Source organism: Octopus bimaculoides, unplaced genomic scaffold, assembly GCF_046866305.1.
Source record: "Octopus bimaculoides isolate indiv1 unplaced genomic scaffold, ASM4686630v1 contig136, whole genome shotgun sequence".
NCBI lineage: Eukaryota > Metazoa > Mollusca > Cephalopoda > Octopoda > Octopodidae > Octopus > Octopus bimaculoides.
In genome coordinates, this window is record NW_028315386.1 from 20,001 (window position 1) to 84,961 (window position 64,961).

At 41.7% G+C, this 64,961-nt stretch overlaps 2 long non-coding RNA genes across 41 annotated transcripts; one reads left to right on the forward strand and one right to left on the reverse strand.

The window, feature by feature from the left end:
• Window positions 1-15,933: 15,933 nt before the first annotated feature.
• On the forward strand, window positions 15,934-45,479 carry LOC149129142 (uncharacterized). Of its 40 annotated transcripts, none has more exons than XR_016240377.1 (6): window positions 24,568-25,103; window positions 36,130-36,300; window positions 38,641-39,817; window positions 41,413-41,458; window positions 42,134-42,189; window positions 45,142-45,479. It is a non-coding gene; the product is annotated as an uncharacterized LOC149129142 (long non-coding RNA). The 40 variants fall into 40 exon arrangements; XR_016240381.1 differs by lacking the exon at window positions 42,134-42,189 and adding an exon at window positions 43,056-43,127; XR_016240373.1 differs by lacking the exon at window positions 41,413-41,458 and adding an exon at window positions 41,502-41,582.
• On the reverse strand, window positions 24,231-27,311 carry LOC149129143 (uncharacterized). The gene is made up of 2 exons (XR_016240401.1): window positions 27,174-27,311; window positions 24,231-24,568 (listed from the first exon to the last, which is right to left on the reverse strand). It is a non-coding gene; the product is annotated as an uncharacterized LOC149129143 (long non-coding RNA).
• Window positions 45,480-64,961: the final 19,482 nt, after the last annotated feature.

Below are 64,961 nucleotides of genomic sequence, written 5' to 3' on the forward strand. Positions count from 1 at the left end.
TACATTTCACGACGAGGTTAATGTGGTCGACGTATCGAGAGTACATAGCTAAGTGGATGTTACGGGTCGCAAAGCACTCTGTAAAATTAGCTATGCACTTAGCTATGTACACTCGATACGTTAACGACAGTACCTTCCTTGTGTTTCAAACCACAAGACGGAAGTTTTGCGGAGGTTGTGACTTCGAAACTCACTCGGGGCACAATTTTTTTGTGTCTTTCTACTGTGAATCTTTAAATATATTATATATAGAGATATATTTCATGCACGTGTGTGTATATACATATACGTATACTTTCGACTAAATAGATTTGAGTGGGTACGACCTTGAAGATCAACATTGAAGTTAGACAGAGATTCTGAGGTCAAAACTCGTTAGGAGCACAAATTTTTTTTTAACGTACTTTTATCATCAAACTTTTAGATATATCATTTTGTAGAAATATGTAAATATATTTGACCATTTAAGTATCTGTATATTTAACGTGAATGTATATATAACGTTCATATATATATATATATATACAGAGAGAGAGAGAGGGGGGCACACACATATACTTTTATCGCATAATCATCTGTGTACATGCAAATTGGTGGGTTAGGGTTAGGGTTAGGGTTAGAGTTAGGGTTAATTGTTTCAGAATCGTTTGTTTATGTAGTCGGCGCTTAATGTATATCGGCTGAATGGACGTCAGTGATTGGTTGAAATTACAGAAATACGACAACTTTAACGTGGAATAATTTATGGATTTCTTTTTTTTTTAAAGAAGACTAAGAGAAAAAGATGTTTTATATGACACATTCTACCAGTGTTCCAAGTTTCAAAGTGTCTCGTTAAAGAAAAATGTGGCCCCCGTTTTAAAAAAGATCCGGGTTAGGGTTAGAGTTAGGGTTAGGGTTAGGGTTAAAGCAAATTTAAAACGAAAAAAGCAAATAAAACGAAGAATCGTTTGTTTATGTAGTCGGCGCTTAATGTATATCGGCTGAATGGACGTCAGTGATTGGTTGAAATTACAGAAATACGACAACTTTAACGTGGAATAATTTATGGATTTCTTTTTTTTTTAAAGAAGACTAAGAGAAAAAGATGTTTTATATGACACATTCTACCAGTGTTCCAAGTTTCAAAGTGTTTCCCATACAGTAAAGTACTTAGCCATACAGTAAAGTACTTTGCCATACAGCAAAGCACTTTGCCATACAGCAAAGCACTTTGCCATACAGCAAAGCACTTTGCCATACAGCAAAGCACTTTGCCGTACAGCAAAGCACTTTGCCATTTCGAGCGTGGCCGTTTTCGTGCGGGTGACACGTAAAAGCACCCACTACACTCTCTGAGGCAAAGTGCTTCACCGTATGGCAAAGTGCTTCACCGTATGGGAAAGTGCTTCACCGTATGGGAAAGTGCTTCACCGTATGGGAAAGTGCTTCACCGTATGGGAAAGTGCTTCACCGTATGGGAAAGTGCTTCACCGTATGGGAAAGTGCTTCACCGTATGGGAAAGTGCTTCACCGTATGGGAAAGTGCTTCACCGTAGGGCAAAGTGCTTCACCGTATGGGAAAGTGCTTCACCGTATGGGAAAGTGCTTCACCGTATGGGAAAGTGCTTCACCGTATGGGAAAGTGCTTCACCGTATGGGAAAGTGCTTCACCGTATGGGAAAGTGCTTCACCGTATGGGAAAGTGCTTCACCGTATGGGAAAGTGCTTCACCGTAGGGCAAAGTGCTTCACCGTATGGGAAAGTGCTTCACCGTATGGGAAAGTGCTTCACCGTATGGCAAAGTGCTTCACCGTATGGGAAAGTGCTTCACCGTATGGGAAAGTGCTTCACCGTATGGGAAAGTGCTTCACCGTATGGGAAAGTGCTTCACCGTAGGGCAAAGTGCTTCACCGTATGGGAAAGTGCTTCACCGTATGGGAAAGTGCTTCACCGTATGGCAAAGTGCTTCACCGTATGGGAAAGTGCTTCACCGTATGGGAAAGTGCTTCACCGTATGGGAAAGTGCTTCACCGTATGGGAAAGTGCTTCACCGTATGGGAAAGTGCTTCACCGTATGGGAAAGTGCTTCACCGTATGGGAAAGTGCTTCACCGTATGGGAAAGTGCTTCACCGTATGGGAAAGTGCTTCACCGTATGGGAAAGTGCTTCACCGTATGGGAAAGTGCTTCACCGTATGGGAAAGTGCTTCACCGTAGGGCAAAGTGCTTCACCGTATGGGAAAGTGCTTCACCGTATGGGAAAGTGCTTCACCGTATGGGAAAGTGCTTCACCGTATGGGAAAGTGCTTCACCGTATGGGAAAGTGCTTCACCGTATGGGAAAGTGCTTCACCGTATGGGAAAGTGCTTCACCGTAGGGCAAAGTGCTTCACCGTATGGGAAAGTGCTTCACCGTATGGGAAAGTGCTTCACCGTATGGGAAAGTGCTTCACCGTATGGGAAAGTGCTTCACCGTATGGGAAAGTGCTTCACCGTATGGGAAAGTGCTTCACCGTATGGGAAAGTGCTTCACCGTATGGGAAAGTGCTTCACCGTATGGGAAAGTGCTTCACCGTATGGGAAAGTGCTTCACCGTATGGGAAAGTGCTTCACCGTATGGGAAAGTGCTTCACCGTATGGGAAAGTGCTTCACCGTATGGGAAAGTGCTTCACCGTATGGGAAAGTGCTTCACCGTATGGGAAAGTGCTTCACCGTATGGGAAAGTGCTTCACCGTATGGCAAAGTGCTTCACCGTATGGGAAAGTGCTTCACCGTATGGGAAAGTGCTTCACCGTAGGGCAAAGTGCTTCACCGTATGGGAAAGTGCTTCACCGTATGGGAAAGTGCTTCACCGTATGGGAAAGTGCTTCACCGTATGGGAAAGTGCTTCACCGTATGGGAAAGTGCTTCACCGTATGGGAAAGTGCTGTACGGCAAAGTGCTTTGATGTATGGCAAAGTGCTTTGCTGTATGGCAAAGTGCTTTGCAGTATGGCAAAGTGCTTTGCAGTATGGCAAAGTGCTTTGCCGTACGGCAAAGCACTTTGCCGTGCGGCAAAGCACTTTGCCGTGCGGCAAAGCACTTTGCCGTGCGGCAAAGCACTTTGCCGTGCGGCAAAGCACTTTGCCGTGCGGCAAAGCACTTTGCCGTGCGAAAAAGCACTTTGCCGTGCGGCAAAGCACTTTGCCGTGCGGCAAAGCCCTTTCCCGTGCGGCAAAGCCCTTTCCCGTGCGGCAGAGCCCTTTCCCGTGCGGCAGAGCCCTTTCCCGTGCGGCAAAGCCCTTTGCCGTGCGGCAAAGCCCTTTCCCGTGCGGCAAAGCCCTTTCCCGTGCGGCAAAGCCCTTTCCCGTGCGGCAAAGCCCTTCGCCGTGCGGCAAAGCCCTTCGCCGTGCGGCAAAGCCCTTCGCCGTGCGGCAAAGCCCTTCGCCGTGCGGCAAAGCACTTCGCCGTGCGGCAAAGCACTTCGCCGTGCGGCAAAGCACTTCGCCGTGCCGCAAAGCACTTCGCCGTGCCGCAAAGCACTTCGCCGTGCCGCAAAGCACTTCGCCGTGCCGCAAAGCACTTCGCCGTGCCGCAAAGCACTTCGCCGTGCCGCAAAGCACTTCGCCGTGCCGCAAAGCACTTCGCCGTGCCGCAAAGCACTTCGCCGTGCCGCAAAGCACTTCGCCGTGCCGCAAAGCACTTCGCCGTGCCGCAAAGCACTTCGCCGTGCCGCAAAGCACTTCGCCGTGCGGCAAAGCACTTCGCCGAGCGGCAAAGCACTTCGCCGAGCGGCAAAGCACTTCGCCGTGCGGCAAAGCACTTCGCCGAGCGGCAAAGCACTTCGCCGTGCGGCAAAGCACTTCGCCGTGCGGCAAAGCACTTCGCCGTGCGGCAAAGCACTTCGCCGTGCGGCAAAGCACTTCGCCGTGCGGCAAAGCACTTCGCCGTGCGGCAAAGGACTTCGCCGTGCGGCAAAGCACTTCGCCGTGCGGCAAAGCACTTCGCCGTGCGGCAAAGCACTTCGCCGTGCGGCAAAGCACTTCGCCGTGCGGCAAAGCACTTCGCCGTGCGGCAAAGCACTTCGCCGTGCGGCAAAGCACTTCGCCGTGCGGCAAAGCACTTCGCCGTGCGGCAAAGCACTTCGCCGTGCGGTAAAGCACTTCTCCGTACAGTAAAGTGCTTTCACACACAGTAAAGTGCTTTCCCACACAGTAAAGTGCTTTCCCAATTTAAAACGAAAAAAGCAAATAAAACGAAGAATCGTTTGTTTATGTAGTCGGCACTTAATGTATATCTGCTGAATGGATGTCAGTGATTGGCTGAAATTATCGAAATAAGACAATTTTTTACATGAAATAAATTCGAATACAAAAATATTTTTCTGTTCTACAACATAAAATAGATAAGTATACGAAGTTTGAAAGTCTTTCGGTACCAAAAACACTACGTAAAACATTAATGAAAAATGTGGCCCCCGTTTTAAAAAAGATCCTATATATATATATATATATATATATATATATATATATATATATATATATATACAATGATAATAATAAAGTGACAACAAAAGAATGAAACCTCAATATTAGGTAGTTGTCATAATAGTGTTTGGAGTGTGGATATGTGTATACATATGAGTACGTACATGCACATATATGTTTGTGTGTGTATGCCCATATACATGTTTGTGTGAGTGTGTATGTATGTAGACATTATGAACACAGGAGGTGTTTCTTTCTTTTTTTTATAAATCTCCTTTTACAAAACCACTACATTATAGGGATGTCAAAAAACCGACACCGGCCCCTAAGTGATGGCCTTGAAAAATTCTGTTTTAGTCGAATGAATCGAATCCAGCACTTATTTTGGTCTGCTTTGCTGAACTGCTAGGTTATAGGAGCATAAACACCAACACCAGTTATCAAGCAGTGATGGGAGACAGACACACAGACATGAGGAGACACACACACACATATATATATTCGATGGGCTTCTTTCAGTTTCCATCCACCAAAACCACTCACAAGGCTTTGGTCGGCTTGAGACTATAGCAGAAGACACTTGCTCAAGGTGGCACGCAGTGAGACTGAACCCAGAACCATGTGGTTGGGAAGCAAGCCTCTTACTACACATAATATATGACAAAGATGGTGGGATAGGCTGGAAGTATAAGGTAAGTGATGACGTATGAACGGTCAAGGGGCCTTGCAAGTAAGACAGACATGTGAGCAGAAGGACAACTAGTGCGTATGACTTTTGCTTTCGGGCTTTCGCTTGGGACAGACATGGTGACCCCGCAAGAGTTCAGGGAAATTGGCGTTAGGTTCTGGCCAGAGGTTAGGTCGGTGTATCCTAAGTGGACAGTATAAATGTTGCGAGAGGACCCATGTGACAGATGAACCAAGCTTTTTAGCCCATTTCACACACCTGCTTATACCCACTGATCCACTGACTTGTACGAGTTAAGGCAGCTGGTGTATATATATATATATATACAAACATATATGCTGTGTGTAGCATCGTGTGAAAGAGGGAGGCTAGTATATATTATATAAAAAAAACTTTAAGGCGCTGCTCCAGCATGGCCGCAGTCTAATGAATGAAACAAGTAAAAGAAAGAAAGGAACATGAGAAAAAAAACCCATACATTTCGTACGTATACCTGCGGCTAAAGACACGCAGCTAGCTTTACTGATTGAGTGTGACAAGGGACGGATTGATGTCTAGCAAGATATATTTAAACGAAGTCTATGAAAAGCATTCGACAATCCAGAATCGACCCACCCTCTCTGATCGAAGTAACCAAGTCTCAAAGGTAAATTCTTCCATTTATTGTGAGATGATGGGGGGTGGATTGGTTCGCAAAAGTTTTGCTTCGTCTCGACGTTTCCATGGAACCTTTGATTTCTTTGTAGGATGCCAAGAAGATTCCGTCCAGATTCTCTGTTGTCGGCTGAATTCCTGATTGTTGTTTCTAAGTTATTTGGGGATGTAAGGTCGGTGGAGTTGCCTCCCCTTGTCCGTCTCTGGTTTGTGTTCGATAAGCTTGGGTTCATTTCTGTGTATGTTTTTGCTTTATTTTCCTTCAGCAAGGGCTTATCCGATGCCTATTCTACGATGAACTGTGTTTCGTAGTTAATAAACAAATTGCTTTGTCTTTGCCAGCCTTGTAGCGAGTTTGTTTCTTCAGCTTCACAAGTTGTTTGCCACAGTTTAAAGACACTTTCCAAGCGTTGACCATCTCAATGTTTCTTTAATTCGTTGTAGATTTCCTCATCTATGTTCTTCAATTTTTCTTCATTGCTCAGCGCTCTAAGCTTAAGCAGTTCTATTTCTGTCTTCATGTTTTCCAAGTGTTAGTTTCTCCCATAATTGTCTTTGTTGGTCCTATTCGTTTGGAATACGTTTAATTTGGAGTTTATGAGGCAGAATTTAACCAGTGTTCATAAATTTCTGCCTTGTGCTTGTTTTTGATGATGTTCCAGAAAGTAACCTTTCTGGCTTTAAGTTTTTCATTCTATATGTGTATAATGCGGTTTTTAATTGATAGTGGAGGAGGATGGGCTTCTATCTTGTGTATCATCTTTAGGTGGATTTTCATTTAAGCAATTATTATGTGGTAAAGAATGAAGAGTGGTGCATAATTTGGACAAATGTTGATTGAGCTGTTGCAGGGATTGTTCTTTCTCTTCTTTTCCTCTTGTGTGGAGCGAGTGAGTTCATCAGTGTTGCTAATCAAAAGTCTCAAATTCGTGTTCATCTCTCTCAGTTCCTTAAGAGTCTCTTCATTCCTTAAGAGTCTCTTCGTCTCAAGAAGATTAAGTTTGTCCAAAGACACCTGGAAAAGGTTTAGTTTTTGAAAGCATTATATTTCGGTTGCCTACTTCCATGAGAGTTACCTTGTCTGTTGGAATACATTTTTAGATTACTGGCGTGTACAATACATGCTCACACATGTATGTATGTATATATATATATATATCATCATCATCATCATCATCATCGTTTAACGTCCGCTTTCCATGCTAGCATGGGTTGGACGATTTGACTGAGGACTGGTGAAACCGGATGGCAACACCAGGCTCCAGTCTGATTTGGCAGAGTTTCTACAGCTGGATGCCCTTCCTAACGCCAACCACTCAGAGAGTGTAGTGGGTGCTTTTACGTGTCACCCGCACGAAAACGGCCACGCTCGAAATGGTGTCTTTTATGTGCCACCCGCACAAGCCAGTCCAGGGGCACTGGCAACGATCTCGCTCGAAAATCCTACAGGAGCCAGTCAGGCGGTACTGGCAACGGCCACGCTCAAAATGGTGCATCTCATGTGCCACCCGCACAAGAACCAGTCCAGGGGCACTGGCAACGATCTTACTTGGCTTGCCGGGTCTTCTCATGCACAGCCCATTTCCAAAGGTCTCGGTCCGTAGTCATCGCCTCGGTGAGGCCCAATGTACGAAGGTCTTGCCTCACCACCTCAGCCCAGGTCTTCCTGGGCCTACCTCTTCCACGGGTTCCCTCAACTGTTAGGGTGTGGCACTTTTTCACGCAGCTATCCTCCTCCATTCTCACCACATGTCCATACCAGCGCAATCGTCTCTCTTGCACGCCACAACTGATGCTTCTAATGTTCAGCTTTTCTCTCAAGATACTTACACTCTGACGGGTATTCACATTGACATTACACATCCAACGGAGCATACTGGCTTCATTCCTTGCGAGCTTACGTATGTCCTCAGCAGTTACAGCCCATGTTTCACTGCCATGTAGCATGGTTGTTCGTACGCATGCGTCATACAGTCTGCCTTTTACTCTGAGTGAGAGTCCCTTTGTCGCCAGCAGGGGTAAGAGCTCTCTAAACTTTGCCCAGGCTATTCTTATTCTAGCAGCTACACTTTCAGCGCACCCACCCCCACTACTAACTTGGTCGCCCAGATAGCGGAAGCTATCGACTACCTCTAGTTTTTCACCCTGGAATGAGATAGAAGTTGTTTCCTGTTTGTTTGCAGTCTTTATTGCACCTGAACATCTGCCACAAACAAAAACTAACTTGCTAGTTAACCTGCCTTTGATGTTGCTGCACCTCTTATGTGTCCATAGCTTGCACCGGGTACATCTTATAGAGTTACTACCTACTCCTTTTCTACATACTGAGCAGGGCCATCTACCTGAAGGGGTTTGTGTTTTATCTACCTTCCTACTTATTAGGATTTTGGTTTTAGCTAGGTTGACTCTAAGGCCCTTCAATTCTAGACCTTGCTTCCACACCTGAAACTTCTCCTCTAGTTCTGATAGTGACTCCGCAATTAGGGCAAGGTCATCAGCATAGAGGAGCTCCCAGGGGCAACCTGTCTTGAACTCCTCTGTGATTGCCTGGAGGACTATGGTAAATAATAGGGGGCTGAGGACGGAACCTTGGTGGACCCCTACCTCTACCCGGAATTCATTGCTGTACTCATTTCCAACCCTCACCTTACTGGCCGCATCTCTGTACATGGCTCGCACAGCTCTCACTAGCCATTCTTCTATCCCAAGTTTCCTCATTGACCACCAGATAAGGGATCGGGGGACCCTGTCAAAGGCTTTCTCCATGTCAACGAAAGCCAGGTACAGAGGTTTATCCTTGGCTAGGTATTTCTCTTGCAACTGTCTCACTAGAAATAAGGCATCAGTAGTGCTTTTACCTGGCACGAACCCAAACTGCATCTCATCTAAATTGATTCGCTCCCTAATTAGTTGGGCTATGACCCTCTCTGTAACTTTCATAACCTGATCTAACAGCTTGATGCCTCTGTAATTATTTGTATCTAAAGCGTCCCCTTTACCTTTGTAGCAGTTGACTATGATGCTGCTACACAGTCATAGGGTATGACTCCTTCGTGTATCACCTGGTTCGTAATACGGGTGACTAGGCTATAGCCAACACTGCCAGATATTTTGAGCATCTCTGCAGTGATTCCTGATGGGCCGGGGGCTTTCCCGGTCTTCATACTCTTAATTGCTTTATCTACCCTGGTACTATCAACTCGGATAGCTGGTCCCTCTATTGGGTCGACATAAGGCAGGCTCTCTTTCTCCCATTCATTCTCTTTATTAAGCAATCTATCGTAGTGGCATCTCCAGACCTCTTTCTTTGCATCCTCATTTAATGCAAGCGTACCATCATCCATGCGAACACATTTCTCTCCTACAACATCACTATTCTCTCTCCTACACTGTCTTGCAACCCGAAATACCTCGAGTCTTTGGTCCTCACGGCGCAGAACATTGGCAAATCTTTCCTTATCTGCTTCCCCTCTGGCTAAATAAACCTGTCGCCTAGCCTCCCTTCTGGCACATTGGTACAATTCCCTGCTACCACCGTTCTTCCAGTCCTTCCAAGCTTGTTTCTTTTGTCTAATAGCCCTGTCTACCTCCTTGTTCCACCACCACGTTACTCTGGGTTGGGAGGGGACCTTACACCACCCACAAATCTGGTCGGTGGCTTTCAACAGGTTGTCCCGCAGAAATCTCCAATTGTCTTCCACGTTGTATGATGCTATATCCCCTTCTATTTCGTTAAATGCTTCAAGTAACTTGTCTCTAAGTCTCTGTCCGTTTGCAGGGTCTTTAAGCTTCCACACCCTTCTTCTCCAAGCCTGTCTAATTCTGGGCACCCATTTTGCCTTGATCCCAAAGTCGCTAACTACTAATCTATGTTGTGGGGTACATTCTTCGCCAGGGTAGGTTTTGGCATTTATAAGCCGCCCTCTTTCCCTATTTCTGGCGAGGATGTAGTCGATTTGGCTAGAGTGTCTGCCGGAGCGGTAGGTGACTAGGTGACTGGCAGGTTTCCTGAAGTTGGTATTGCAGACCATAAGATTGGTTGCATCACAGAACTCCAGCAGTCTGGTTCCCTCCTCGTTGCGGGAACCGAAGCCATAGCCTCCATGTATGCCATGGAAGCCCCCAGCACGACGTCCGACATGACCGTTGAAGTCTCCAGCCACAAAGAGAAGGTCCCTGTCACTCGTCGACGAGGTAGTTTGCAAGAGGGTGTCATAGAATTGGTCTTTCAGACCATCTGGTAGCCCAGGTTGAGGTGCATAGGCTGAGATGACAGTAGCTAATCTATGATGAAGCACTAGTCTGATCTTAAGTACTCTGTCACTTACTCTAACGACCTCGATTACCTTATCCACCCATTTCTCCGCTAGAAGTATTCCTACGCCCCCGACCCCGTCAGTGTTCCCTGCCCAGAAAATCTTGTACCTGTGTTCTTTGCCTGTGAGGAACCTTGCAGAACCTCCTCTCCATCTTACTTCCTGGATGCAGCACATATCTACGCATCTCCGTTCAAGCATCTCAACAATTTCACCAGATCTACCTTTCAGCGTGCCGACGTTGAGAGTGCCAATCCTAACAGTATGGGTGTTGGGGGTGTGGGCCTGTAGCCTGGGAAGAGGAAAAGCAGTGTCGTGTACCTGAAAAGAAAACTTGCAATTGGAAGAATTCATAAGCAAAACATTACCTACAACCTGCAAACATTTCTCAACCTTAATGCGCTACCCAAAGGTAGGGGAGAGGATGGCCAAGGCCACTAGATGGGTTCCGGGAGACAGCCGAGGTTGACAGGATGACAAAGGGATGAACTTCCGGTGGAGGGGGCGGGATGACAGAGGAATGAACTTCCGGTGGAGGGGGTGGGATGACAGAGGAATGAACTTCCGGTGGAGGGGGTGGGCTGACAGAGGAATGAACTTCCGGTGGAGGGGGTGGGATGACAGAGGAATGAACTTCCGGTGGAGGGGTGGGATGACAGAGGAATGAACTTCCGGTGGAGGGGGTGGGATGACAGAGGAATGAACTTCCGGTGGAGGGGTGGGATGACAGAGGAATGAACTTCCGGTGGAGGGGGTGGGATGACAGAGGAATGAACTTCCGGTGGAGGGGGCGGGATGACAGAGAAATGAACTTCCGGTGGAGGGGGTGGGATGGCAGAGGAATGAACTTCCGGTGGAGGGGGTGGGATGACAGAGGAATGAACTTCCGGTGGAGGGGGTGGGATGACAGAGGAATGAAACTTCCGGTGGAGGGGGTGGGATGACAGAGGGATGACAGACGAATGAACTTCCGGTGGAGGGGGTGGGAGGGCAGAGGAATGAACTTCCGGTGGAGGGGGTGGGATGACAGAGGAATGAAACTTCCGGTGGAGGGGGTGGGATGACAGAGGGATGACAGACGAATGAACTTCCGGTGGAGGGGGTGGGAGGGCGGGTTACCGCCAGCGAGTAGAGAGGGCTCTTAATTGTAGATTTTAAATATTTGAGAGACAACAATGCATAAATCGTAATTTTTTAAAAGAGCAATGAATTCTGGGTGATTAGAATATAACGTAGCATGAATTTAGGAAGCTTAGAAAATGAATAAGCATGAATTTAAGACAACAACTGAATTCAATGAATTTCATGGAGAGAAACAAGAAAGCGCAAGGTATTGAGATGTTTGAGGCCGTAAATAAATAAAAATCTCTATCTTATCTGCATCTTGGGTATTTCGTCGTAGTACGTCAGCGAGATAATTTAGAATGGGTTTCTCATTTATATATAGCCAGAACCTGAAGACCTTAAAGGAAAAACTACGAAGGGGGAGAGAGAGGATGGAGGGGTAGACAGAGGCATGGCGGGAGAAAAGATCATCATCATCATCATCATATATATATATAAAGAGAGAGAGAGAGAGAGAGAGGGAGAGGGGGGACCAGTCAAGCAGCACATCACGCTGTAATTCTTGGGCTGAGAAATCAACACTTAAAAGCCATAATTTTAAGGAGCGATAAGAATTTTTGAATAAAGGAAAATGGGTAGTGGTGGTGGGTAGGTACCGCCAGCGAGTAGAGAGGGCTCTTAATTGTAGATTTTAAATATTTGAGAGACAACAATGCATAAATCGTAATTTTTTAAAAGAGCAATGAATTCTGGGTGATTAGAATATAACGTAGCATGAATTTAGGAAGCTTAGAAAATGAATAAGCATGAATTTAAGACAACAACTGAATTCAATGAATTTCATGGAGAGAAACAAGAAAGCGCAAGGAATTGAGATGTTTGAGGCCGTAAATAAATAAAAATCTCTATCTTATCTGCATCTTGGGTATTTCGTCGTAGTACGTCAGCGAGATAATTTAGAATGGGTTTCTCATTTATATATAGCCAGAACCTGAAGTATATATATATATATGTATATATATATATAGGTAAGTGGTAGGTTTGCCTCGATGCTTCAGGGCTAGTCTGAAGCATCCAAGCAACCAGGGGATGTTTAAATCCGGAGGCACTCCTGGGGATCACCTGTATGGGTACCGTCATGGGAAGAGGGCGTCCAGAGGCAGGTAATATGTTGCTTAAACCGTAGTTTATGCATTTACTTGGAGGACAATCAGTAAGTTGTCATAATAGTGTTTGGAGTGTGGATATGTGTATACATATGAGTACGTACATGCACATATATGTTTGTGTGTGTATGCCCATATACATGTTTGTGTGAGTGTGTATGTATGTAGACATTATGAACACAGGAGGTGTTTCTTTCTTTTTTTTATAAATCTCCTTTTACAAAACCACTACATTATAGGGATGTCAAAAAACCGACACCGGCCCCTAAGTGATGGCCTTGAAAAATTCTGTTTTAGTCGAATGAATCGAATCCAGCACTTATTTTGGTCTGCTTTGCTGAACTGCTAGGTTATAGGAGCATAAACACCAACACCAGTTATCAAGCAGTGATGGGAGACAGACACACAGACATGAGGAGACACACACACACATATATATATTCGATGGGCTTCTTTCAGTTTCCATCCACCAAAACCACTCACAAGGCTTTGGTCGGCTTGAGACTATAGCAGAAGACACTTGCTCAAGGTGGCACGCAGTGAGACTGAACCCAGAACCATGTGGTTGGGAAGCAAGCCTCTTACTACACATAATATATGACAAAGATGGTGGGATAGGCTGGAAGTATAAGGTAAGTGATGACGTATGAACGGTCAAGGGGCCTTGCAAGTAAGACAGACATGTGAGCAGAAGGACAACTAGTGCGTATGACTTTTGCTTTCGGGCTTTCGCTTGGGACAGACATGGTGACCCCGCAAGAGTTCAGGGAAATTGGCGTTAGGTTCTGGCCAGAGGTTAGGTCGGTGTATCCTAAGTGGACAGTATAAATGTTGCGAGAGGACCCATGTGACAGATGAACCAAGCTTTTTAGCCCATTTCACACACCTGCTTATACCCACTGATCCACTGACTTGTACGAGTTAAGGCAGCTGGTGTATATATATATATATATACAAACATATATGCTGTGTGTAGCATCGTGTGAAAGAGGGAGGCTAGTATATATTATATAAAACAAACTTTAAGGCGCTACTCCAGCATGGCCGCAGTCTAATGAATGAAACAAGTAAAAGAAAGAAAGGAACATGAGAAAAAAAAACCCATACATTTCGTACGTATACCTGCGGCTAAAGACACGCAGCTAGCTTTACTGATTGAGTGTGACAAGGGACGGATTGATGTCTAGCAAGATATATTTAAACGAAGTCTATGAAAAGCATTCGACAATCCAGAATCGACCCACCCTCTCTGATCGAAGTAACCAAGTCTCGAAGGTAAATTCTTCCATTTATTGTGAGATGATGGGGGGTGGATTGGTTCGCAAAAGTTTTGCTTCGTCTCGACGTTTCCATGGAACCTTTGATTTCTTTGTAGGATGCCAAGAAGATTCCGTCCAGATTCTCTGTTGTCGGCTGAATTCCTGATTGTTGTTTCTAAGTTATTTGGGGATGTAAGGTCGGTGGAGTTGCCTCCCCTTGTCCGTCTCTGGTTTGTGTTCGATAAGCTTGGGTTCATTTCTGTGTATGTTTTTGCTTTATTTTCCTTCAGCAAGGGCTTATCCGATGCCTATTCTACGATGAACTGTGTTTCGTAGTTAATAAACAAATTGCTTTGTCTTTGCCAGCCTTGTAGCGAGTTTGTTTCTTCAGCTTCACAAGTTGTTTGCCACAGTTTAAAGACACTTTCCAAGCGTTGACCATCTCAATGTTTCTTTAATTCGTTGTAGATTTCCTCATCTATGTTCTTCAATTTTTCTTCATTGCTCAGCGCTCTAAGCTTAAGCAGTTCTATTTCTGTCTTCATGTTTTCCAAGTGTTAGTTTCTCCCATAATTGTCTTTGTTGGTCCTGTTCGTTTGGAATACGTTTAATTTGGAGTTTATGAGGCAGAATTTAACCAGTGTTCATAAATTTCTGCCTTGTGCTTGTTTTTGATGATGTTCCAGAAAGTAACCTTTCTGGCTTTAAGTTTTTCATTCTATATGTGTATAATGCGGTTTTTAATTGATAGTGAAGGGGGATGGGCTTCTATCTTGTGTATCATCTTTAGGTGGATTTTCATTTAAGCAATTATTATGTGGTAAAGAATGAAGAGTGGTGCATAATTTGGACAAATGTTGATTGAGCTGTTGCAGGGATTGTTCTTTCTCTTCTTTTCCTCTTGTGTGGAGCGAGTGAGTTCATCAGTGTTGCTAATCAAAAGTCTCAAATTCGTGTTCATCTCTCTCAGTTCCTTAAGAGTCTCTTCATTCCTTAAGAGTCTCTTCGTCTCAAGAAGATTAAGTTTGTCCAAAGACACCTGGAAAAGGTTTAGTTTTTGAAAGCATTATATTTCGGTTGCCTACTTCCATGAGAGTTACCTTGTCTGTTGGAATACATTTTTAGATTACTGGCGTGTACAATACATGCTCACACATGTATGTATGTATGTATATATATATATATATATATATATATATATATATGTATATATATATATATAGGTAAGTGGTAGGTTTGCCTCGATCCTTCAGGGGTAGTCTGAAGCATCCAAGCAACCAGGGGATGTTTAAATCCGGAGGCACTCCTGGGGATCACCTGTATGGGTACCGTCATGGGAAGAGGGCGTCCAGAGGCAGGTAATATGTTGCTTAAACCGTAGTTTATGCATTTACTTGGAGGACAATCAGTAAGTTGTCATAATAGTGTTTGGAGTGTGGATATGTGTATACATATGAGTACATACATGCACATATATGTTTGTGTGTGTATGCCCATATACATGTTTGTGTGAGTGTGTTTGTATGTAGACATTATGAACACAGGAGGTGTTTCTTTCTTTTTTTTATAAATCTCCTTTTACAAAACCACTACATTATAGGGATGTCAAAAAACCGACACCGGCCCCTAAGTGAGGGCCTTGAAAAATTCTGTTTTAGTCGAATGAATCGAATCCAGCACTTATTTTGGTTTGCTTTGCTGAACTGCTAGGTTATAGGAGCATAAACACCAACACCAGTTATCAAGCAGTGATGGGAGACAGACACACAGACATGAGGAGACACACACACACATATATATATTCGATGGGCTTCTTTCAGTTTCCATCCACCAAAACCACTCACAAGGCTTTGGTCGGCTTGAGACTATAGCAGAAGACACTTGCTCAAGGTGGCACGCAGTGAGACTGAACCCAGAACCATGTGGTTGGGAAGCAAGCCTCTTACTACACATAATATATGACAAAGATGGTGGGATAGGCTGGAAGTATAAGGTAAGTGATGACGTATGAACGGTCAAGGGGCCTTGCAAGTAAGACAGACATGTAAGCAGAAGGACAACTAGTGCGTATGACTTTTGCTTTCGGGCTTTCGCTTGGGACAGACATGGTGACCCCGCAAGAGTTCAGGGAAATTGGCGTTAGGTTCTGGCCAGAGGTTAGGTCGGTGTATCCTAAGTGGACAGTATAAATGTTGCGAGAGGACCCATGTGACAGATGAACCAAGCTTTTTAGCCCATTTCACACACCTGCTTATACCCACTGATCCACTGACTTGTACGAGTTAAGGCAGCTGGTGTATATATATATATATATACAAACATATATGCTGTGTGTAGCATCGTGTGAAAGAGGGAGGCTAGTATATATTATATAAAAAAAACTTTAAGGCGCTGCTCCAGCATGGCCGCAGTCTAATGAATGAAACAAGTAAAAGAAAGAAAGGAACATGAGAAAAAAAACCCATACATTTCGTACGTATACCTGCGGCTAAAGACACGCAGCTAGCTTTACTGATTGAGTGTGACAAGGGACGGATTGATGTCTAGCAAGATATATTTAAACGAAGTCTATGAAAAGCATTCGACAATCCAGAATCGACCCACCCTCTCTGATCGAAGTAACCAAGTCTCAAAGGTAAATTCTTCCATTTATTGTGAGATGATGGGGGGTGGATTGGTTCGCAAAAGTTTTGCTTCGTCTCGACGTTTCCATGGAACCTTTGATTTCTTTGTAGGATGCCAAGAAGATTCCGTCCAGATTCTCTGTTGTCGGCTGAATTCCTGATTGTTGTTTCTAAGTTATTTGGGGATGTAAGAGAGGTGCAATTGTATCCCCTAGACCGTCCCTGGTTTGTTTTCGATAAGCTTGGGTTCATTTCTGTGTATGTTTTTGCTTTATTTTCCTTCAGCAAGGGCTTATCCGATGCCTATTCTACGATGAACTGTGTTTCGTAGTTAATAAACAAATTGCTTTGTCTTTGCCAGCCTTGTAGCGAGTTTGTTTCTTCAGCTTCACAAGTTGTTTGCCACAGTTTAAAGACACTTTCCAAGCGTTGACCATCTCAATGTTTCTTTAATTCGTTGTAGATTTCCTCATCTATGTTCTTCAATTTTTCTTCATTGCTCAGCGCTCTAAGCTTAAGCAGTTCTATTTCTGTCTTCATGTTTTCCAAGTGTTAGTTTCTCCCATAATTGTCTTTGTTGGTCCTATTCGTTTGGAATACGTTTAATTTGGAGTTTATGAGGCAGAATTTAACCAGTGTTCATAAATTTCTGCCTTGTGCTTGTTTTTGATGATGTTCCAGAAAGTAACCTTTCTGGCTTTAAGTTTTTCATTCTATATGTGTATAATGCGGTTTTTAATTGATAGTGGAGGGGGATGGGCTTCTATCTTGTGTATCATCTTTAGGTGGATTTTCATTTAAGCAATTATTATGTGGTAAAGAATGAAGAGTGGTGCATAATTTGGACAAATGTTGATTGAGCTGTTGCAGGGATTGTTCTTTCTCTTCTTTTCCTCTTGTGTGGAGCGAGTGAGTTCATCAGTGTTGCTAATCAAAAGTCTCAAATTCGTGTTCATCTCTCTCAGTTCCTTAAGAGTCTCTTCATTCCTTAAGAGTCTCTTCGTCTCAAGAAGATTAAGTTTGTCCAAAGACACCTGGAAAAGGTTTAGTTTTTGAAAGCATTATATTTCGGTTGCCTACTTCCATGAGAGTTACCTTGTCTGTTGGAATACATTTTTAGATTACTGGCGTGTACAATACATGCTCACACATGTATGTATATATATATATATATATATATATATATATATATATATATATATATATATATATATATAGGTAAGTGGTAGGTTTGCCTCGATGCTTCAGGGCTAGTCTGAAGCATCCAAGCAACCAGGGGATGTTTAAATCCGGAGGCACTCCTGGGGATCACCTGTATGGGTACCGTCATGGGAAGAGGGCGTCCAGAGGCAGGTAATATGTTGCTTAAACCGTAGTTTATGCATTTACTTGGAGGACAATCAGTAAGTTGTCATAATAGTGTTTGGAGTGTGGATATGTGTATACATATGAGTACGTACATGCACATATATGTTTGTGTGTGTATGCCCATATACATGTTTGTGTGAGTGTGTATGTATGTAGACATTATGAACACAGGAGGTGTTTCTTTCTTTTTTTTATAAATCTCCTTTTACAAAACCACTACATTATAGGGATGTCAAAAAACCGACACCGGCCCCTAAGTGATGGCCTTGAAAAATTCTGTTTTAGTCGAATGAATCGAATCCAGCACTTATTTTGGTCTGCTTTGCTGAACTGCTAGGTTATAGGAGCATAAACACCAACACCAGTTATCAAGCAGTGATGGGAGACAGACACACAGACATGAGGAGACACACACACACATATATATATTCGATGGGCTTCTTTCAGTTTCCATCCACCAAAACCACTCACAAGGCTTTGGTCGGCTTGAGACTATAGCAGAAGACACTTGCTCAAGGTGGCACGCAGTGAGACTGAACCCAGAACCATGTGGTTGGGAAGCAAGCCTCTTACTACACATAATATATGACAAAGATGGTGGGATAGGCTGGAAGTATAAGGTAAGTGATGACGTATGAACGGTCAAGGGGCCTTGCAAGTAAGACAGACATGTGAGCAGAAGGACAACTAGTGCGTATGACTTTTGCTTTCGGGCTTTCGCTTGGGACAGACATGGTGACCCCGCAAGAGTTCAGGGAAATTGGCGTTAGGTTCTGGCCAGAGGTTAGGTCGGTGTATCCTAAGTGGACAGTATAAATGTTGCGAGAGGACCCATGTGACAGATGAACCAAGCTTTTTAGCCCATTTCACACACCTGCTTATACCCACTGATCCACTGACTTGTACGAGTTAAGGCAGCTGGTGTATATATATATATATATACAAACATATATGCTGTGTGTAGCATCGTGTGAAAGAGGGAGGCTAGTATATATTATATAAAAAAAACTTTAAGGCGCTGCTCCAGCATGGCCGCAGTCTAATGAATGAAACAAGTAAAGGAAAGAAAGGAACATGAGAAAAAAAAACCCATACATTTCGTACGTATACCTGCGGCTAAAGACACGCAGCTAGCTTTACTGATTGAGTGTGACAAGGGACGGATTGATGTCTAGCAAGATATATTTAAACGAAGTCTATGAAAAGCATTCGACAATCCAGAATCGACCCACCCTCTCTGATCGAAGTAACCAAGTCTCGAAGGTAAATTCTTCCATTTATTGTGAGATGATGGGGGGTGGATTGGTTCGCAAAAGTTTTGCTTCGTCTCGACGTTTCCATGGAACCTTTGATTTCTTTGTAGGATGCCAAGAAGATTCCGTCCAGATTCTCTGTTGTCGGCTGAATTCCTGATTGTTGTTTCTAAGTTATTTGGGGATGTAAGGTCGGTGGAGTTGCCTCCCCTTGTCCGTCTCTGGTTTGTGTTCGATAAGCTTGGGTTCATTTCTGTGTATGTTTTTGCTTTATTTTCCTTCAGCAAGGGCTTATCCGATGCCTATTCTACGATGAACTGTGTTTCGTAGTTAATAAACAAATTGCTTTGTCTTTGCCAGCCTTGTAGCGAGTTTGTTTCTTCAGCTTCACAAGTTGTTTGCCACAGTTTAAAGACACTTTCCAAGCGTTGACCATCTCAATGTTTCTTTAATTCGTTGTAGATTTCCTCATCTATGTTCTTCAATTTTTCTTCATTGCTCAGCGCTCTAAGCTTAAGCAGTTCTATTTCTGTCTTCATGTTTTCCAAGTGTTAGTTTCTCCCATAATTGTCTTTGTTGGTCCTGTTCGTTTGGAATACGTTTAATTTGGAGTTTATGAGGCAGAATTTAACCAGTGTTCATAAATTTCTGCCTTGTGCTTGTTTTTGATGATGTTCCAGAAAGTAACCTTTCTGGCTTTAAGTTTTTCATTCTATATGTGTATAATGCGGTTTTTAATTGATAGTGGAGGGGGATGGGCTTCTATCTTGTGTATCATCTTTAGGTGGATTTTCATTTAAGCAATTATTATGTGGTAAAGAATGAAGAGTGGTGCATAATTTGGACAAATGTTGATTGAGCTGTTGCAGGGATTGTTCTTTCTCTTCTTTTCCTCTTGTGTGGAGCGAGTGAGTTCATCAGTGTTGCTAATCAAAAGTCTCAAATTCGTGTTCATCTCTCTCAGTTCCTTAAGAGTCTCTTCGTCTCAAGAAGATTAAGTTTGTCCAAAGACACCTGGAAAAGGTTTAGTTTTTGAAAGCATTATATTTCGGTTGCCTACTTCCATGAGAGTTACCTTGTCTGTTGGAATACATTTTTAGATTACTGGCGTGTACAATACATGCTCACACATGTATGTATGTATGTATATATATATATATATATATATATATATATATATATATATATCATCATCATCATCATCGTTTAACGTCTGCTTTCCATGCTAGCATGGGTTGGACGATTTGACTGAGGACTGGTGAAACCGGATGGCAACACCAGGCTCCAGCCTGATTTGGCAGAGTTTCTACAGCTGGATGCCCTTCCTAACGCCAACCACTCAGAGAGTGTAGTGGGTGCTTTTACGTGTCACCCGCACGAAAACGGCCACGCTCGAAATGGTGTCTTTTATGTGCCACCCGCACAAGCCAGTCCAGGGGCACTGGCAACGATCTCACTCGAAAATCCTACAGGAGCCAGTCAGGCGGTACTGGCAACGGCCACGCTCAAAATGGTGCATCTCATGTGCCACCCGCACAAGAACCAGTCCAGGGGCACTGGCAACGATCTTACTTGGCTTGCCGGGTCTTCTCACGCACAGCACATTTCCAAAGGTCTCGGTCCGTAGTCATCGCCTCGGTGAGGCCCAATGTACGAAGGTCTTGCCTCACCACCTCAGCCCAGGTCTTCCTGGGCCTACCTCTTCCACGGGTTCCCTCAACTGTTAGGGTGTGGCACTTTTTCACGCAGCTATCCTCCTCCATTCTCACCACATGTCCATACCAGCCCAATCGTCTCTCTTGCACGCCACAACTGATGCTTCTAATGTTCAGCTTTTCTCTCAAGATACTTACACTCTGACGGGTATTCACATTGACATTACACATCCAACGGAGCATACTGGCTTCATTCCTTGCGAGCTTACGTATGTCCTCAGCAGTTACAGCCCATGTTTCACTGCCATGTAGCATGGTTGTTCGTACGCATGCGTCATACAGTCTGCCTTTTACTCTGAGTGAGAGTCCCTTTGTCGCCAGCAGGGGTAAGAGCTCTCTAAACTTTGCCCAGGCTATTCTTATTCTAGCAGCTACACTTTCAGCGCACCCACCCCCACTACTAACTTGGTTGCCCAGATAGTGGAAGCTATCAACTACCTCTAGTTTTTCACCCTGGAATGAGATAGAAGTTGTTTCCTGTTTGTTTGCAGTCTTTATTGCACCTGAACATCTGCCACAAACAAAAACTAACTTGCTAGTTAACCTGCCTTTGATGTTGCTGCACCTCTTATGTGTCCATAGCTTGCACCGGGTACATCTTATAGAGTTACTACCTACTCCTTTTCTACATACTGAGCAGGGCCATCTACCTGAAGGGGTTTGTGTTTTATCTACCTTCCTACTTATTAGGCCCTTCAATTCTAGACCTTGCTTCCACACCTGAAACTTCTCCTCTAGTTCTGATAGTGACTCCGCAATTAGGGCAAGGTCATCAGCATAGAGGAGCTCCCAGGGGCAACCTGTCTTGAACTCCTCTGTGATTGCCTGGAGGACTATGGTAAATAATAGGGGGCTGAGGACGGAACCTTGGTGGACCCCTACCTCTACCCGGAATTCATTGCTGTACTCATTTCCAACCCTCACCTTACTGGCAGCATCTCTGTACATGGCTCGCACAGCTCTCACTAACCATTCTTCTATCCCAAGTTTCCTCATTGACCACCAGATAAGGGATCGGGGGACCCTGTCAAAGGCTTTCTCCATGTCAACGAAAGCCAGGTACAGAGGTTTATCCTTAGCTAGGTATTTCTCCTGCAACTGTCTCACTAGAAATAAGGCATCAGTAGTGCTTTTACCTGGCACGAACCCAAACTGCATCTCATTTAATTGATTCGCTCCCTAATTAGTTGGGCTATGACCCTCTCTGTAACTTTCATAACCTGATCTAACAGCTTGATGCCTCTGTAATTATTTGTATCTAAAGCGTCCCCTTTACCTTTGTAGCAGTTGACTATGATGCTGCTACACCAGTCATTGGGTATGACTCCTTCGTGTATCACCTGGTTCGTAATACAGGTGACTAGGCTATAGCCAACACTGCCAGATATTTTGAGCATCTCTGCAGTGATTCCTGATGGGCCGGGGGCTTTCCCGGTCTTCATACTCTTAATTGCTTTATCTACCCTGGTACTATCAACTCGGATAGCTGGTCCCTCTATTGGGTCGACATACGGCAGGCTCTCTTTCTCCCATTCATTCTCTTTATTAAGCAATCTATCGTAGTGGCATCTCCAGACCTCTTTCTTTGCAGCCTCATTTAGTGCAAGCGTACCATCATCCATGCAAACACATTTCTCTCCTACAACATCACTATTCTCTCTCCTACACTGTCTTGCAACACGAAATACCTCGAGTCTTTGGTCCTCACGGCGCAGAACATTGGCAAATCTTTCCTTATCTGCTTCCCCTCTGGCTAAATAAACCTGTCGCCTAGCCTCCCTTCTGGCACATTGGTACAATTCCCTGCTACCACCGTTCTTCCAGTCCTTCCAAGCCTGTTTCTTTTGTCTAATAGCCCTGTCTACCTCCTTGTTCCACCACCACGTTACTCTGGGTCGGGAGGGGACCTTACACCACCCACAAATCTGGTCGGTGGCTTTCAACAGGTTGTCCCGCAGAAATCTCCAATTGTCTTCCACGTTGTATGATGCTTTTTAGCCCATTTCACACACCTGCTGTAAAGCGGTTGGCATTTGGAAGGGCATCCAGCTGTAGAAACCTTGCCAAATCAATTTGAGCGTGGTGCAGCCTCTTAGCTTGCCAGTCCTCAGTCAAACCGTCCATGGGAAGCAGAATTAAATGATGATGCTTTATTCACAATTTTATAAACTTCTCTCTCACGCTTCCCCTCTTTTTCTCTCTTGTTCTTCACTTTTCCCTTCAACCAATCACATGAAGAAGGCATTACAGTCAGACGAAATAACTAAGGAATAAGACTGAGTTAAAAAGAATTCCACGTTTCACTCGCAGCCTCCCCGACTTCAGCCAATCACATGACAGCCTCACGAATGGGCTGAGTAACGGAGGAAGAAGCAGAATTATTATAAGATTGAATTTTCGTTACCAGCCCGGCTGAAACTGGCTCTGGCTCCAACTACAAATGTTGTGTTGTTTTTAGAAGTTCTCAATTAAAATCTCCCACCATACCTTAGTCACGTTCTGTTCCTAAAACTGGCTGAATGATAACTGAGTTATTCAACACAGAGCATCTCGAAATAAATGCACCACTGGGAATGATGTATATTGGCTAATACTGGGTTGGGTACACAAGAAAGTTTTAATATAGAGTTGCACATATTAGTGGATGATCAGTTTGTAATTCTGGATCATTTCCTTGTATCCAGAATAATGTGGCTCCTGGCCTTGCCCGGTTCCATGGTGGTAATGTAAAAAGCATCCTGAACACTATTTATTTATTTATTTATGTATTTATTAATTTATATATATATATTTTTTATTTATTTATTTATTTATATATATATATATATATTTATTTATATGGTGTGGCTCCTGGCCTTGCCCAGTTGCTCCCAAGATGTCCAGCCGATGCCAGCAGACAAAATGGATGGTAAATGAGGATAGAATTTATCTATTTTGTATTGTTATTTTGTCTTTTTCGGGATTTGTGGTTTTATTGTCTAATCTTTTTTTCTTTTTTTTTTTTTTTCTTTGTCTTTGCAGCTTTTCCACATAGATGTTGGTATATATAACATTATACATTACATAAATGTGTATGTGCGTGTGTGTGTACAACATGTCCATATACGCATGCATATATACACAGACTGAGAGAAGAAGAAGAGAAGGGGAGTTAGCTGCCTGCTTATATTTGTACTGATGATGTTATTGAAATTACAATTATTATTCTTATTAATCTCCCTTCCAACATTCTTGCCTCCTGTTTTCATTTCTTCCTTATTCCTCCTCTTCCTCCCCATCATACCACAACCTCTGACCCCTTGCTGCTTCTCCTTAACCATTTATAGACACGCTCGTGCACATAGACGTCATCTGCCAAATTTCTTTTCTGCTGTGGTGGCGGCAGTGCTGGTGTTGTCCTTTTCTCTCACTATCAGCTTGGTGTAATAATATTTTTCCTTCATAAATGGTAGCTGACCGCACCATACAGTAAGGTTTTAGCAAAGTTGTATTGGAATAATGGGGCTGGGGAGCGGGACATCTTTAAAAATGTGTGTGTGCATGCGTCTTTCTGTAAAAATATATACAAGTTGGGGGGGGCCAAAGGTCATGTGCCAAGATTAAGACTCTAATATCTCTATTGCACATTTCAAAAACAACCCATTTATATTTAATTAGAAAGCAAAACAAATTAGCAAATGTCTGTAGCTTTTATTCTTCGTTGCATGAGGAATATCAACTCCCTGTGACAATGTGTGCACAAATTTCTTTGGACTTTTTTTCTTTTTAAAGCCTCTTTCTGACAGAGACATCTCGGTGGTGAGGGGTCCACTTTGCTATGTGTTGGGCACACCGTATTGCATGAACTTCTCGAACAAATTGACCGGCCGTTGTATGCGATGTTGCTTTTTCTCACGATGCTTTTGGTTGGAGATGTCCACAACTGTTCTGTTCTGTTTTGTTGCACCATCGCAACCAGACTGAAAAACAAGTCCAATGTGCTCCGGAATTGTCAAAGACGTGTTTCAGTTTTTCTAAAATGGAGTGAAATAAAATAATAATAATAATGATTTCTTGTTACTCTTATCAAACTCATTGGGCCCCAGGTTAAGCTAAACTCTCCTTATTCTCCCCACCAAAGTGAGGGAGTTTGTGTGTGCTCAATGTTTTCCCATTAGATAGTCTGGTAGGTCTGTTGTCCCTTCATTTAGTTCCTTAGCCATCATAACTGCCCCCGTTTCTCTCTCTCTGCCTCTTCAGTATGTATGTGTTGGGGGAGTCTGTAATGTCGTCATGGTTACTGTTTTTTTTTTTCGTTTGTTTTTTCACCACCACAGCTTTACTATTAACAATATTTCAGTCGCATTTTTAAATCTGATAATTTCAGGGCAGGAAACTCATGATTGTCACCTCATCCCTCCCTCCCTATTTCTAATATCTTTCTAAATTCTGTTGCTACAACTACTTTGACGACCACCACCACCACCCACAAGTACTGCTACTACTACTACTACTACTGTCATGTCTCTGAATCGGCAGAGCGTCAGACAAAAGGTGCTTTATGGGTAGGTAAGTCTGTTTCCCTTGCTAGCTTTGAATCTGTCAAAATACAGGATGGGCCCAAAGTCACACACTGAGACCCCCCTCTCCCCCATATTTCAAAAACAGCACTTTATGGTTAATTACAACACAAAACTAATTAGGAAATGTCAACATCCTGATTACAAGGGTTCGAAACATTCACCATTTGCAGATTTTTTTATTGTTTGTTGTACAAGGAACAGAATTTCCTGCAGAGATCTTTGCACAGGTAGGGGAGGGGGCAACCATTGGTATTTGTCCTGCACACTGCATGTTGCATGGACTCTTTGCACTAATCAGGCACAGGCTGTGTGGTAAAGAAGCTTGCTTTCCAACCACATGGTTCCTGGTTCAGTCCCACTGTGTGGCACTTTAAATAAGTGTCCACTAAGCCTCGGGCCAACCAAAGCCTTGCGAGTGGATTTGGTTGACAGAAACTGAAAGAAGCCCGTCGTGTGTATATATATATATATATATATGTGTGTGTATGTACATGTGAGTGTGTCTGTCTGTCCCTGCCACCATTGTTTGATAGCCGATGGTGTGTTTACGTCCCCCGTAACTTAGCAGTTTGGCAAAAGAGATAGAATAAGTACTAGGCTTAGAAAAAATAATTCCTAGAGTCAATTTGTTCGACTGAGAGGCAGTGCTCCAGCATGGCTGCAGTCATGTGACTGAAACAAATAAAACAATAATCGACCAACAGTGTTTCAATGTTACACAAAATAATAATGATGATTAATAGTAGTATAAGATGTTATATTTTCGTGTGTGACTTTTGGCCCACCCTGTACCCAGAAATATGACCACCACCACAAAAAATATTTTTTTTTGCTATTGAAGTATCGAACGGGGTAGACAACTCTAGATATGTTTTGCTCTTATTTGACCTCCGTGAATTACAGCTTGTTTTTGCCAGATGGTAAGATGCATCTGTATACACACACATGTACATACATGCTGCTGCATGCAGATAGAGAGATTTGTAAGCCTAATACTTATTCTCTTTTGCCGAAACCACTAAGTTACGGGGACGTAAACACACCAGCATCGATTGTCAAGCGATGGTGGGGGGACAAACACAGACACACAAACACACCTACATATTTTGAGGGAGGGGACTAGTCGATTATGTTGACCCACTAGCGTTTTAATTACCCTAACCCTTATAGGTTGAAAGGAACAGTCGACATCGGCGGAATTTGAACTCAGAACGTAAAGACGGACTGAACACCGTTAAGCACTTTCTCCGGCGTGCTAACGATTCTGCCTTTAAAAATAATAATAATGTTCGTAATCCTTTCAATTATACGCATGGGCGGGGGTAGTTAATTACATTGACCCCTCAATGTTCGTCTTTTAATTAATAATCGGTCCAAGAAGGATGTTAGAAGCTAAAACACATTCGTCCAGCGAAATAAAGATTCTGATCGCAGAGAAACAAAGGGAAGTAACTCGGAGAAGCCAGAGTAAAATAGAGACGTTACAGATAGATGGCGCTGGTGTTTGTTGTTGGTTTGTCATAGCAATGGCGGTGAAGATGGCGGTAGGAACTCGTTAAAATTACTCTTTTCCTTGTTTCAGTCCTTTTGACTGCGTCCAAGCTGGAGCACCGCCTTTATAGTCGGTCAAATCGACCGCAGGACTTACTCTTTGTAAGCCTGGTACTTATTCTATCGGTCTCTTTTGCCGAAACCGCTAATTTACGTTGACGTAAACACACCAGCATCGGTTGTCAAGCGATGTTGGGAGGTGGGGACAAACAGACACACAAACATATACACACACATACATATATACAACGGGCTTCTTTCAGTTTCCGCCTACCAAATCCACTCCTTACGGTCTTTATTTCTTTCTCTGTCTTATTTCTTTGACCGGTTTCAGTCAGTATTTGTATCCGCCATCACTTGTTTACAACCCCAGGACCAGACATTTTATTTTCTTTTCGATAATTTATTAAGTTTGATTCGTTCGACGAAAACCGTTCACAGGGAACACGTCTGTGGAATGCACAGCCACTTAAACATTAATTTCACCGTGCCCCAGTCCACTTACCTGGCAAAAATCACTTACACCTGTAATTCAAAGGGACCGGCCTTGTCACATTGTATTTCTTTGTAAATTACGTGAAGAAGACGTGTCTGCGGAGTACTGAGCCACTTGCATGCTAATTTTCTGTTGATTGAATTGTAATCGATATGTCACTTTCGCTTCATACTGTTTTATTGACCTTGAAAAATAAAGCTGACAAATATATACACATACATTACTAGATTCATAATATATACACACAAGCACATACATTACTAGATTCATAATATATACATACAAGCACATACATTACTAGATTCATAATATATACACATACATACATTACTCGATTCATAATATATACACACACACATTACTCCATTCATAATACACACACACCTTACTAGACATATATTACGCTATTCATAATATATACACATACATTACTCGATTCATAACATATACACATACATTACTCGATTCATAATATATACACATACAAACATTACTTGATTCATAATATATACACACACATTACTCGATTCATAATATATACACATACATAGATCACTAGGTTCATAATATACACACATTACTACTTGATTCATAATATATACACATACATTACTAGACATTGTAGACACTAAATTATCATACTTAAATGTTGTAGAAACTAAATATATAGAATATAATCATATTTAGACATTGTAGACACTAAATTATCATACTTAAATGTTGTAGAGACTAAATATATAGAAAGTAATCATATCTAAACATTGTAGACACTAAATTATCATACTTAAATGTTGTAGAAACTAAATATATTGAATGTAATCATATTTAGACATTGTAGACACTAAATTATCATACTTAAATATTGTAGAAACTAAATATATAGAATGTAATCATATTTAAACATTGTAGACACTAAATTATCATACTTGAATGTTGTACAAACTAAATATATAGAATGTAATCATATTTAAACATTGTAGACACTAAATTATCATACTTGAATGTTGTACAAACTAAATATATAGAATGTAATCATATTTAAACATTGTAGACACTAAATTATCATACTTGAATGTTGTAGAAACTAAATATATAGAATATAATCATATTTAGACATTGTAGACACTAAATTATCATACTTAAATGTTGTAGAGACTAAATATATAGAAAGTAATCATATCTAAACATTGTAGACACTAAATTATCATACTTAAATGTTGTAGAAACTAAATATATTGAATGTAATCATATTTAGACATTGTAGACACTAAATTATCATACTTAAATATTGTAGAAACTAAATATATAGAATGTAATCATATTTAAACATTGTAGACACTAAATTATCATACTTGAATGTTGTACAAACTAAATATATAGAATGTAATCATATTTAAACATTGTAGACACTAAATTATCATACTTGAATGTTGTACAAACTAAATATATAGAATGTAATCATATTTAAACATTGTAGACACTAAATTATCATACTTGAATGTTGTAGAAACTAAATATATAGAATGTAATCATATTTAGACATTGTAGACACTAAATTATCATACTTGAATGTTGTACAAACTAAATATATAGAATGTAATCATATTTAAACATTGTAGACACTAAATTATCATACTTGAATGTTGTAGAAACTAAATATATAGAATGTAATCATATTTAAACATTGTAGACACTAAATTATCATACTTGAATGTTGTACAAACTAAATATATAGAATGTAATCATATTTAAACATTGTAGACACTAAATTATCATACTTGAATGTTGTAGAAACTAAATATATAGAATGTAATCATATTTAGACATTGTAGACACTAAATTATCATACTTGAATGTTGTACAAACTAAATATATAGAATGTAATCATATTTAAACATTGTAGACACTAAATTATCATACTTGAATGTTGTACAAACTAAATATATAGAATGTAATCATATTTAAACATTGTAGACACTAAATTATCATACTTGAATGTTGTAGAAACTAAATATATAGAATGTAATCATATTTAAACATTGTAGACACTAAATTATCATACTTGAATGTTGTAGAAACTAAATATATAGAATGTAATCATATTTAAACATTGTAGACACTAAATTATCATACTTGAATGTTGTAGAAACTAAATATATAGAATGTAATCATATTTAAACATTGTAGACACTAAATTATCATACTTGAATGTTGTACAACCTAAATATATAGAATGTAATCATATTTAAACATTGTAGACACTAAATTATCATACTTGAATGTTGTAGAAACTAAATATATAGAATGTAATCATATTTAAACATTGTAGACACTAAATTATCATACTTGAATGTTGTAGAAACTAAATATATAGAATGTAATCATATTTAAACATTGTAGACACTAAATTATCATACTTGAATGTTGTAGAAACTAAATATATAGAATGTAATCATATTTAAACATTGTAGACACTAAATTATCATACTTGAATGTTGTAGAAACTAAATATATAGAATGTAATCATATTTAAACATTGTAGACACTAAATTATCATACTTGAATGTTGTAGAAACTAAATATATAGAATGTAATCATATTTAAACATTGTAGACACTAAATTATCATACTTGAATGTTGTAGAAACTAAATATATAGAATGTAATCATATTTAAACATTGTAGACACTAAATTATCATACTTGAATGTTGTAGAAACTAAATATATAGAATGTAATCATATTTAAACATTGTAGACACTAAATTATCATACTTGAATGTTGTAGAAACTAAATATATAGAATGTAATCATATTTAAACATTGTAGACACTAAATTATCATACTTGAATGTTGTAGAAACTAAATATATAGAATGTAATCATATTTAAACATTGTAGACACTAAATTATCATACTTGAATGTTGTAGAAACTAAATATATAGAATGTAATCATATTTAAACATTGTAGACACTAAATTATCATACTTGAATGTTGTAGAAACTAAATATATAGAATGTAATCATATTTAAACATTGTAGACACTAAATTATCATACTTGAATGTTGTAGAAACTAAATATATAGAATGTAATCATATTTAAACATTGTAGACACTAAATTATCATACTTGAATGTTGTAGAAACTAAATATATAGAATGTAATCATATTTAAACATTGTAGACACTAAATTATCATACTTGAATGTTGTACAAACTAAATATATAGAATGTAATCATATTTAAACATTGTAGACACTAAATTATCATACTTGAATGTTGTAGAAACTAAATATATAGAATGTAATCATATTTAAACATTGTAGACACTAAATTATCATACTTGAATGTTGTAGAAACTAAATATATAGAATGTAATCATATTTAAACATTGTAGACACTAAATTATCATACTTGAATGTTGTAGAAACTAAATATATAGAATGTAATCATATTTAAACATTGTAGACACTAAATTATCATACTTGAATGTTGTAGAAACTAAATATATAGAATGTAATCATATTTAAACATTGTAGACACTAAATTATCATACTTGAATGTTGTACAAACTTAATATATAGAATGTAATCATATTTAAACATTGTAGACACTAAATTATCATACTTGAATGTTGTAGAAACTAAATATATAGAATGTAATCATATTTAAACATTGTAGACACTAAATTATCATACTTGAATGTTGTAGAAACTAAATATATAGAATGTAATCATATTTAAACATTGTAGACACTAAATTATCATACTTGAATGTTGTAGAAACTAAATATATAGAATGTAATCATATTTAAACATTGTAGACACTAAATTATCATACTTGAATGTTGTAGAAACTAAATATATAGAATGTAATCATATTTAAACATTGTAGACACTAAATTATCATACTTGAATGTTGTAGAAACTAAATATATAGAATGTAATCATATTTAAACATTGTAGACACTAAATTATCATACTTGAATGTTGTAGAAACTAAATATATAGAATGTAATCATATTTAAACATTGTAGACACTAAATTATCATACTTGAATGTTGTAGAAACTAAATATATAGAATGTAATCATATTTAAACATTGTAGACACTAAATTATCATACTTGAATGTTGTAGAAACTAAATATATAGAATGTAATCATATTTAAACATTGTAGACACTAAATTATCATACTTGAATGTTGTAGAAACTAAATATATAGAATGTAATCATATTTAAACATTGTAGACACTAAATTATCATACTTGAATGTTGTAGAAACTAAATATATAGAATGTAATCATATTTAAACATTGTAGACACTAAATTATCATACTTGAATGTTGTAGAAACTAAATATATAGAATGTAATCATATTTAAACATTGTAGACACTAAATTATCATACTTGAATGTTGTAGAAACTAAATATATAGAATGTAATCATATTTAAACATTGTAGACACTAAATTATCATACTTGAATGTTGTACAAACTAAATATATAGAATGTAATCATATTTAAACATTGTAGACACTAAATTATCATACTTGAATGTTGTAGAAACTAAATATATAGAATGTAATCATATTTAAACATTGTAGACACTAAATTATCATACTTGAATGTTGTAGAAACTAAATATATAGAATGTAATCATATTTAAACATTGTAGACACTAAATTATCATACTTGAATGTTGTAGAAACTAAATATATAGAATGTAATCATATTTAAACATTGTAGACACTAAATTATCATACTTGAATGTTGTAGAAACTAAATATATAGAATGTAATCATATTTAAACATTGTAGACACTAAATTATCATACTTGAATGTTGTAGAAACTAAATATATAGAATGTAATCATATTTAAACATTGTAGACACTAAATTATCATACTTGAATGTTGTAGAAACTAAATATATAGAATGTAATCATATTTAAACATTGTAGACACTAAATTATCATACTTGAATGTTGTAGAAACTAAATATATAGAAAGTAATCATATCTAAACATTGTAGACACTAAATTATCATACTTGAATGTTGTAGAAACTAAATATATAGAATGTAATCATATTTAAACATTGTAGACACTAAATTATCATACTTGAATGTTGTAGAAACTAAATATATAGAATGTAATCATATTTAAACATTGTAGACACTAAATTATCATACTTGAATGTTGTAGAAACTAAATATATAGAATGTAATCATATTTAAACATTGTAGACACTAAATTATCATACTTGAATGTTGTAGAAACTAAATATATAGAATGTAATCATATTTAAACATTGTAGACACTAAATTATCATACTTGAATGTTGTAGAAACTAAATATATAGAATGTAATCATATTTAAACATTGTAGACACTAAATTATCATACTTGAATGTTGTAGAAACTAAATATATAGAATGTAATCATATTTAAACATTGTAGACACTAAATTATCATACTTGAATGTTGTAGAAACTAAATATATAGAATGTAATCATATTTAAACATTGTAGACACTAAATTATCATACTTGAATGTTGTAGAAACTAAATATATAGAATGTAATCATATTTAAACATTGTAGACACTAAATTATCATACTTGAATGTTGTACAAACTAAATATATAGAATGTAATCATATTTAAACATTGTAGACACTAAATTATCATACTTGAATGTTGTAGAAACTAAATATATAGAATGTAATCATATTTAAACATTGTAGACACTAAATTATCATACTTGAATGTTGTACAAACTAAATATATAGAATGTAATCATATTTAAACATTGTAGACACTAAATTATCATACTTGAATGTTGTAGAAACTAAATATATAGAATGTAATCATATTTAAACATTGTAGACACTAAATTATCATACTTGAATGTTGTAGAAACTAAATATATAGAATGTAATCATATTTAAACATTGTAGACACTAAATTATCATACTTGAATGTTGTAGAAACTAAATATATAGAATGTAATCATATTTAAACATTGTAGACACTAAATTATCATACTTGAATGTTGTAGAAACTAAATATATAGAATGTAATCATATTTAAACATTGTAGACACTAAATTATCATACTTGAATGTTGTAGAAACTAAATATATAGAATGTAATCATATTTAAACATTGTAGACACTAAATTATCATACTTGAATGTTGTAGAAACTAAATATATAGAATGTAATCATATTTAAACATTGTAGACACTAAATTATCATACTTGAATGTTGTAGAAACTAAATATATAGAATGTAATCATATTTAAACATTGTAGACACTAAATTATCATACTTGAATGTTGTAGAAACTAAATATATAGAATGTAATCATATTTAAACATTGTAGACACTAAATTATCATACTTGAATGTTGTAGAAACTAAATATATAGAATGTAATCATATTTAAACATTGTAGACACTAAATTATCATACTTGAATGTTGTAGAAACTAAATATATAGAATGTAATCATATTTAAACATTGTAGACACTAAATTATCATACTTGAATGTTGTAGAAACTAAATATATAGAATGTAATCATATTTAAACATTGTAGACACTAAATTATCATACTTGAATGTTGTAGAAACTAAATATATAGAATGTAATCATATTTAAACATTGTAGACACTAAATTATCATACTTGAATGTTGTAGAAACTAAATATATAGAATGTAATCATATTTAAACATTGTAGACACTAAATTATCATACTTGAATGTTGTAGAAACTAAATATATAGAATGTAATCATATTTAAACATTGTAGACACTAAATTATCATACTTGAATGTTGTAGAAACTAAATATATAGAATGTAATCATATTTAAACATTGTAGACACTAAATTATCATACTTGAATGTTGTAGAAACTAAATATATAGAATGTAATCATATTTAAACATTGTAGACACTAAATTATCATACTTGAATGTTGTAGAAACTAAATATATAGAATGTAATCATATTTAAACATTGTAGACACTAAATTATCATACTTGAATGTTGTAGAAACTAAATATATAGAATGTAATCATATTTAAACATTGTAGACACTAAATTATCATACTTGAATGTTGTAGAAACTAAATATATAGAATGTAATCATATTTAAACATTGTAGACACTAAATTATCATACTTGAATGTTGTACAAACTAAATATATAGAATGTAATCATATTTAAACATTGTAGACACTAAATTATCATACTTGAATGTTGTACAAACTAAATATATAGAATGTAATCATATTTAAACATTGTAGACACTAAATTATCATACTTGAATGTTGTAGAAACTAAATATATAGAATGTAATCATATTTAAACATTGTAGACACTAAATTATCATACTTGAATGTTGTACAAACTAAATATATAGAATGTAATCATATTTAAACATTGTAGACACTAAATTATCATACTTGAATGTTGTAGAAACTAAATATATAGAATGTAATCATATTTAAACATTGTAGACACTAAATTATCATACTTGAATGTTGTAGAAACTAAATATATAGAATGTAATCATATTTAAACATTGTAGACACTAAATTATCATACTTGAATGTTGTAGAAACTAAATATATAGAATGTAATCATATTTAAACATTGTAGACACTAAATTATCATACTTGAATGTTGTAGAAACTAAATATATAGAATGTAATCATATTTAAACATTGTAGACACTAAATTATCATACTTGAATGTTGTAGAAACTAAATATATAGAATGTAATCATATTTAAACATTGTAGACACTAAATTATCATACTTGAATGTTGTACAAACTAAATATATAGAATGTAATCATATTTAAACATTGTAGACACTAAATTATCATACTTGAATGTTGTAGAAACTAAATATATAGAATGTAATCATATTTAAACATTGTAGACACTAAATTATCATACTTGAATGTTGTAGAAACTAAATATATAGAATGTAATCATATTTAAACATTGTAGACACTAAATTATCATACTTGAATGTTGTACAAACTAAATATATAGAATGTAATCATATTTAAACATTGTAGACACTAAATTATCATACTTAAATGTTGTACAAACTAAATATATAGAATGTAATCATATTTAAACATTGTAGACACTAAATTATCATACTTAAATGTTGTACAAACTAAATATATAGAATGTAATCATATCTAAACATTGTAGACACTAAATTATCATACTTAAATGTTGTACAAACTAAATATATAGAAAGTAATCATATCTAAACATTGTAGACACTAAATTATCATACTTGAATGTTGTAGAAACTAAATTATCATACTTAAATGATGTATATATATATATATATATATATATATATATCATATAGGAGTGGCTGTGTGGTAAGAAGCTTGCTTTCCAACCTCATGCTTCCAGGTTCAGTCCTACTGCATGGCACCTTGGGCATGAGTCTTCTGCTATAGCCTTAAGCCGACCAAAGCCTTTGTGAGTGGATTTGGTTGATGGAAACTGAATGAAGCCTGTTGTGTATGTATATATATATATATATATATATGCGTGTCTGTTTGTCCCTCCACCATCGCTTGACAACCGATGCTGGTGTGTTTGCATCCCCGTAACTTAGCGTTTCGGCAAAAGAGACTGATAGAACAAGTACTAGGCTTACAAAGAATAAGTCCTGGGGTCGCTTCGTTCAACTAAAGGCGCTGCTCCAGCAGGGCCACAGTCTAATGAACCAAAACAAATAAAAGATAATATGGTCACAATGAATTGTCTTATGATGAATTTCTCTTCTGGCAAATTTTTCCAGACAGGGGAAGGGAGACATATTAGGGTCTCCCCTGCTGTCCCTTATTCCCACCACCACCTGTCACTTTTATTTATTTGTAAAAAGTACTTTTTTGGGTTTTTTTTTTTTTTTTTTTGCTTCTCATTTTTCTTTTCAGTTTCAGTAAAGGAGTCGCCCCACTCCTTGATGGGTTGTCTCCTCAGTCGTCATCATCATCATCATCAGATGAAGAATCGTTTCCATTGGAAGTAAACCCCATTGGGGCCAGAGGGGAAAAATGAACCTCGTCCCCCCAGAATACGATGAAATACAACATGACAATCAAATGGTAAGTCAAAAATTTATTGAGAAAAAAATTGTTTGAAAAAAAATGGATATAATTGTAAATAGACAATAAACGATGAAATTAATTGTAAAGACATAACCACCCTGCAGTGGGGCCAGGGTGGACGTCTCATCCTCATTTGTATAAATTCATTTTTCATATGTTATATGTCCCCACATACTTTGTTTGTCCCCTCTTTGTGGCCCCTTGTGGTTAATAAAAAAGCACAGTGCATTCTGTCAACACCCCAAATGTAAAATTCTTCCCTGAAGACAGAGGCTGGTGTTACCCAATGATGGAATCAAGTTACAATCATTATTTTGGACCACCAAGCCCCTCCTCCACAAACAACTGCTGGATTCTCAAAGCTCTTAGTCAACCCCTTTAATTCCTGATACCATTTATATTCTGTGTAAGTCGGACCTTTTTATCTGCATACATGTGTATATTTTTTGTATACCAACATGTCTAACTTGCTTCTCCTTACATTTACTCCTCTTCCTGCTCAAGTTGAAATCTCTTGAACACTATGAAGTGTATTCTATGTTGAGACTACCTGTCTCTAATCTATAAACTACATACATATGTATAGGTGCAGGAGTGGCTGTGTAGTACGTAGCCTGCTGACCAACCACATGGTCCTGGGTTCAGTCCCACTGCATGCCACCTTGGGCAAGTGTCTTCTACTATAGCCCTCGGCCAACCAAAGCCTGGTGAGTGGATTTGGTTGACGGACACTGAAAAAAGCCTGTGGAGTTTGTATGTGTGTATATATATATATATATATATATATATATATATATATATTTTATTTTAGTTGAAGAGCGTAGGCTCGAAACGTCAAAGTCTTTCTCTATTCCCGAGCGTTTATCCTGCATTTGAGAATAAAATTATTTCCTTATTTGTATCTTATATAGATTTTGAATTTCTTCCTGTAATAATAATATTGTATATGTCTTGAAATGTTTGCCATGCCTTAATGTTTAGTGTCCGGTTTAAAAGTTATGTATCCGATGCATTGGAAATCTGCAATGAGTCCATAAATACCGTCCCGGCTATAACCCCTGGAGCCCTAGTAATCCGTTACAGTACTTATCTAGTGTACCTAATCATTTAAATCACCTGTAAACTAAACCCCCATACTTTTTGTGAATCACCATCATCGTCGTTTAACGTCCGCTTTCCATGCTAGCATGGGTTGGACGATTTGACTGAGGACTGGTGAAACCAGATGGCTACACCAGGCTCCATATCTTCGAAACGTCTAGTTAGAATAGAGGCAGCTGACGAAGGAATAATTCCAAGTGGCTTTCTGTTTTCTTATGTGTTCGTTCCGTTGTCTGTAGTTCATTGTTCTAACGTCCTGTACCCTGATATGCATCTCTATACACATGTAAATGTGAGTATGTACATATATGTGTGTATACATGCATATATATCCTTTGTATTATTATATATATATATGTAAAATACAAAAAAGGGACAAGAACGCAAAACATCCAGAGAGATGATACAAAGAAATCAAGGATGGGTCATTCGGAGTTTTCTTTCCTCAGTCGAGTTCCAGATTCTCTTTGCATCTGTGTTTGTCCTCCGCCACCACTTCACAGCCGGTGTTGGTGTGTTTATGGCCCCATCACTTAGTGGTTTGGCAGAAGAAAACTGATAGAATAAGAACTGAACTTTAAAAATAAAACACTGCCAGGTTTGACTTGAATGGTTCAACCTTTGAATGTGGTGCTCCAGCATGGCTGCAGCCAAGCATTTTGTCCAGGGTGCTAGAAATGTTGCCAGGTCACTGAACTGAGGCCAAATGAAGATTACTGTAATTATAATTAACGGAAACATTTTAATTAATTTAAAGTACACAGTGATGAAACAGAAGGATTCATTTCATTAATTAATTGTATTCTTTAATTAATTATTGTTATTTCACCCCAGGTCAGTCCTGATCCAGGCAGACCTACGATTAAACATGTTCCAGTCGTGACCACCCCACCTTATATTCAGGCATAGTGTATCTAGAACTACATTATCTAATGTACAGCGTAGCAGTTAGTATTAGTGGCTGTAGTCGTTCTTTAGCCCCAGGTCACTCCTGATCCAGTCAGACGTTCCAGTTGTGACCATCCCATCTTTTACTCACACACAACCTATAATAATAATATTGTTACTCATTAAATTATTTAATGTTTGTTTAAATCTTAATTAAGGAAATTACTGAACATATATTTTAATTAAATCAATTAAGAGTAATTAGCCGAAAGTAAGACTGCAATTCCACGAACAGGCATCTCCGGACACTTAGAAATCTATATTTCTTTTATCTTTCACTTGTTTTAGGCACGAGCCCGTGGCCATGCTGGAGTACCACCTTGAAGAATTCTACAACCAAATGAATCAACCTCAGGAATTTTTTCTTTTAATCTTACATCATTTGACAGAAACCATTATGGGGTCAGTTGGCCCCATAATAGGTCTGTGCGGTCATCTGACAGGGACAGTTTCTTTAATTAATTTATACGAATTGTATGCATGTTTGTAATGGTTAGATGGGGGTGGGGAGCGCTAGGAATGTGGCTTGTGGGGGTAGAACGCCTAAAATGTTGGACTAGTTGGTTACATGGACTCCAGTGGTCAACTGGCACCTATTTTATAGACCCCCGAAAGAACGAGATGCCTCTGGAAATTGAACTCGAAACATAAAGACAAACGAACGGCTGCCAAACATTTCGCCCACACGTGCTAACGACTCAGCCAGCTCCCTTTGCTTGTTTCACTCATTTGACTGCGGCCATGCTGGAGCACCGCCTTTATAGTCGAGTAAACCGACCCCAGGACTTATTCTTTGTAAGCCTAATACTTATTCTCTTTTGCCGAAACCACTAAGTTACGGGGACGTAAACACACCAGCATCGATTGTCAAGCGATGGTGGGGGGACAAACACAGACACACAAACACACCTACATATTTTGAGGGAGGGGACTAGTCGATTATGTTGACCCCCTAGCGTTTTAATTACCCTAACCCTTATAGGTTGAAAGGAACAGTCGACATCGGCGGAATTTGAACTCAGAACGTAAAGACGGACTGAACACCGTTAAGCACTTTCTCCGGCGTGCTAACGATTCTGCCTTTAAAAATAATAATAATGTTCGTAATCCTTTCAATTATACGCATGGGCGGGGGTAGTTAATTACATTGACCCCTCAATGTTCGTCTTTTAATTAATAATCGGTCCAAGAAGGATGTTAGAAGCTAAAACACATTCGTCCAGCGAAATAAAGATTCTGATCGCAGAGAAACAAAGGGAAGTAACTCGGAGAAGCCAGAGTAAAATAGAGACGTTACAGATAGATGGCGCTGGTGTTTGTTGTTGGTTTGTCATAGCAATGGCGGTGAAGATGGCGGTAGGAACTCGTTAAAATTACTCTTTTCCTTGTTTCAGTCCTTTTGACTGCGTCCAAGCTGGAGCACCGCCTTTATAGTCGGTCAAATCGACCGCAGGACTTACTCTTTGTAAGCCTGGTACTTATTCTATCGGTCTCTTTTGCCGAAACCGCTAATTTACGTTGACGTAAACACACCAGCATCGGTTGTCAAGCGATGTTGGGAGGTGGGGACAAACAGACACACAAACATACATATATACAACGGGCTTCTTTCAGTTTCCGCCTACCAAATCCACTCCTTACGGTCTTTATTTCTTTCTCTGTCTTATTTCTTTGACCGGTTTCAGTCAGTATTTGTGTCCGCCATCACTTGTTTACAACCCCAGGACCAGACATTTTATTTTCTTTTCGATAATTTATTAAGTTTGATTCGTTCGACGAAAACCGTTCACAGGGAACACGTCTGTGGAATGCACAGCCACTTAAACATTAATTTCACCGTGCCCCAGTCCACTTACCTGGCAAAAATCACTTACACCTGTAATTCAAAGGGACCGGCCTTGTCACATTGTATTTCTTTGTAAATTACGTGAAGAAGACGTGTCTGCGGAGTACTGAGCCACTTGCATGCTAATTTTCTGTTGATTGAATTGTAATCGATATGTCACTTTCGCTTCATACTGTTTTATTGACCTTGAAAAATAAAGCTGACAAATATATACACATACATTACTAGATTCATAATATATACACACAAGCACATACATTACTAGATTCATAATATATACACATACATACATTACTCGATTCATAATATATATACACACACACACACATTACTAGATTCATAATATATACACACAAGTACATACATTACTCGATTCATAATATATACACACACACATTACTCCATTCATAATACACACACACCTTACTAGATTCATAATATACACACACACACACTACTAGATTCATAATATATACATTACTCGATTCATAATATATACACACAAGTACATACATTACTCGATTCATAATATATACACATACATACATTACTCGATTCATAATATATACACACACACATTACTCCATTCATAATACACACACACCTTACTAGATTCATAATATACATACACTACTAGATTCATAATATATACACACACACTCTCACTACTAGATTTATAATATATACACACAAGCATATACATTACTCGATTCATAATATTTACACACACACACACACACATTACTAGATTCATAATATATACACACAAGCACATACATTACTCAATTCATAATATATACACATACATTACTAGATTCATAATATATACATTACTAGATTCATAATATATACATACATAACTCGATTCATAATATATGCACACACGTTACTCGATTCATAATATGTACACACACCTTACTAGATTCATAATATATACACACACATAGATCACTAGGTTCATAATATACACACACAAGCACACACATTACTCGATTCATAATATATACACACACACATTACTCGATTCATAATATATACACATACAAACATTACTTGATTCATAATATATACACATACATTACTCGATTCATAATATATACACATACATAGATCACTAGGTTCATAATATACACACATTACTACTTGATTCATAATATATACACATACATTACTAGACATTGTAGACACTAAATTATCATACTTAAATGTTGTAGAAACTTGAAAAATAAAGCTGACAAAGCCAGGATTCGAAATCACAACGTAGATATAGTTTTATTTTATTTATCTCTTGACCACCAAACAGAATGGAAATTGCAGAGAGTTACCTCCCTTGAAACCAACGCGACAAGATCCAATTGTTCCCTAAGCGAAGCATTTCCAAAATGTAATATTTATTTAATTATCGTAATTAAAAATATTATTTAATTACCTGGAAATAAAAATAAAAATAATAAAAAATGTGTAGGAAACCCGGTGTCTTTCCGATAACCAGAAAATCGAAAAATACGGGAGGAGTATGTTTAAAAAACAAAAAAAACGACGCCATTATAAGGTCCCCCCCTTAAAAATTTTTCCGGGTTTTGACACTTTAGCGACATCGATTCCCCAGATTTTCTCCAGAAAATTTTCGAGATTTGACGTCGCTAAAGTGTCAAAACCCGGAAAAATTTTTAAGTGGGGGGCCTTATAATGGCGTCGTTTTTTTTGTTTTTAGCTACTCCTCACCTATTGGTTATACTATAAACATTATCGATTTGACATTATTACCTTCCGCGCGTCCCACGACGGGATTTTCTGGATTAAGACGTGTTTTCTTCTTCCTGTTGCAGTCGATTCTTCTTCTTTGCATAATTTTTGTGGTTTTTATTTTATTCGAGAAAAACATATTTTCGATGATAAAAAAGACTATGTAGACATTCTTTTACTTGTTTTCAGTCAATTGACTGCAGCCATGCTCAGTCAAACCAATTCGACCCCAGGACATACACTTTGTAAGTCTAGTACCGTCTCTTTTTGCTAAACATACCAACATTGGTTGCCAAGCGATGGTGGAGAGACAAACATACACATAGATACGACAGGCTTCCTCCAGGCCTTGATTGGCCTGAGGCTATAAGTGGAAGACACTTTCCCATCGCTTGACAACCAATGTTGGTGTGTTTACGTCCCCCATAACTTAGCAGTTTAACAAGAGACCAATAGAATAATAAGTACTAGGCTTCAGAAGTCCCAGGTTGATTTGCTCCAACATGGCCACAGTCAAAATAATTCACTACAGCTAGAATCCTTTTGTCCAAAGACAAAAGGGATCAGGACCACACAGCAGGTGGACCCACCAGTCAAATAAAAAAGACAAACACTGTAAGTGGGAGGGTCAATACTTTTTTTTTTTTTCCCTCTCAAAATAGAGTTGAAATTGAAATGATGAAGGAAGAGGTATGTATACATGATAGAAGGGGGGAGTGATTGGCATGGAGTGGATGGGAGGAAGAAGAAAAAGGACCCTTGACCACTAGTTGCTTCTGCTGTCACCTTCCATCAACCACTTACTAAGGTGCACTTAGACATCCACTAACCCAAACTGCTGTTACTACCACCACAACCAGTTACTATGGTAATGATCCAAGTTGTTAATGGTTACAACAGCTTCTGCTGTGCTTCACACTACTCCCACCACAACTACTAACCTCTCCCTCGCTAGATATAGTGACCAATCAACCCTTCCGTTCTAATTGCTTTGAATAAAGAATGAAAAAAAAAACAATAGATTAAAATGCTAGATATTCCCCTCTAAGACGAGATGGCCATGGTTGGAACACTGCCCCAGAGTTAAAACTACCACTGACTTTTATTACAGAAGTTACATCCATAACGAGAGAAGAAGTAATTAAGTATGAAGGTTCATTTGAAGAGAACGAACCCAACAAAGGTAAATTAAATGAGAAAGAAGGTTTAGAAATTAAAATAAATTGCAATAGTGGGGGGACAACCTTGGATAGGTTTCAGTGTTATTGACCTCCTCAAGCAACCAGACAATAACTAAGATCACACAAGATTTATACATATACATTTAGATATATATATACACACAAAACGGGGTCTCTTCCTGCCAAGGGTTCCAGATGAGACTACTTCACGGCAGGTGAGAGCAGCAGTGATCAGACTCTCTCATTGACCGAATGCCACCTATCAGAGGAGGTTCCAAATAATAGTGTAGCACAGGCAACGGTGGTGCCCCAGCATGACCACAGCTTTAAATATGTTTAAAGACTAGAGATATACATGTGCAATGAAGTATGTGTGCACAGAATTTATATATCTCGCACCATGCACACACAATGTAATTCCGTGTGCACTCAAATCTCTCTATCTGCATGCAGCAGCATGTATGTATATGTGTGTGTATACAGATGCATCTTACCATCTGGCAAAAACAAGCTGTAATTCACGGAGGTCAAATAAGAGCAAAACATATCTAGAGTTGTCTACCCCGTTCGATACTTCAATAGCAAAAAAAAATATTATTTTTTGTGGTGGTGGTCATATTTCTGGGTACAGGGTGGGCCAAAAGTCACACACGAAAATATAACATCTTATACTACTATTAATCATCATTATTATTTTGTGTAACATTGAAACACTGTTGGTCGATTATTGTTTTATTTGTTTCAGTCACATGACTGCAGCCATGCTGGAGCACTGCCTCTCAGTCGAACAAATTGACTCTAGGAATTATTTTTTCTAAGCCTAGTACTTATTCTATCTCTTTTGCCAAACTGCTAAGTTACGGGGGACGTAAACACACCATCGGCTATCAAACAATGGTGGCAGGGACAGACAGACACACTCACATGTACATACACACACATATATATATATATATATATATATATATATATATATATATATATATATATATATATATATATATATACATACACACGACGGGCTTCTTTCAGTTTCTGTCAACCAAATCCACTCGCAAGGCTTTGGTTGGCCCGAGGCTTAGTGGACACTTATTTAAAGTGCCACACAGTGGGACTGAACCAGGAACCATGTGGTTGGAAAGCAAGCTTCTTTACCACACAGCCTGCGCCTGATTAGTGCAAAGAGTCCATGCAACATGCAGTGTGCAGGACAAATACCAATGGTTGCCCCCTCCCCTACCTGTGCAAAGATCTCTGCAGGAAATTCTGTTCCTTGTACAACAAACAATAAAAAAATCTGCAAATGGTGAATGTTTCGAACCCTTGTAATCAGGATGTTGACATTTCCTAATTAGTTTTGTGTTGTAATTAACCATAAAGTGCTGTTTTTGAAATATGGGGGAGAGGGGGGTCTCAGTGTGTGACTTTGGGCCCATCCTGTATTTTGACAGATTCAAAGCTAGCAAGGGAAACAGACTTACCTACCCATAAAGCACCTTTTGTCTGACGCTCTGCCGATTCAGAGACATGACAGTAGTAGTAGTAGTAGTAGCAGTACTTGTGGGTGGTGGTGGTGGTCGTCAAAGTAGTTGTAGCAACAGAATTTAGAAAGATATTAGAAATAGGGAGGGAGGGATGAGGTGACAATCATGAGTTTCCTGCCCTGAAATTATCAGATTTAAAAATGCGACTGAAATATTGTTAATAGTAAAGCTGTGGTGGTGAAAAAACAAACGAAAAAAAAAAACAGTAACCATGACGACATTACAGACTCCCCCAACACATACATACTGAAGAGGCAGAGAGAGAGAAACGGGGGCAGTTATGATGGCTAAGGAACTAAATGAAGGGACAACAGACCTACCAGACTATCTAATGGGAAAACATTGAGCACACACAAACTCCCTCACTTTGGTGGGGAGAATAAGGAGAGTTTAGCTTAACCTGGGGCCCAATGAGTTTGATAAGAGTAACAAGAAATCATTATTATTATTATTTTATTTCACTCCATTTTAGAAAAACTGAAACACGTCTTTGACAATTCCGGAGCACATTGGACTTGTTTTTCAGTCTGGTTGCGATGGTGCAACAAAACAGAACAGAACAGTTGTGGACATCTCCAACCAAAAGCATCGTGAGAAAAAGCAACATCGCATACAACGGCCGGTCAATTTGTTCGAGAAGTTCATGCAATACGGTGTGCCCAACACATAGCAAAGTGGACCCCTCACCACCGAGATGTCTCTGTCAGAAAGAGGCTTTAAAAAGAAAAAAAGTCCAAAGAAATTTGTGCACACATTGTCACAGGGAGTTGATATTCCTCATGCAACGAAGAATAAAAGCTACAGACATTTGCTAATTTGTTTTGCTTTCTAATTAAATATAAATGGGTTGTTTTTGAAATGTGCAATAGAGATATTAGAGTCTTAATCTTGGCACATGACCTTTGGCCCCCCCCCCAACTTGTATATATTTTTACAGAAAGACGCATGCACACACACATTTTTAAAGATGTCCCGCTCCCCAGCCCCATTATTCCAATACAACTTTGCTAAAACCTTACTGTATGGTGCGGTCAGCTACCATTTATGAAGGAAAAATATTATTACACCAAGCTGATAGTGAGAGAAAAGGACAACACCAGCACTGCCGCCACCACAGCAGAAAAGAAATTTGGCAGATGACGTCTATGTGCACGAGCGTGTCTATAAATGGTTAAGGAGAAGCAGCAAGGGGTCAGAGGTTGTGGTATGATGGGGAGGAAGAGGAGGAATAAGGAAGAAATGAAAACAGGAGGCAAGAATGTTGGAAGGGAGATTAATAAGAATAATAATTATTGTAATTTCAATAACATCATCAGTACAAATATAAGCAGGCAGCTAACTCCCCTTCTCCTCTTCTTCTTCTCTCAGTCTGTGTATATATGCATGCGTATATGGACATGTTGTACACACACACGCACATACACATTTATGTAATGTATACCCCCCCCCCCCCCCCCCCCCCCCGGTCCATCAGGAATCACTGCAGAGATGCTCAAAATATCTGGCAGTGTTGGCTATAGCCTAGTCACCCGTATTACGAACCAGGTGATACACGAAGGAGTCATACCCTATGACTGGTGCAGCAGCATCATAGTCAACTGCTACAAAGGTAAAGGGGATGCTTTAGATACAAGTAATTACAGAGGCATCAAGCTGTTAGATCAGGTTATGAAAGTTACAGAGAGGGTCATAGCCCAACTAATTAGGGAGCGAATCAATTTAGATGAGATGCAGTTTGGGTTCGTGCCAGGTAAAAGCACTACTGATGCCTTATTTCTAGTGAGACAGTTGCAAGAGAAATACCTAGCTAAGGATAAACCTCTGTACCTGGCTTTCGTTGACATGGAGAAAGCCTTTGACAGGGTCCCCCGATCCCTTATCTGGTGGTCAATGAGGAAACTTGGGATAGAAGAATGGTTAGTGAGAGCTGTGCGAGCCATGTACAGAGATGCTGCCAGTAAGGTGAGGGTTGGAAATGAGTACAGCAATGAATTCCGGGTAGAGGTAGGGGTCCACCAAGGTTCCGTCCTCAGCCCCCTATTATTTACCATAGTCCTCCAGGCAATCACAGAGGAGTTCAAGACAGGTTGCCCCTGGGAGCTCCTCTATGCTGATGACCTTGCCCTAATTGCGGAGTCACTATCAGAACTAGAGGAGAAGTTTCAGGTGTGGAAGCAAGGTCTAGAATTGAAGGGCCTTAGAGTCAACCTAGCTAAAACCAAAATCCTAATAAGTAGGAAGGTAGATAAAACACAAACCCCTTCAGGTAGATGGCCCTGCTCAGTATGTAGAAAAGGAGTAGGTAGTAACTCTATAAGATGTACCCGGTGCAAGCTATGGACACATAAGAGGTGCAGCAACATCAAAGGCAGGTTAACTAGCAAGTTAGTTTTTGTTTGTGGCAGATGTTCAGGTGCAATAAAGACTGCAAACAAACAGGAAACAACTTCTATCTCATTCCAGGGTGAAAAACTAGAGGTAGTCGATAGCTTCCGCTATCTGGGCGACCAAGTTAGTAGTGGGGGTGGGTGCGCTGAAAGTGTAGCTGCTAGAATAAGAATAGCCTGGGCAAAGTTTAGAGAGCTCTTACCCCTGCTGGCGACAAAGGGACTCTCACTCAGAGTAAAAGGCAGACTGTATGACGCATGCGTACGAACAACCATGCTACATGGCAGTGAAACATGGGCTGTAACTGCTGAGGACATACGTAAGCTCGCAAGGAATGAAGCCAGTATGCTCCGTTGGATGTGTAATGTCAATGTGAATACCCGTCAGAGTGTAAGTATCTTGAGAGAAAAGCTGAACATTAGAAGCATCAGTTGTGGCGTGCAAGAGAGACGATTGCGCTGGTATGGACATGTGGTGAGAATGGAGGAGGATAGCTGCGTGAAAAAGTGCCACACCCTAACAGTTGAGGGAACCCGTGGAAGAGGTAGGCCCAGGAAGACCTGGGCTGAGGTGGTGAGGCAAGACCTTCGTACATTGGGCCTCACCGAGGCGATGACTACGGACCGAGACCTTTGGAAATGGGCTGTGCGTGAGAAGACCCGGCAAGCCAAGTAAGATCGTTGCCAGTGCCCCTGGACTGGTTCTTGTGCGGGTGGCACATGAGATGCACCATTTTGAGCGTGGCCGTTGCCAGTACCGCCTGACTGGCTCCTGTAGGATTTTCGAGCGAGATCGTTGCCAGTGCCCCTGGACTGGCTTGTGCGGGTGGCACATAAAAGACACCATTTCGAGCGTGGCCGTTTTCGTGCGGGTGACACGTAAAAGCACCCACTACACTCTCGGAGTGGTTGGCGTTAGGAAGGGCATCCAGCTGTAGAAACTCTGCCAGATCAGACTGGAGCCTGGTGTTGCCATCCGGTTTCACCAGTCCTCAGTCAAATCGTCCAACCCATGCTAGCATGGAAAGCGGACGTTAAACGATGATGATGATGATGATGATGATACCAACATCTATGTGGAAAAGCTGCAAAGACAAAGAAAAAAAAAAAAAAGAAAAAAAGATTAGACAATAAAACCACAAATCCCGAAAAAGACAAAATAACAATACAAAATAGATAAATTCTATCCTCATTTACCATCCATTTTGTCTGCTGGCATCAGCTGGACATCTTGGGAGCAACTGGGCAAGGCCAGGAGCCACACCATATAAATAAATATATATATATATATATAAATAAATAAATAAATAAAAATATAGATAAATAAAAAATATATATATATAAATTAATAAATACATAAATAAATAAATGAATAAATATATAAGTAAATAAATAAATAGTGTTCAGGATGCTTTTTACATTACCACCATGGAACCGGGCAAGGCCAGGAGCCACATTATTCTGGATACAAGGAAATGATCCAGAATTACAAACTGATCATCCACTAATATGTGCAACTCTATATTAAAACTTTCTTGTGTACCCAACCCAGTATTAGCCAATATACATCATTCCCAGTGGTGCATTTATTTCGAGATGCTCTGTGTTGAATAACTCAGTTATCATTCAGCCAGTTTTAGGAACAGAACGTGACTAAGGTATGGTGGGAGATTTTAATTGAGAACTTCTAAAAACAACACAACATTTGTAGTTGGAGCCAGAGCCAGTTTCAGCCGGGTTGGTAACGAAAATTCAATCTTATAATAATTCTGCTTCTTCCTCCGTTACTCAGCCCATTCGTGAGGCTGTCATGTGATTGGCTGAAGTCGGGGAGGCTGCGAGTGAAACGTGGAATTCTTTTTAACTCAGTCTTATTCCTTAGTTATTTCGTCTGACTGTAATGCCTTCTTCATGTGATTGGTTGAAGGGAAAAGTGAAGAACAAGAGATAAAAAGAGGGGAAGCGTGAGAGAGAAGTTTATAAAATTGTGAATAAAGCATCATCATTTAATTCTGCTTCCCATGGACGGTTTGACTGAGGACTGGCAAGCTAAGAGGCTGCACCACGCTCAAATTGATTTGGCAAGGTTTCTACAGCTGGATGCCCTTCCAAATGCCAACCGCTTTACAGCAGGTGTGTGAAATGGGCTAAAAAGCATCATACAACGTGGAAGACAATTGGAGATTTCTGCGGGACAACCTGTTGAAAGCCACCGACCAGATTTGTGGGTGGTGTAAGGTCCCCTCCCAACCCAGAGTAACGTGGTGGTGGAACAAGGAGGTAGACAGGGCTATTAGACAAAAGAAACAGGCTTGGAAGGACTGGAAGAACGGTGGTAGCAGGGAATTGTACCAATGTGCCAGAAGGGAGGCTAGGCGACAGGTTTATTTAGCCAGAGGGGAAGCAGATAAGGAAAGATTTGCCAATGTTCTGCGCCGTGAGGACCAAAGACTCGAGGTATCTCGTGTTGCAAGACAGTGTAGGAGAGAGAATAGTGATGTTGTAGGAGAGAAATGTGTTCGCATGGATGATGGTACGCTTGCACTAAATGAGGCTGCAAAGAAAGAGGTCTGGAGATGCCACTACGATAGATTGCTTAATAAAGAGAATGAATGGGAGAAAGAGAGCCTGCCGTATGTCGACCCAATAGAGGGACCAGCTATCCGAGTTGATAGTACCAGGGTAGATAAAGCAATTAAGAGTATGAAGACCGGGAAAGCCCCCGGCCCATCAGGAATCACTGCAGAGATGCTCAAAATATCTGGCAGTGTTGGCTATAGCCTAGTCACCCGTATTACGAACCAGGTGATACACGAAGGAGTCATACCCAATGACTGGTGTAGCAGCATCATAGTCAACTGCTACAAAGGTAAAGGGGACGCTTTAGATACAAATAATTACAGAGGCATCAAGCTGTTAGATCAGGTTATGAAAGTTACAGAGAGGATCATAGCCCAACTAATTAGGGAGCGAATCAATTAAATGAGATGCAGTTTGGGTTCGTGCCAGGTAAAAGCACTACTGATGCCTTATTTCTAGTGAGACAGTTGCAGGAGAAATACCTAGCTAAGGATAAACCTCTGTACCTGGCTTTCGTTGACATGGAGAAAGCCTTTGACAGGGTCCCCCGATCCCTTATCTGGTGGTCAATGAGGAAACTTGGGATAGAAGAATGGTTAGTGAGAGCTGTGCGAGCCATGTACAGAGATGCTGCCAGTAAGGTGAGGGTTGGAAATGAGTACAGCAATGAATTCCGGGTAGAGGTAGGGGTCCACCAAGGTTCCGTCCTCAGCCCCCTATTATTTACCATAGTCCTCCAGGCAATCACAGAGGAGTTCAAGACAGGTTGCCCCTGGGAGCTCCTCTATGCTGATGACCTTGCCCTAATTGCGGAGTCACTATCAGAACTAGAGGAGAAGTTTCAGGTGTGGAAGCAAGGTCTAGAATTGAAGGGCCTAATAAGTAGGAAGGTAGATAAAACACAAACCCCTTCAGGTAGATGGCCCTGCTCAGTATGTAGAAAAGGAGTAGGTAGTAACTCTATAAGATGTACCCGGTGCAAGCTATGGACACATAAGAGGTGCAGCAACATCAAAGGCAGGTTAACTAGCAAGTTAGTTTTTGTTTGTGGCAGATGTTCAGGTGCAATAAAGACTGCAAACAAACAGGAAACAACTTCTATCTCATTCCAGGGTGAAAAACTAGAGGTAGTCGATAGCTTCCGCTATCTGGGCGACCAAGTTAGTAGTGGGGGTGGGTGCGCTGAAAGTGTAGCTGCTAGAATAAGAATAGCCTGGGCAAAGTTTAGAGAGCTCTTACCCCTGCTGGCGACAAAGGGACTCTCACTCAGAGTAAAAGGCAGACTGTATGACGCATGCGTACGAACAACCATGCTACATGGCAGTGAAACATGGGCTGTAACTGCTGAGGACATACGTAAGCTCGCAAGGAATGAAGCCAGTATGCTCCGTTGGATGTGTAATGTCAATGTGAATACCCGTCAGAGTGTAAGTATCTTGAGAGAAAAGCTGAACATTAGAAGCATCAGTTGTGGCGTGCAAGAGAGACGATTGCGCTGGTATGGACATGTGGTGAGAATGGAGGAGGATAGCTGCGTGAAAAAGTGCCACACCCTAACAGTTGAGGGAACCCGTGGAAGAGGTAGGCCCAGGAAGACCTGGGCTGAGGTGGTGAGGCAAGACCTTCGTACATTGGGCCTCACCGAGGCGATGACTACGGACCGAGACCTTTGGAAATGGGCTGTGCGTGAGAAGACCCGGCAAGCCAAGTAAGATCGTTGCCAGTGCCCCTGGACTGGTTCTTGTGCAGGTGGCACATGAGATGCACCATTTTGAGCGTGGCCGTTGCCAGTACCGCCTGACTGGCTCCTGTAGGATTTTCGAGCGAGATCGTTGCCAGTGCCCCTGGACTGGCTTGTGCGGGTGGCACATAAAAGACACCATTTCGAGCGTGGCCGTTTTCGTGCGGGTGACACGTAAAAGCACCCACTACACTCTCTGAGGCAAAGTGCTTCACCGTACGGGAAAGTGCTTCACCGTAGGGCAAAGTGCTTCACCGTACGGGAAAGTGCTTCACCGTATGGGAAAGTGCTTCACCGTATGGGAAAGTGCTTCACCGTATGGGAAAGTGCTTCACCGTATGGGAAAGTGCTTCACCGTATGGGAAAGTGCTTCACCGTATGGGAAAGTGCTTCACCGTATGGGAAAGTGCTTCACCGTATGGGAAAGTGCTTCACCGTATGGGAAAGTGCTTCACCGTATGGGAAAGTGCTTCACCGTATGGGAAAGTGCTTCACCGTATGGGAAAGTGCTTCACCGTATGGGAAAGTGCTTCACCGTATGGGAAAGTGCTTCACCGTATGGGAAAGTGCTTCACCGTATGGGAAAGTGCTTCACCGTATGGGAAAGTGCTTCACCGTATGGGAAAGTGCTTCACCGTATGGGAAAGTGCTTCACCGTATGGGAAAGTGCTTCACCGTATGGGAAAGTGCTTCACCGTATGGGAAAGTGCTTCACCGTATGGGAAAGTGCTTCACCGTATGGGAAAGTGCTTCACCGTATGGGAAAGTGCTTCACCGTATGGGAAAGTGCTTCACCGTATGGGAAAGTGCTTCACCGTATGGGAAAGTGCTTCACCGTATGGGAAAGTGCTTCACCGTATGGGAAAGTGCTTCACCGTATGGGAAAGTGCTTCACCGTATGGGAAAGTGCTTCACCGTAGGGCAAAGTGCTTCACCGTATGGGAAAGTGCTTCACCGTATGGGAAAGTGCTTCACCGTATGGGAAAGTGCTTCACCGTATGGGAAAGTGCTTCACCGTATGGGAAAGTGCTTCACCGTATGGGAAAGTGCTTCACCGTATGGGAAAGTGCTTCACCGTATGGGAAAGTGCTTCACCGTATGGGAAAGTGCTTCACCGTAGGGCAAAGTGCTTCACCGTATGGCAAAGTGCTTCACCGTATGGCAAAGTGCTTCACCGTATGGGAAAGTGCTTCACCGTATGGGAAAGTGCTTCACCGTATGGGAAAGTGCTTCACCGTATGGGAAAGTGCTTCACCGTATGGGAAAGTGCTTCACCGTATGGGAAAGTGCTTCACCGTATGGGAAAGTGCTTCACCGTATGGGAAAGTGCTTCACCGTATGGGAAAGTGCTTCACCGTATGGCAAAGTGCTTCACCGTATGGCAAAGTGCTTCACCGTATGGGAAAGTGCTTCACCGTATGGGAAAGTGCTTCACCGTATGGGAAAGTGCTTCACCGTATGGGAAAGTGCTTCACCGTATGGGAAAGTGCTTCACCGTATGGGAAAGTGCTTCACCGTAGGGCAAAGTGCTTCACCGTAGGGCAAAGTGCTTCACCGTATGGGAAAGTGCTTCACCGTATGGGAAAGTGCTTCACCGTATGGGAAAGTGCTTCACCGTATGGGAAAGTGCTTCACCGTAGGGCAAAGTGCTTCACCGTATGGGAAAGTGCTTCACCGTATGGGAAAGTGCTTCACCGTATGGGAAAGTGCTTCACCGTATGGGAAAGTGCTTCACCGTATGGCAAAGTGCTTCACCGTATGGGAAAGTGCTTCACCGTATGGGAAAGTGCTTCACCGTATGGGAAAGTGCTTCACCGTATGGCAAAGTGCTTCACCGTATGGGAAAGTGCTTCACCGTATGGGAAAGTGCTTCACCGTAGGGCAAAGTGCTTCACCGTATGGGAAAGTGCTTCACCGTATGGGAAAGTGCTTCACCGTATGGGGTGGGTGCGCTGAAAGTGTAGCTGCTAGAATAAGAATAGCCTGGGCAAAGTTTAGAGAGCTCTTACCCCTGCTGGCGACAAAGGGACTCTCACTCAGAGTAAAAGGCAGACTGTATGACGCATGCGTACGAACAACCATGCTACATGGCAGTGAAACATGGGCTGTAACTGCTGAGGACATACGTAAGCTCGCAAGGAATGAAGCCAGTATGCTCCGTTGTATGTGTAATGTCAATGTGAATACCCGTCAGAGTGTAAGTATCTTGAGAGAAAAGCTGAACATTAGAAGCATCAGTTGTGGCGTGCAAGAGAGACGATTGCGCTGGTATGGACATGTGGTGAGAATGGAGGAGGATAGCTGCGTGAAAAAGTGCCACACCCTAACAGTTGAGGGAACCCGTGGAAGAGGTAGGCCCAGGAAGACCTGGGCTGAGGTGGTGAGGCAAGACCTTCGTACATTGGGCCTCACCGAGGCGATGACTACGGACCGAGACCATTGGAAATGGGCTGTGCGTGAGAAGACCCGGCAAGCCAAGTAAGATCGTTGCCAGTGCCCCTGGACTGGTTCTTGTGCAGGTGGCACATGAGATGCACCATTTTGAGCGTGGCCGTTGCCAGTACCGCCTGACTGGCTCCTGTAGGATTTTCGAGCGAGATCGTTGCCAGTGCCCCTGGACTGGCTTGTGCGGGTGGCACATAAAAGACACCATTTCGAGCGTGGCCGTTTTCGTGCGGGTGACACGTAAAAGCACCCACTACACTCTCTGAGGCAAAGTGCTTCACCGTACGGGAAAGTGCTTCACCGTAGGGCAAAGTGCTTCACCGTACGGGAAAGTGCTTCACCGTACGGGAAAGTGCTTCACCGTACGGGAAAGTGCTTCACCGTACGGGAAAGTGCTTCACCGTATGGGAAAGTGCTTCACCGTATGGGAAAGTGCTTCACCGTATGGGAAAGTGCTTCACCGTATGGGAAAGTGCTTCACCGTATGGGAAAGTGCTTCACCGTATGGGAAAGTGCTTCACCGTATGGGAAAGTGCTTCACCGTATGGGAAAGTGCTTCACCGTATGGGAAAGTGCTTCACCGTATGGGAAAGTGCTTCACCGTATGGGAAAGTGCTTCACCGTATGGGAAAGTGCTTCACCGTATGGGAAAGTGCTTCACCGTATGGGAAAGTGCTTCACCGTAGGGCAAAGTGCTTCACCGTATGGCAAAGTGCTTCACCGTATGGCAAAGTGCTTCACCGTATGGGAAAGTGCTTCACCGTATGGGAAAGTGCTTCACCGTATGGGAAAGTGCTTCACCGTATGGGAAAGTGCTTCACCGTATGGGAAAGTGCTTCACCGTATGGGAAAGTGCTTCACCGTATGGGAAAGTGCTTCACCGTATGGGAAAGTGCTTCACCGTATGGGAAAGTGCTTCACCGTATGGGAAAGTGCTTCACCGTATGGCAAAGTGCTTCACCGTATGGCAAAGTGCTTCACCGTATGGGAAAGTGCTTCACCGTATGGGAAAGTGCTTCACCGTATGGGAAAGTGCTTCACCGTATGGGAAAGTGCTTCACCGTATGGGAAAGTGCTTCACCGTATGGGAAAGTGCTTCACCGTAGGGCAAAGTGCTTCACCGTAGGGCAAAGTGCTTCACCGTATGGGAAAGTGCTTCACCGTATGGGAAAGTGCTTCACCGTATGGGAAAGTGCTTCACCGTATGGGAAAGTGCTTCACCGTAGGGCAAAGTGCTTCACCGTATGGGAAAGTGCTTCACCGTATGGGAAAGTGCTTCACCGTATGGGAAAGTGCTTCACCGTATGGGAAAGTGCTTCACCGTATGGCAAAGTGCTTCACCGTATGGGAAAGTGCTTCACCGTATGGGAAAGTGCTTCACCGTATGGGAAAGTGCTTCACCGTATGGCAAAGTGCTTCACCGTATGGGAAAGTGCTTCACCGTATGGGAAAGTGCTTCACCGTAGGGCAAAGTGCTTCACCGTATGGGAAAGTGCTTCACCGTATGGGAAAGTGCTTCACCGTATGGGGTGGGTGCGCTGAAAGTGTAGCTGCTAGAATAAGAATAGCCTGGGCAAAGTTTAGAGAGCTCTTACCCCTGCTGGCGACAAAGGGACTCTCACTCAGAGTAAAAGGCAGACTGTATGACGCATGCGTACGAACAACCATGCTACATGGCAGTGAAACATGGGCTGTAACTGCTGAGGACATACGTAAGCTCGCAAGGAATGAAGCCAGTATGCTCCGTTGTATGTGTAATGTCAATGTGAATACCCGTCAGAGTGTAAGTATCTTGAGAGAAAAGCTGAACATTAGAAGCATCAGTTGTGGCGTGCAAGAGAGACGATTGCGCTGGTATGGACATGTGGTGAGAATGGAGGAGGATAGCTGCGTGAAAAAGTGCCACACCCTAACAGTTGAGGGAACCCGTGGAAGAGGTAGGCCCAGGAAGACCTGGGCTGAGGTGGTGAGGCAAGACCTTCGTACATTGGGCCTCACCGAGGCGATGACTACGGACCGAGACCTTTGGAAATGGGCTGTGCGTGAGAAGACCCGGCAAGCCAAGTAAGATCGTTGCCAGTGCCCCTGGACTGGTTCTTGTGCAGGTGGCACATGAGATGCACCATTTTGAGCGTGGCCGTTGCCAGTACCGCCTGACTGGCTCCTGTAGGATTTTCGAGCGAGATCGTTGCCAGTGCCCCTGGACTGGCTTGTGCGGGTGGCACATAAAAGACACCATTTCGAGCGTGGCCGTTTTCGTGCGGGTGACACGTAAAAGCACCCACTACACTCTCTGAGGCAAAGTGCTTCACCGTATGGGAAAGTGCTTCACCGTATGGGAAAGTGCTTCACCGTATGGGAAAGTGCTTCACCGTATGGGAAAGTGCTTCACCGTAGGGCAAAGTGCTTCACCGTATGGCAAAGTGCTTCACCGTATGGGAAAGTGCTTCACCGTATGGGAAAGTGCTTCACCGTATGGGAAAGTGCTTCACCGTATGGGAAAGTGCTTCACCGTATGGGAAAGTGCTTCACCGTATGGGAAAGTGCTTCACCGTATGGGAAAGTGCTTCACCGTATGGGAAAGTGCTTCACCGTAGGGCAAAGTGCTTCACCGTATGGGAAAGTGCTTCACCGTATGGGAAAGTGCTTCACCGTATGGGAAAGTGCTTCACCGTATGGGAAAGTGCTTCACCGTAGGGAAAGTGCTTCACCGTATGGGAAAGTGCTTCACCGTATGGGAAAGTGCTTCACCGTATGGGAAAGTGCTTCACCGTATGGGAAAGTGCTTCACCGTATGGGAAAGTGCTTCACCGTATGGGAAAGTGCTTCACCGTATGGGAAAGTGCTTCACCGTATGGGAAAGTGCTTCACCGTATGGGAAAGTGCTTCACCGTATGGGAAAGTGCTTCACCGTATGGGAAAGTGCTTCACCGTATGGGAAAGTGCTTCACCGTATGGGAAAGTGCTTCACCGTATGGGAAAGTGCTTCACCGTATGGGAAAGTGCTTCACCGTATGGGAAAGTGCTTCACCGTAGGGCAAAGTGCTTCACCGTATGGGAAAGTGCTTCACCGTATGGGAAAGTGCTTCACCGTATGGGAAAGTGCTTCACCGTATGGGAAAGTGCTTCACCGTATGGGAAAGTGCTTCACCGTATGGGAAAGTGCTTCACCGTATGGGAAAGTGCTTCACCGTATGGGAAAGTGCTTCACCGTATGGGAAAGTGCTTCACCGTATGGGAAAGTGCTTCACCGTATGGGAAAGTGCTTCACCGTAGGGCAAAGTGCTTCACCGTATGGGAAAGTGCTTCACCGTATGGGAAAGTGCTTCACCGTATGGGAAAGTGCTTCACCGTATGGGAAAGTGCTTCACCGTATGGGAAAGTGCTTCACCGTATGGGAAAGTGCTTCACCGTATGGGAAAGTGCTTCACCGTATGGGAAAGTGCTTCACCGTATGGGAAAGTGCTTCACCGTATGGGAAAGTGCTTCACCGTATGGGAAAGTGCTTCACCGTATGGGAAAGTGCTTCACCGTATGGCAAAGTGCTTCACCGTATGGGAAAGTGCTTCACCGTATGGGAAAGTGCTTCACCGTATGGGAAAGTGCTTCACCGTATGGGAAAGTGCTTCACCGTATGGGAAAGTGCTTCGCCGTATGGGAAAGTGCTTCGCCGTATGGGAAAGTGCTTCCCCGTAGGGCAAAGTGCTTCACCGTAGGGCAAAGTGCTTCACCGTATGGGAAAGTGCTTCACCGTATGGGAAAGTGCTTCACCGTATGGGAAAGTGCTTCACCGTATGGGAAAGTGCTTCACCGTATGGGAAAGTGCTTCACCGTATGGGAAAGTGCTTCACCGTATGGGAAAGTGCTTCACCGTATGGGAAAGTGCTTCACCGTATGGGAAAGTGCTTCACCGTATGGGAAAGTGCTTCACCGTATGGGAAAGTGCTTCACCGTAGGGCAAAGTGCTTCACCGTATGGCAAAGTGCTTCACCGTATGGGAAAGTGCTTCACCGTATGGGAAAGTGCTTCACCGTATGGGAAAGTGCTTCACCGTATGGGAAAGTGCTTCACCGTATGGGAAAGTGCTTCACCGTATGGGAAAGTGCTTCACCGTATGGGAAAGTGCTTCACCGTATGGGAAAGTGCTTCACCGTATGGGAAAGTGCTTCACCGTATGGGAAAGTGCTTCACCGTATGGGAAAGTGCTTCACCGTATGGGAAAGTGCTTCACCGTATGGGAAAGTGCTTCACCGTATGGGAAAGTGCTTCACCGTATGGGAAAGTGCTTCACCGTATGGGAAAGTGCTTCACCGTATGGGAAAGTGCTTCACCGTAGGGCAAAGTGCTTCACCGTATGGCAAAGTGCTTCACCGTATGGGAAAGTGCTTCACCGTATGGGAAAGTGCTTCACCGTATGGGAAAGTGCTTCACCGTATGGGAAAGTGCTTCACCGTATGGGAAAGTGCTTCACCGTATGGGAAAGTGCTTCACCGTATGGGAAAGTGCTTCACCGTATGGGAAAGTGCTTCACCGTAGGGCAAAGTGCTTCACCGTATGGGAAAGTGCTTCACCGTATGGGTGAAGTGCTTCACCGTATGGGAAAGTGCTTCACCGTATGGGAAAGTGCTTCACCGTATGGGAAAGTGCTTCACCGTATGGGAAAGTGCTTCACCGTATGGGAAAGTGCTTCACCGTATGGGAAAGTGCTTCACCGTATGGGAAAGTGCTTCACCGTATGGGAAAGTGCTTCACCGTATGGGAAAGTGCTTCACCGTATGGGAAAGTGCTTCACCGTATGGGAAAGTGCTTCACCGTAGGGCAAAGTGCTTCACCGTAGGGCAAAGTGCTTCACCGTATGGGAAAGTGCTTCACCGTATGGGAAAGTGCTTCACCGTATGGGAAAGTGCTTCACCGTATGGGAAAGTGCTTCACCGTATGGGAAAGTGCTTCACCGTATGGGAAAGTGCTTCACCGTATGGGAAAGTGCTTCACCGTATGGGAAAGTGCTTCACCGTATGGGAAAGTGCTTCACCGTATGGGAAAGTGCTTCACCGTATGGCAAAGTGCTTCACCGTATGGGAAAGTGCTTCACCGTAGGGCAAAGTGCTTCACCGTATGGGAAAGTGCTTCACCGTATGGGAAAGTGCTTCACCGTATGGGAAAGTGCTTCACCGTATGGGAAAGTGCTTCACCGTATGGGAAAGTGCTTCACCGTAGGGCAAAGTGCTTCACCGTATGGGAAAGTGCTTCACCGTATGGGAAAGTGCTTCACCGTATGGGAAAGTGCTTCACCGTATGGGAAAGTGCTTCACCGTATGGGAAAGTGCTTCACCGTATGGGAAAGTGCTTCACCGTATGGGAAAGTGCTTCACCGTATGGGAAAGTGCTTCACCGTATGGGAAAGTGCTTCACCGTATGGGAAAGTGCTTCACCGTATGGGAAAGTGCTTCACCGTATGGGAAAGTGCTTCACCGTATGGGAAAGTGCTTCACCGTAGGGCAAAGTGCTTCACCGTATGGGAAAGTGCTTCACCGTATGGGAAAGTGCTTCACCGTATGGGAAAGTGCTTCACCGTATGGGAAAGTGCTTCACCGTATGGGAAAGTGCTTCACCGTATGGGAAAGTGCTTCACCGTATGGGAAAGTGCTTCACCGTAGGGCAAAGTGCTTCACCGTATGGGAAAGTGCTTCACCGTATGGGAAAGTGCTTCACCGTATGGGAAAGTGCTTCACCGTATGGGAAAGTGCTTCACCGTATGGGAAAGTGCTTCACCGTATGGGAAAGTGCTTCACCGTATGGGAAAGTGCTTCACCGTAGGGCAAAGTGCTTCACCGTATGGGAAAGTGCTTCACCGTATGGGAAAGTGCTTCACCGTATGGGAAAGTGCTTCACCGTATGGGAAAGTGCTTCACCGTATGGGAAAGTGCTTCACCGTATGGGAAAGTGCTTCACCGTATGGGAAAGTGCTTCACCGTATGGGAAAGTGCTTCACCGTATGGGAAAGTGCTTCACCGTATGGGAAAGTGCTTCACCGTATGGGAAAGTGCTTCACCGTATGGGAAAAGTGCTTCACCGTATGGGAAAGTGCTTCACCGTAGGGCAAAGTGCTTCACCGTATGGCAAAGTGCTTCACCGTATGGGAAAGTGCTTCACCGTATGGGAAAGTGCTTCACCGTATGGGAAAGTGCTTCACCGTATGGGAAAGTGCTTCACCGTATGGGAAAGTGCTTCACCGTATGGGAAAGTGCTTCACCGTATGGGAAAGTGCTTCACCGTATGGGAAAGTGCTTCACCGTATGGGCAAAGTGCTTCACCGTATGGGAAAGTGCTTCACCGTATGGGAAAGTGCTTCACCGTATGGGAAAGTGCTTCACCGTATGGGAAAGTGCTTCACCGTATGGGGAAAGTGCTTCACCGTATGGGAAAGTGCTTCACCGTATGGGAAAGTGCTTCACCGTATGGGAAAGTGCTTCACCGTATGGGAAAGTGCTTCACCGTATGGGAAAGTGCTTCACCGTATGGGAAAGTGCTTCACCGTATGGGAAAGTGCTTCACCGTATGGGAAAGTGCTTCACCGTAGGGCAAAGTGCTTCACCGTATGGGCAAAGTGCTTCACCGTATGGGAAAGTGCTTCACCGTATGGGAAAGTGCTTCACCGTATGGGAAAGTGCTTCACCGTATGGGAAAGTGCTTCACCGTATGGGAAAGTGCTTCACCGTATGGGAAAGTGCTTCACCGTATGGGAAAGTGCTTCACCGTATGGGAAAGTGCTTCACCGTATGGGAAAGTGCTTCACCGTATGGCAAAGTGCTTCACCGTATGGGCAAAGTGCTTCACCGTATGGGAAAGTGCTTCACCGTATGGGAAAGTGCTTCACCGTATGGGCAAAGTGCTTCACCGTATGGGAAAGTGCTTCACCGTATGGGAAAGTGCTTCACCGTATGGGAAAGTGCTTCACCGTATGGGAAAGTGCTTCACCGTATGGGAAAGTGCTTCACCGTATGGGAAAGTGCTTCACCGTATGGGAAAGTGCTTCACCGTAGGGCAAAGTGCTTCACCGTATGGGAAAGTGCTTCACCGTATGGGAAAGTGCTTCACCGTATGGGAAAGTGCTTCACCGTATGGGAAAGTGCTTCACCGTATGGGAAAGTGCTTCACCGTATGGGAAAGTGCTTCACCGTATGGGAAAGTGCTTCACCGTATGGGAAAGTGCTTCACCGTATGGGAAAGTGCTTCACCGTATGGGAAAGTGCTTCACCGTATGGGAAAGTGCTTCACCGTAGGGCAAAGTGCTTCACCGTATGGGAAAGTGCTTCACCGTATGGGAAAGTGCTTCACCGTATGGGAAAGTGCTTCACCGTATGGGAAAGTGCTTCACCGTATGGGAAAGTGCTTCACCGTATGGGAAAGTGCTTCACCGTATGGGAAAGTGCTTCACCGTATGGGAAAGTGCTTCACCGTATGGGAAAGTGCTTCACCGTATGGGAAAGTGCTTCACCGTATGGGAAAGTGCTTCACCGTATGGGAAAGTGCTTCACCGTATGGGAAAGTGCTTCACCGTATGGGAAAGTGCTTCACCGTATGGGAAAGTGCTTCACCGTATGGGAAAGTGCTTCACCGTATGGGAAAGTGCTTCACCGTATGGGAAAGTGCTTCACCGTATGGGAAAGTGCTTCACCGTATGGGAAAGTGCTTCACCGTATGGGAAAGTGCTTCACCGTATGGGAAAGTGCTTCACCGTATGGGAAAGTGCTTCACCGTATGGAAAGTGCTTCACCGTATGGGAAAGTGCTTCACCGTATGGGAAAGTGCTTCACCGTATGGGAAAGTGCTTCACCGTATGGGAAAGTGCTTCACCGTATGGGAAAGTGCTTCACCGTATGGGAAAGTGCTTCACCGTATGGGAAAGTGCTTCACCGTATGGAAAGTGCTTCACCGTATGGGAAAGTGCTTCACCGTATGGGAAAGTGCTTCACCGTATGGGAAAGTGCTTCACCGTATGGGAAAGTGCTTCACCGTATGGGCAAAGTGCTTCACCGTATGGGAAAGTGCTTCACCGTATGGGAAAGTGCTTCACCGTATGGGAAAGTGCTTCACCGTATGGGAAAGTGCTTCACCGTATGGGAAAGTGCTTCACCGTATGGGAAAGTGCTTCACCGTATGGGAAAGTGCTTCACCGTATGGGCAAAGTGCTTCACCGTATGGGAAAGTGCTTCACCGTATGGGAAAGTGCTTCACCGTATGGGAAAGTGCTTCACCGTATGGGAAAGTGCTTCACCGTATGGGAAAGTGCTTCACCGTATGGGAAAGTGCTTCACCGTATGGGAAAGTGCTTCACCGTATGGGAAAGTGCTTCACCGTATGGGAAAGTGCTTCACCGTATGGGAAAGTGCTTCACCGTATGGGAAAGTGCTTCACCGTATGGGAAAGTGCTTCACCGTATGGGAAAGTGCTTCACCGTATGGGAAAGTGCTTCACCGTATGGGAAAGTGCTTCACCGTATGGAAAGTGCTTCACCGTATGGCAAAGTGCTTCACCGTATGGGAAAGTGCTTCACCGTATGGGAAAGTGCTTCACCGTATGGGAAAGTGCTTCACCGTATGGGAAAGTGCTTCACCGTATGGGAAAGTGCTTCACCGTATGGGAAAGTGCTTCACCGTATGGGAAAGTGCTTCACCGTATGGGAAAGTGCTTCACCGTATGGGAAAGTGCTTCACCGTATGGGAAAGTGCTTCACCGTATGGGAAAGTGCTTCACCGTATGGGAAAGTGCTTCACCGTATGGGAAAGTGCTTCACCGTATGGGAAAGTGCTTCACCGTATGGGAAAGTGCTTCACCGTATGGGAAAGTGCTTCACCGTATGGGAAAGTGCTTCACCGTATGGGAAAGTGCTTCACCGTATGGGAAAGTGCTTCACCGTATGGGAAAGTGCTTCACCGTATGGGAAAGTGCTTCACCGTATGGGAAAGTGCTTCACCGTATGGGAAAGTGCTTCACCGTATGGGAAAGTGCTTCACCGTATGGGAAAGTGCTTCACCGTATGGGAAAGTGCTTCACCGTATGGGAAAGTGCTTCACCGTATGGGAAAGTGCTTCACCGTATGGGAAAGTGCTTCACCGTATGGGAAAGTGCTTCACCGTATGGGAAAGTGCTTCACCGTATGGGAAAGTGCTTCACCGTATGGGAAAGTGCTTCACCGTATGGGAAAGTGCTTCACCGTATGGGAAAGTGCTTCACCGTATGGGAAAGTGCTTCACCGTATGGGAAAGTGCTTCACCGTATGGGAAAGTGCTTCACCGTATGGGAAAGTGCTTCACCGTATGGGAAAGTGCTTCACCGTATGGGAAAGTGCTTCACCGTATGGGAAAGTGCTTCACCGTATGGGAAAGTGCTTCACCGTATGGGAAAGTGCTTCACCGTATGGGAAAGTGCTTCACCGTATGGGAAAGTGCTTCACCGTATGGGAAAGTGCTTCACCGTATGGGAAAGTGCTTCACCGTATGGGAAAGTGCTTCACCGTATGGGAAAGTGCTTCACCGTATGGGAAAGTGCTTCACCGTATGGGAAAGTGCTTCACCGTATGGGAAAGTGCTTCACCGTATGGGAAAGTGCTTCACCGTATGGGAAAGTGCTTCACCGTATGGGAAAGTGCTTCACCGTATGGGAAAGTGCTTCACCGTATGGGAAAGTGCTTCACCGTATGGGAAAGTGCTTCACCGTATGGGAAAGTGCTTCACCGTATGGGAAAGTGCTTCACCGTATGGGAAAGTGCTTCACCGTATGGGAAAGTGCTTCACCGTATGGGAAAGTGCTTCACCGTATGGGAAAGTGCTTCACCGTATGGGAAAGTGCTTCACCGTATGGGAAAGTGCTTCACCGTACGGGAAAGTGCTTCACCGTACGGGAAAGTGCTTCACCGTACGGGAAAGTGCTTCACCGTACGGGAAAGTGCTTCACCGTACGGGAAAGTGCTTCACCGTACGGGAAAGTGCTTCACCGTACGGGAAAGTGCTTCACCGTACGGGAAAGTGCTTCACCGTACGGGAAAGTGCTTCACCGTACGGGAAAGTGCTTCACCGTACGGGAAAGTGCTTCACCGTACGGGAAAGTGCTTCACCGTACGGGAAAGTGCTTCACCGTACGGGAAAGTGCTTCACCGTACGGGAAAGTGCTTCACCGTATGGCAAAGTGCTTCACCGTATGGCAAAGTGCTTCACCGTATGGCAAAGTGCTTCACCGTATGGCAAAGTGCTTCACCGTATGGAAAGTGCTTCACCGTATGGGAAAGTGCTTCACCGTATGGGAAAGTGCTTCACCGTAGGGAAAGTGCTTCACCGTAGGGCAAAGTGCTTCACCGTATGGGCAAAGTGCTTCACCGTATGGGAAAGTGCTTCACCGTATGGCAAAGTGCTTCACCGTATGGGCAAAGTGCTTCACCGTATGGGAAAGTGCTTCACCGTATGGGCAAAGTGCTTCACCGTATGGAAAGTGCTTCACCGTATGGGAAAGTGCTTCACCGTATGGGAAAGTGCTTCACCGTATGGGAAAGTGCTTCACCGTATGGGAAAGTGCTTCACCGTATGGGAAAGTGCTTCACCGTATGGGAAAGTGCTTCACCGTATGGGAAAGTGCTTCACCGTATGGGAAAGTGCTTCACCGTATGGGAAAGTGCTTCACCGTATGGGAAAGTGCTTCACCGTATGGGAAAGTGCTTCACCGTATGGGAAAGTGCTTCACCGTATGGGAAAGTGCTTCACCGTATGGGAAAGTGCTTCACCGTATGGGAAAGTGCTTCACCGTATGGGAAAGTGCTTCACCGTATGGGAAAGTGCTTCACCGTATGGGAAAGTGCTTCACCGTATGGGAAAGTGCTTCACCGTATGGGAAAGTGCTTCACCGTATGGGAAAGTGCTTCACCGTATGGGAAAGTGCTTCACCGTATGGGAAAGTGCTTCACCGTATGGGAAAGTGCTTCACCGTATGGGAAAGTGCTTCACCGTATGGAAAGTGCTTCACCGTATGGAAAGTGCTTCACCGTATGGAAAGTGCTTCACCGTATGGGAAAGTGCTCGTTCACCGTATGGGAAAGTGCTTCACCGTATGGGAAAGTGCTTCACCGTATGGAAAGTGCTTCACCGT